General features: G+C 41.0%; 1 long non-coding RNA gene across 1 annotated transcript; it reads left to right on the top strand.

Annotated features, from left to right (window-relative positions):
• The first annotated feature begins 25,254 nt into the window (after positions 1-25,254).
• LOC126068132 (uncharacterized) lies at positions 25,255-36,590 on the top strand. Its single transcript, XR_007515565.1, has 3 exons — positions 25,255-25,343; positions 34,028-34,140; positions 35,091-36,590. It is a non-coding gene; the product is annotated as an uncharacterized LOC126068132 (long non-coding RNA).
• Positions 36,591-72,089: the final 35,499 nt, after the last annotated feature.

The raw sequence follows: 72,089 nt of genomic DNA, 5'->3' as shown, positions 1-72,089 counted from the left end.
AAGATAGATCTGTTCATTCTGGCAGCCCATGGTAAATTCAGTATTCTTTGCCAGCACCATAATTCAATGCATCAATTCTTCCTGGGTTTTCCTTATTCGTTGCCCAGCTTTCACATGCATATGAGGCAATTGAAAATAACCATGGCTTGGGTCAGGTGCACTTAAGTCCTCAAAGTGACATCTTTGTTTTTTTAACACTTTAAAGAGGTCTGTTGCAGCAGATTTGCCCAATGAAATATGTCTTTATTTTCATCCTCATTGCTAATATGTATCAACTCATTTTTCTGCCCTTTTTGGTCAAATGTTAATATTTTCTAAACCAAAACTGAAAAGCAGAACGCCAGCAACTGTTTCAAATAAGTATTTTGTAAAGCGAAAAAAACATTTCTTGAATTTGTATTTGATAAATTTTTGTTGTTAGCTTTCGTGGAGCTCCCAGTACATGGCCGTCCCATGCACAATGGAAGGAAACGCTGCCAGGGAAGTCTGTCGCCAGACCTTGCCTCCTAGTCTGTCTTATTCTGGAAGCTCTCCTGAAACTGGCTCGGTATCATAGCAACACATCAGCTGCACACGAGATATCATAGCAACACATCAGCTGCACACGAGGTATCATAGCAACACATCAGCTGCACATGAGGTTCACTGGCCTGGACCAGAACCTGGCTTACCAGCATGGAAGGCGGGAATTCTGCCAGTATCCTCGATGAGTTTTTACAGGGTAGGTCAATTTCTCCCGTTCGTTTTAATCTAGTCCAATAGAAGTTCTTTATGTAGTTCCTTGAATGAACCAGTGACTGTTTTTATATTTTGAGGGCATATTTGCCTTTTAAGGCCATCATCCAGTGAAGTAATCCTTTCCCCTCAAAGAAAACCAGACAACAAAAACTCAGCAAACACTCAAATGTAGTTTTAAGATTTAAAAATACTGGGTTCTAAACAGCCAATTGATTTGATGGCAAAACAGCTCGCCTACACCTTGCTTTCTTGAGCTATTACTAGAGACCTGGAATTTCCTGGCCATATTTGGGGAAAAGTGATTATTAAGCACTGGCCAATAGGAGGAATTATCACTAACTCTGTTCATGGGTGTTCGTGTCTAGTAGTTTATTCTTCTTTCTCTACCTTTGACTTCACCTTGAGCTGTCACAGTGTTTTCAAGACCAATCTATTGAACTGCTCATAAAGACAAATCCACCGGTAACAATCTATTTGCCTCAATTCAACATGATGTTGAATTTATAGAATAAGAATACTTCTTTCTGTTAAATCACTTTTTGGTAAGGTGCTTAAATACTATACAATGGTTTTAATTTAGTCAGGATGGCCTAATAGTTAAGAGCCTAGACTTGGTGTTGGTCCCAGCCAGTTCTAGTCCTGGCTCTGTTTTACTAGTTGTATGACCCCATGTCTCTGAGCCTCAGTTTCCTTATCTATAAAAATGGATAATAATATCACCCTCAAGGGTTTTTGTAAGTATTAAATGTCACAGGTGATATAAGACATTTTATCAGAGTACATGGCACATCGTCCATACTCAGTAAATGATAGATTTGACTTTGATCCAGCCTTTTCTAATCCTTTCCCAAGCTTCCTCTGTCTAAAATACTGAACAGCCTCCTTTCCTTCATAATTCCAGAATTAGTTTGCTTTCCTCCAGCTGGAAAGCAGCATTTAAATATGAAGTCCACCTCTGTTTTCCCACACTAATCTTAAATAATGAAAGGAGTACCACCTGGATCATAAACGCAAAGGCAGATATGGTACCCAATCTTGTGACAGAGCTTTGTTATGAAGTAGTCACACAGAAGATCCGGAATATGTTTATAGTTGGCCTTTTTAAATTAGCATAGGCACAAAAGTATAAAATTTAAAAAATTTTGCAACGAGAATGAAAACATTTCCTATCAAAACCTCTGGGACACAGCAAAAGCAGTGCTCAGAGGTCAATTTATATCGATAAATGCACACATACAAAAAGAAGAAAGAGCCAAAATCAGAGAACTGTCCCTACAACTTGAACAAATAGAAAGTGAGCAACAAAAGAATCCATCAGGCACCAGAAGAAAACAAATAATAAAAATTAGAGCTGAACTAAATGGATCAGAGAACAGAAAAACAATTGAAAGAATTAACAAAGCCAAAAGCTGGTTCTTTGAAAAAATTAACAAAATTGATAAACCATTGGCTAGACTGACTAAAGAAATACAGGAAACAAATAACCCAAATAAGAAACGAGAAGGGCCACATCACAACAGACCCAACTGAAATTAAAAGAATCATATCAGATTATTATGAAAAATTGTACTCTAGCAAATTTGCAAACCTTGAAGAAATGGATGAATTCCTAGAAAAACACTACCTATCTAAACTAACACAATCAGAAGTAGAACAACTAAATAGACCCATAACCAAAAAAGACATTGAAACAGTAATCAAAAAACTCCCAACAAAAAAAAGCCCTAGCCCGGACGGCTTTACTGCAGAGTCCTACCAGACTTTCAGAGAAGAGTTAACACCACTACTACTAAAGGTATTTCAAAGCATAGAAAAGGATGGAATACTACCTAACTCATTCTATGAAGCCACCATATCCCTGATACCAAAACCAGGTAAAGACATCACAAAAAAAGAAAATTACAGACCTATATCCCTCATGAACATAGATGCAAAAATCCTCAACAAAATTCTAGCCAATAGAATTCAACAACATATCAAAAAAATAATCCACCATGACTAAGTGGAATTTATACCAGGTATGCAAGGCTGGTTTAATATTAGAAAAACCATTAATGTAATCCACCATATAAATAAAATAAAAAACAAAAACCACATGATCTTATCAATTCTTGCAGAAAAGGCATTTGACAGAGTCCAACACCCAGTCATGATAAAAACTCTCAGCAAAATAGGAATTGAAGGAAAATTCCTCAGCATAATAAAGGGCATTTTTTTAATATAAAGTCTACAGCCAACATCACCCTAAATGGAGAGAACCTGAAAGCATTTCCCTTGAGAACTGGAACCAGACAAGGATGCCCTTTATCACCGCTCTTATTCAACATTGTGCTAGAGGTCCTAGCCAGAGCAATTAGGATAGACAAAGAAATAAAGGGCATCGGGATTGGCAAGGAGGAAGTAAAATTATCTCTATTTGCATATGACATGATCTTATACACAGAAAACCCTAAGGAATCCTCCAGAAAAGTACTGAAACTTATAGAAGAGTTGGGCAGAGTCTCAGGTTATAAGATAAACATACAAAAATCACTCGGATTCCTCTACATCAACAAAAAAAAAACATCGAAGAGGAAATCACCAAATCAATACCATTCACAGTAGCCCCCAAGAAGATAAAATACTTAGGAATAAATCTTACCAAAGATGTAAAAGACTTATACAAAGAAAACTACAAAGTACTAGTGCAAGAAACTAAAAAGGACCTACTTAAGTAGAAAAACATACCTTGCTCATGGATAGGAAGACTTAACATAGTAAAAATGTCTATTCTACCAAAAGCCATCTATACATACAATGCACTTCCGATCCAAATTCCAATGACATTTTTTAATGTGATGGAGAAACAAATCACCAACTTCATACGAAAGGGAAAAAAGCCTCGGATAAGTAAAGCATTACTGAAAAAGAAGAAGAAAGTGGGAGGCCTCACTCTACCTGATTTCAGAACCTATTATACAGCTACAGTAGTCAAAACAGCCTGGTACTGGTACAACAACAGGCACATAGACCAATGGAACAGAATTGAGAACCCAGATATAAATCCATCCACATATGAGCAGCTGATATTTGAGAAAGGCCCAGTGTCAGTTAATTGGGGAAAAGATAGTCTTTTCAACAAATGGTGCTGGCATAACTGGATATCCATTTGCAAAAAAAAGAAACAGGACCCATACCTCACACCATGCACAAAAACTAACTCCAAGTGGATCAAAGACCTAAACATAAAGACTAAAACGATAAAGATCATGGAAGAAAAAATAGGGACAATGTTAGGAGCCCTAATACAAGGCATAAACAGAATACAAAATATTACCAAAAATGACGAAGAGAAACCAGATAACTGGGAGCTCCTAAAAATCAAACACCTATGCTCATCTAAAGACTTCACCAAAAGAGTAAAAAGACCACCTACAGACTGGGAAAGAATTTTCAGTTATGACATCTCCGACCAGCGCCTGATCTCTAAAATCTATACGATTTTGTCGAAACTCAACCACAAAAAGACAGACAACCCAATCAAGAAGTGGGCAAAGGATATGAACACGCACTTCAGTAAAGAAGATACTCAGGCAGCTAACAGATACATGAGAAAATGCTCTCGATCATTAGCCATTAAAAAAAAATTAAAACTACGATGAGATTCCATCTCACACCAGCAAGGCTGGCATTAATCTAAAAAAACACAAAATAATAAATGTTGGAGAGGCTGCGGAGAGATTGGAACCCTTATACACTGCTGGTGGGAATGTAAGATGGTAAAACCACTTTGGAAATCTCTCTGGCGTTTTCTTAAAAAGTTAGAAATAGAGCTACCATACAACCCAGAAATCCCACTCCTCAGAATATACCCTAGACAAATAAGAGCCTTCACACAAACAGATATATGCACACCCAGGTTTATTGCAGCTCTGTTTACAATAGCAAAAAGCTGGAAGCAACCAAGGTGTCCATCAACGGATGAAAGGTTAAATAAATTGTGGTATATTCACACAATGGAATACTATGGATCGATAAAGAACAGTGACGAATCTGTGAAACATTTCATAACATGGAGGAACCTGGAAGGCATTATGCTGAGCGAAATTAGTCAGAGGCAAAAGGACAAATATTGTATAAGACCACTGTTATAAGATCTTGAGAAATAGTATAAACTGAGAAAAACACATACTTTTGTGGTTATGGGGGGGGGGAAGGGAGGGTGGGAGAGGGTTTTTTACTGATTAATTAGTAGATAAGAACTGCTTTAGGTGAAGGGAAGAACAATACTCAATACATGGCAGGTCAGCTCAAATGGACTGGACCAAAAGCAAAGAAGTTTCCGGGATAAACTGAATGCTTCAAAGGTCAGCAAAGCAAGGGCGGGGGTTTGGGGACTATGGCTTAAGGGGACTTCTAAGTCAATTGGCAAAATAATACTATTATGAAAACATTCTTCATTCCACTTTAAAATGTGGCGTCTGGGGTCTTAAATGCTAACAAGCGGCCATCTAAGACGCATCAATTGGTCTCAACCCACCTGGATCAAAGGAGAATGAAGAACACCAAGGTCACATGACAACTATGAGCCCAAGAGACAGAAAGGGCCACATGAACTAGAGACTTACATCATTCTGAGACCAGAAGAACTAGATGGTGCCCGGCCACAACCGATGACTGCCCTGACAGGGAGCACAACAGAGAACCCCTGAGGGAGCAGGAGATCAGTGGGATGCAGACCCCAAATTCTCATAAAAAGACCAGACTTAATGGTCTGACTGAGACTAGAAGAATCCGGTGGTCATGGTCCCCAAACCTTCTGTTGGCCCAGGACAGGAACCATTCCCGAAGACAACTTATCAGACATGGAATGGACTGGACAATGGGTAGGAGAGAGATGTTGATGAAGAGTGAGCTACTTGTATCAGGTGGACACTTGAGACTGTGTTGGCACCTCCTGTCTGGAGGGGAGATGGGAGGGTAGAGAGGGTTAGAAACTGGCAAAATTGTTACGAAAGGAGAGACTGGAAGGGCTGACTCATTAGGGGGAGAGTAAGTGGGAGTATGGAGTAAGGTGTATATAAGCTTATATGTGACAGACTGACTTGATTTGTAAACGTTCACTTAAAGCTCAATAAAAATTATTAAAAAAAAAAAGAAAAGTAAAAAAAAAAAAAATTTTGTGGCTGTAACCACTGAAGCTATGATGATAAAGTTGAATCTGAGAGACGTCACATCTCAGTGGTATAGTTCTGCCAGTTATAGTTCAGCAGCCGAATTATGATTCAAAAGGAATTTTTTTCTTTACCTATGACTCTTGAGGGACATTAAAGGGGATCCAATTCAAATCCACCAGCAAAATTTCTTAGTTCTCCTTTTTTCTTCAAACTGCCATGAACCTGCATCAGAATAGTTAATACGATTGCATGCTCTCTGAGTAGCAATTTCACTGAAGTAAAACATCATTGTATTATTGTTAATTAAGTGTTAATTTGGTTTGGGCAGTATGCACATTTATTTGGGTTGAATGACTGTAAAAGCTACAAGAATAAAGAGTTTATATCTAATATATTTGTACATATTTAATTAACATTATGATAAAAAATATCAGTGGACACTGAGGGGTCCATGAGAATGTTTTTTCCGTTGAAAAAGGTATGTTTCTTACTCAGCTTTGAGAAAAACTGCTCTGCACCACTGCCAGAGGGATCTTTCTAAATAAAAAAATTTAATCGTGTCTCCTGATTAAAGTTGTTCAGTGGCTTCCTAGGTTTTTGATCTATAGAATTAAATATGAACTGTTCTTTGTGGACTATAAGAGTATCCTTTCTGATTTAGCCTCATCGGCCTCCACCTACTGCCCTGTTTCTCCCTCTCCTTCCCTTCCTGCCTCGTTGTGTACAGCAGGAGAGCTGAACTGTTTGTTCCCCAGCAACACATCACTCTCTCGCTGCCTCTGTGCCTTTGCACATGTGATTCTCCGTGCTTGGCACACATTCCCTCCCGTGTCAGTCTGGCAAAACTCCTACTCAGTCTCCAGATGTGAGCATCAGTACTGTCCTCTCTGACTAGCCTGGGCTGGCATATGGGTGCAATCTGTGTTTATCCTTCTACTTTATTGATTAATTTATACAATCATTTATTCATCCACAGAAGTGAATGTGGAGGGAGGTGTTACACAGTGTGTTAAAGTGCTAGCACTGGTATCAGATTGCTTGCGTTTGAGTCACCACCTAAATATGTGACGCTTGGTAAATTCCTTTTCTCACACCCTTCCTGTGCCTCACTTTCATCATTTTTAAAATGGAAACAATAATAATAATACCTACTGTATTAAAAATGGAGCCCTGATGGCACAGTAGTTAAGAGTTCGGCTGCTAACCAAAAGATCGGCAGTTTGAATCCATGAGCCGCCCCTTGGAAACACTATGGGGCAGTTCTACTCTGTCCTGTAGGGTTGCTATGAGCTGGAATCAACTTGACCGTAATGGGGTTCTATTAAAAATAACTACCTTATTAAATGGAGTGATCTTTTTATGGAACTAAGCATAGTCCCTGACATATGGAAACCATTGCAAGATGTTGTAATATTTATTGAATGCCTGTTTTATGCCAGGCACTGTGCTAGGCTCAAGAGATTATAGAGGTGTCAAGACCATCAAGGGGATAATCCCTGCTTTGTGAAGCTTGCAGTCTAGTATGAGAGACTGAAAAAACACAGCTACACAGATAAACCTAATGACATATGATGTTTGGCATCTCTTCATACGCTTATTTGTCATCTGCATATCTTTGGTGAGGTGTCTGTTCAGGCTATTTTGTAACTGGGTTGTTGGTTTTCTTACTGTTGAATTTAAAAGTTCTTTGTATATTTTGAGTAGATGTTTTCGTCCTTTTTTATGGCTAAGTAATAGGCCATTGTATGAATATATCACATTTTGTTTATTCATTCCTTAATTGATAGACTTTTGGGTGGTTTTCACATTGGGGCTGTTACAAATATCAGACAAATGAGAGGAAAATAGATAATTTCAAATCTTACGATTCCAAGAAAACTGAAAAATCTCCTTTTTTTTATTAACTTTTATTGAGCTTCAAGTGAACGTTTACAAATCAAGTCAGACTGTCACATATAAGTTTATATACACCTTACTCTGTTCTCCCACTTGCTCTCCCCCAATGAGTCAGCCCTTTCAGTCTCTCCTTTCGTGACAATTTTGCCAGCTTCCAACTCTCTCTATCCTCCCATCCCCTCTCCAGACAGGAGATGCCAACACAGTCTCAAGTGTCCACCTGATATCATTAGCTCACTCTTCATCAGCATCTCTCTCCTACCCACTGTCCAGTCCCTTTCATGTCTGATGAGTTGTCTTCGGGAATGGTTCGTTCCTGTCCTGTGCCAACAGAAGGTTTGGGGACCATGACCGCCAGGATTCCTCTAGTCTCAGTTAGACCATTAAGTATGGTCTTTTTGTGAGAATTTGGGGTCTGCATCCCACTGATCTCCTGCTCCCTCAGGGGTTCTCTGTTGTGCTCCCTGCCAGGGCAGTCATCGGTTGTGGCCGGGCACCATCTAGTTCTTCTGGTCTCAGAATGATGTAAGTCTCTAGTTCATGTGGCCCTTTCTGTCTCTTGGGCTCATAGTTGTCATGTGACCTTGGTGTTCTTCATTCTCCTTTGATCCAGGTGGGTTGAGACCAATTGATGCGTCTTAGATGGCCGCTTGTTAGCATTTAAGACCCCAGACGCCACATTTTAAAGTGGGATGAAGAATGTTTTCATAATAGTATTATTTTGCCAATTGACTTAGAAGTCCCCTTAAGCCATAGTCCCCAAACCCCCGCCCTTGCTCCGCTGACCTTTGAAGCATTCAGTTTATCCCGGAAACTTCTTTGCTTTTGGTCCAGTCCATTTGAGCTGACCTTCCATGTATTGAGTATTGTTCTTCCCTTCACCTAAAGCAGTTCTTATCTACTAATTAATCAGTAAAAAACCCTCTCCCACCCTCCCTTCCTCCCCCCCCCATAACCACAAAAGTATGTGTTCTTCTCAGTTTATACTATTTCTCAAGATCTTATAATAGTGGTCTTATACAATATTTGTCCTTTTGCCTCTGACTAATTTCGCTCAGCATAATGCCTTCCAGGTTCCTCCATGTTATGAAATGTTTCACAGATTCGTCACCGTTCTTTATCGATGCATAGTATTCCATTGTGTGAATATACCACAATTTATTTAACCTTTCATCCGTTGATGGACACCTTGGTTGCTTCCAGCTTTTTGCTATTGTAAACAGAGCTGCAATAAACATGCGTGTGCATATATTTGTTTGTGTGAAGGCTCTTATTTGTCTAGGGTATATTCTGAGGAGTGGGATTTCTGGGTTGTATGGTAGTTCTATTTCTAAATGTTTAAGATAACGCCAAATAGATTTCCAAAGTGGTTGTACCATTTTACATTCCCACCAGCAGTGTATAAGAGTTCCAATCTCTCCGCAGCCTCTCCAACATTTATTATTTTGTGTTTTTTTAGATTAATGCCAGCCTTGTTGGAGTGAGATGGAATCTCATCGTAGTTTTAATTTGCATTTCTCTAGTGGCTAATGATTGAGAGCATTTTCTCATGTATCTGTTAGCTGCCTGAGTATCTTCCTTAGTGAAGTGCGTGTTCATATCCTTTGCCCACTTCTTGACTGGGTTGTTTGTCTTTTTGTGGTTGAGTTTTGACAGAATCATATAGATTTTAGAGATCAGGCACTGGTCGGAGATGTCATAGCTGAAAATTCTTTCAAAATCTCCATTCTTAAACAAAGCAATTTAGAAGTGGCAGCATTTGTCCTCGCTTCTCCAGCTCTTGAGTTCTTCATCTTGAAAATGAAAATTAAAACACGTTTCCTATATTGTGAGATGTGAGACTATATACTAAAATGTATCTAAAAATACTTAACTCTTGAAATATAAGGCCTATGTTTATTTACTGTGTACTCATTACTGTTATTTATATTAAAGTCCTTTTAAAGAGGATATTTTTTAAGTGTGGGGTGTGTGTATGTGTAAACATTCATAATTATAGACTAGTACCAAAAGTACCATTATTTTGTTAAGATAAAATGAATATTAAGCCAATAATAGCTATTAAATAAAATAGAATTTTATTTAATACAATTTGCAAATCTGGTAACATTTTGGCTTAAAGAGTCAAATGTTCAGAGTAGAAAGAAAACCTTTGTACTCTGGGGCATTTCTTGACACTTTCATAATCAAAAAGAGCATTTCAAGATCTATCCTGAAGTACAACAGTGTCAGTGATAGGATAGTATCTATACCCTACAAGGAAGACCAGTTAATACAACTATTACTCAAATTTATACACTAACCACTAATGCCAAAAATGAAGAAATTAAATATTTTTACCAAGTTCTGAAGTCTGAAATTGATCAAACATGAAATCAAGATGCATTGATAATTACTGGTGATGGGAATGTGAAAGTTGGAAACAAAGAAGGATCAATAGTTGGAAAACATGGCCTTGAAGATAGAAATGAAGCTGGAGATCAGATGATAGAATTTTGCGAGACCAACGACGTATTCGTTGCAAATATCTTTTTTAAACAACAACATAAATGGTGACTCTACACATGGGCCTTGACAGATCGTATAAAAAGGAATCAAATTGACTACATCTGTGGAAAGAGATGATGGAGAAGCCCAATATCATCAGTCAGAACAAGGCCAAGGGCCAGCTTCAGAACAAACCATAAATGGCTCATTTGCAAGTTCAAGTTGAAGCTGAAGAAAATTAAAACAAGTCCATGAGGGCCAAAGTATGACCTGGAGTATCACCTGAATTTAGAGACCATGTCAAGAATAGATTTGAAGCATTGAACACTAATGATGAAAGACCAGATGGGTTGTGGAATGACATCAAAGACATCATATGTGAAGAAAACGAAAGGTCATGAAAAAGACAGGAAAGAAAGGAAAGACCAAAATGGATGTCAGAAGAGACTCTGAAACCTGCTCTTGAACATCTAGTAGCTAAAGAAAAAGGAAAAAATGATGAAGTAAAAGAGCTGAACAGAAGATTTCAAAGGGTGGCCCTAGAAGACAAAGTAAAGTATTATAATGAAATGTGCAAAGAGCTGGAGATGGAAAACCAAAAGGGAAGAACATGCTCAGCATTTCTCAAGCTGAAAGAACTGAAGAAAAATGTCAAGGCTGAAGTTGCAATATTGCAGGATCGTACATGGAAAATGTTGAACGATACAGGAAGCATCAAAAGAAGATGGAGGGAATACAGAGTCACTGTACCAAAAAGAATTGGTTGACATTCAGCCATTTCAGGAGGTAGCATATGGTCAAGAATCAATGGCATTGAAGGGAGAAGTCCATGCTGCACTAAAGACATTAGTGAAAAACAAGGCTCCAGGAATTGACAGAATACCAACTGAGATGTTTTAATAAACAGATGTAGCCCTGGAGATACTCACTTGTCTATGCCAAGAAATTTGGAAGACAGCTCCTTGGCCAACTGACTGGAAGAGATCTATATTTGTGACCATTCCAAGAAAGACGATCCAGCAGAATGTGGAAATTATCAAAAAAATATCATTAATATCACACACAAGTAAAATTTTGCTGAAGATCATTCAAAAGTGGTTGCAGCAGTACATGGACAGGAAACTGCCAGAAATTCAAGCCAGAATCAGAAGAAGATGTGGAAAGGGGGATATCATTGCTGCTGTCAATGGATCTTGGCTGAAAGCAGAGAATACCAGAAAGATATTTGCTTGTGTTTTATTGACTATGCAAAGGCATTCAACTGTGTGGATCACAACAAATTATGGATACCATTGTGAAGAATGGGAATTCCAGAACACTTAATTGTGCTCATGAGGAACCCGTACATAGACCAACAGGCAATCGTTCAAACAGAACAAGGGATATCGAGTGGTTTAAAGTCAGGAAAGATGTGTGTCAGGGTTGTATCCTTTCACCGTATTGGTGGCTCATTGGTTAAGAGCTCAGCTGCTAACCAAAAGGTAGGCAGTTTGAATCCACCAGCCCCTCCTTGGAAACCAAGTTTTATTCTGTCCTATAGGGTGGAAACCCTGGTGGCATAGTGGTTAGGTGCTACAGCTGCTAACCAAAAGGTCAGCAGTTCGAATCTGCCAGGCGCTCCTTGGAAACCCTGTGGGGCAGTTCTACTCTGTCCTGCAAGGTCACTATGAGTCAGAATTGACTCAACGGCAGTGGGTTTGGTTTTGGGTGGTTTATAGGGTTAGTATGAGTTGGAATTGACTCAATGGCAACGGGTTTGGTTTTTGTTTATTTAATCTGTGTGCCAAGTGAGTAAGCCGAGAGGATAAACTATATGAAGAAGAACGTGGTATTAGGATTGGAGGAAAATGCATTAATAACCTGTGTTATGCAGATTATACAACCTTGCTTGCTGAATGTGAAGAGGACTTGAAACTCTTACTGATGAAGATCAAAGACTACAGCCTTCAGTATGGATTGCACCTCAACATAAAACTAAAGTCTTCATACCTGGACCAATAAGCAATGTCATGATAAATGGAGAAAATATTGACGTTGTCAAGGATTTCACTTTATTTGGATCCGCAAGCAATGCCCACAGAAGCAGGAGTCAAGAAATCAAACAACTTACTGTTTTGGGCATATCTGCTGCAAAATACCTCTTAAAAGTGGTAAAAAGCAAAGATGTCATTTGGAGGACTAAGGTGCGCCTGACCCAAGCCATGGTATTTTCAGTGGCCTCATATGTGTGTGAAAACTGGACAGTGAATAGGGAAGAACCAAAGAAGAGTTAACACCTTTGAATTATGGTGTTGGCAAAGAATAATGAATATACCATGGACTGCCAAAAGAAGGAACAAATCTATTTTGGAAGTACAGCCAGAATTCTCCTTAGAAGTGAGGTTGGTGAGACTTTGTGTCACATACTTTGGACATATTATCAGGAAGGACCAGTCTTTGGAGAAGGACATCATGCGTGGTAAAATGGAGGGTCAGCGGAAAAGAGGAAGACCCTCAAGGAGGTGGATTGACACAGTGGCTGCAATGATGGGCTCAAGCATAAGAGTGATTGTGAGAATGGTGCTGGACCAGTCAGTGGTTCCTTCCGTTGTATGTGGGGTCTCTATGAGTCGGAATGGACTCCAAGGCACCCAGTAACAAAAAGAACAACAACTTGCTGCCACGTTGTTTGGGGAGAATCCAAAACCAAATCAAACCAGTTGCCATCGAGTTGATTCCAACTCACAGAGACCCCATGCGGTGTAGAGGGAACTGCACTCCATAATAACCTCTTACTGTGGTGTTGATTCCAACTCATGGTGACCCCCACTTTTGACCTGTCTTTCTCTTGGCCTACTGAAATTTCTCTCCATCCCAATAAAAGAGAATCAGAATGGGGGCTGCACTAATTATCGAAGCATCCATAATTTGGTCAGATCTTAAATAGCCAGGCTCAGTACTGTCCCTCAGTCTCATGGATGTTCCTCCAGTCACCGTTATGCCACCACTAATCATTGTCATTTTTCCTGGACTGGCTGCACTCTGGATGCCTTCATACATTGTCACAGACTGGCTTAGAGAAAGTTGTACAGATTTGTGATAAATAGGATCAACTTACCAACAGACTTTTGCATGTGATCATGCAAAGCCAAATTTGTTCAGACCATTATGGTTTATATTAACTGTGTTTGTCATTTGTAATTAACGTGGATTAAAATTTGGAGGTGATTTTTGGAATAGTTTTTGGTCGATTTTGCTAGTTGCAGTTTCAAACCACATTCACATTTTTTTCATGTTCCTTAAAATTGTTCTGTGCTTTCTTAAGAGAACAATTGTGTCTTTGATCTGATTTTGGAATAGGCTGATTTTAGTTTTAGCTGAGGAACAACATGGAAGCTGTCCCTCACTTAATTTTCTCTCTCTGCCTTTGACAACTCACACAAATGGCTGATCAGGAGAGAAGCAATCCATACATATGAGTTTTTGGCTCAAGGTGATAAGATTGATCTAAATTCAGAATGTCTTGGAGTAACTTAAGATTTTGTACTAAAATATACTTACTGTGTCTTAGACACAAAAAACGTGGCTGTGCAGACAGACATGAACTGTCGCTGATAAATGGACTGTTGTGTGCAGACCAAACGCATTGCTGTCGAGTTGATTCCAACTCAAAGTGACCCTGTAGGACACAGTAGAACTGCCCCATGGGATTTCCGAGGAGCAGCTGGTGGATTCAAACACTTTCAAATAAAACTTCTCTTTTGTGATTACATACATGCATCAGTCTTAGGAAAAAGAGGTAGCTTTGAAGTTGAGTAGTACTATCAAGTTCACTATTTTGTTGTCGTTTTTGTTCTTTCATATATTTAAGAAAATTAGTAAGTTCACAAGAATTCTGTTTGGGGGTCCATACTTGTATTTTCTCTTCCTTGTGACGATCCCCATCTATCTGCTTTCCATAGGCATCATCCTCATAGGCTCATAGGTTATAGAGCCTGTATCATCACGTGAGAAAACACTGCAATTTCTCTAGTAAACACCTGCACATTTTCCCCTTCAGTCCAGAGTCCTGTGGACTCCAAACAAGGCTGTACCGGTGTGAAGAGGGCACATGGGATTTCTTCTGGGCTGCTGCCTGATGCTCATTAGGCCTTTAATTTGGGCTGGCCTTAGGTACATGGCCTACTTTCATTTTCCGTGACTGGTTTGCTTCACCCTCTCTATCAAAGCTTAACTGCACACTCACCCAAACATTTTCTTAGGGAAAACTTTGTTTTAGTTTTTATCTTTAGTTTTTGGTTGATTTGATTGTTAAGAAGGTACACTTCAATACTTCATTTAAACCTTGGATTACCTTGATGAAAAGGTAAATTTGGAAGTGGAACTTAATGTACTGAAGTTCAACAATAATTTGTTGAGTATGTTGGGTGCAGCCATTGTGTTAATTGTTTTCACATTTATTTTTTATTTAGTTGTTGGGAATAGGAATCACGGTCATATAGACTTGGCTTAATATAAATTCATGAGCTGTGTGTTATGGGGAATTGAAAAGAATGGAAGACTTGCTCTCTCTTGAGAAAAACTTGCAAGGAGACATACAAATATAGAGAGATTATATTTTGAGGGAAACCCTGGTGGCATAGTGGTTAAGTGCTACGCCTGCTAACCAAAAGGTCAGCAGTTCAAATCCACCAGGCGCTCCTTGGAAACTCTATGGGACGGTTCTACTCTGTCCTATAGGGTCGCTATGAGTTGGAATCGACTCGACGGCAATGGGTTTGGTTTGGTTTGGAAGGTGAATGGGGTCCCCCTGCCACAGTCCAGGTGGGCCCAGAGGACAGAGGGTTGTTTTCAGTTCTAGAAATCTAATGGAGTTTGCCCGGCTGGTTTTCAGACTTGCTTTGGAATCATGACCCCTTCTTTCCCTCCAATTTATCCCTTTTGGAATGGAAATGTCTACCCTAAGCCTATAATACCATTGTATTTTGGAAGCAGATAACTTGTCTTTTAGGTATCACAGGTCCACAGATGAAGAAAAATTTTGTCCCAGAAGGGACTGTGCCCAGATTCTCACCCATGCCCGATTTAGATGATTTAAAAGATGAGATTTTAGACTTAGAGTTGATGCTAGCATGGGCTGAAAGTTTTGGTTTTGCTGGGATATGGTGAATGTACTTTGCATGTGTGAAGGACATGAGTTTTGAGGGGACAGAGGATGGAGTATCATGGATTGAACTGTGTTGCTGTGGCGTAAAGAATTTAACTTTACCCAAAGTAATTTGGTCTTGGAATCCCTGGATTGTGTAAATGGTTAACATACTTTTCTACTAACCGAAAGATTGGCAGTTGGAGTCCATCCAGAGAGGCACCTCAGAAGAAAGGCCTGGTGACCTGCCTCCAAAATACCAGCCATTGCAAACCCTCTGGAGCATGGTTCTACTCTGAACAGACGGGCTGCCGTGATTTGGAGTTGACGGCACAGCAGCTGGAAACTTGGTCCTTGTCGTTGGTTCTTGAGAGAGAACTTTAAACCCTTGGATTTTCCCGAGTAGTTGAGGCGCCTTTGTTATTTAGGAGCCCTGGTGGCACAGCGGTTAAGAGTTCAGCTGCTAAGCAAGAGGTTGGCAGTTCGAATCCACCAGCCACTCCTTGAAAATCCTATGGGGCAGTTTTACTCTGTCCTGTGGGGTCACTACGAGTCAGAATCGACTCCACAGTTATAAGGTTTTGTTATCGAGGCCTCCAGATCACGCCTGAGTGTTTATGTTAGTGAGATGAGGCAGGTGGGGGCTGGCTAGGCCAGAGGGACTACTTTGTGGTATTGACCAACTTGGGGCCTGGAGGAGATGCATGATTCAATCAATCATACCTACATGAGGCCCCGGTAAAGGCTCTGGACATGGAAGCTCCATGGACTTGCTGGTTGGCGACAGACATCGATGCACTTGGGAGGGTGGTGCATCCTTTGGGATGTGGGGGGTCCACACTGGGAACCCTCCCAGACCTCATCCTGTGTGTCTCTTCATTTGTATCCTTTTTGCTATACAAGTAGTCCCCAACTTAAAACGGGGTTCCATTCCGATAACTGGATGTAAGTCAAATACCTCATTTTTTTTTTTTTTTTAGTTTTCATTAGTATTGCCTTTTTTTTTTTTTAATCAGTATCTTTATAAACTCAATCTTTATTTGTCTTTGGGGGGGTTGGAAACATTACATATAAACTTACAGATTTATCTTAATACAAACGTAAAAATACACAGATCATAAAAATTTACTCCAAAGGTGAAGAAGAGCTGGATGACCTTGGCATTTTGTCAGTTGTGGTAATAACTCCATTTGTGGAATGTCCTGGGTCATCTGGATGGTCCCTGGGAATGTAAGTGGTGTTTCTAGTCAGAAAATTAGTGAGAGTTACCTGTTTGGTCCTTTTCTTTTTTTCTTCGTATATTTTGGGACAACATCTCACTGCTTCCCAAATCTGCTTGTCGACTTTAGCAAAGTGACCAGCATTTAGGTCCATGTTTTCAAGCAACTGAAGCCCCTGATTTAGTTTAGGAAAAAAACCTAGTTAATCCTTTTACTGTAAAAGTTTTTTGACAATAAATTAGGTTGGGTTCTCCAGAGGAGCAAAACCAGTGAAGTGTATATATAAACACATGAAGAGAGATTTATTTCAAGGAAATGGCTCATGCGGTTGTGGAGGCCGGCAAGTTTCATATCCATGGATCAGGCATCAGAGCCTGGAGGCTTCTCTTGACTCGTGGTTGCAGGGGCTAACAAACCCAAAATCAGCTGGTCAGACAGAGGCTGCTGGCTCATGGGGTTTCAGGAGCTGGCAAATCCCCAAATCTGTATGTCAGGCAGCAGGCTGCTGGCTCATGGGGTTTCAGGAGCTGGCAAATCCCCAAATCTGCAGGTCAGACAGAGGCTGCTGGCTCATGTCCCAGGAACCAGAGGTCAGAGAATGACGAGTTGGATGCAGGATGGAAAGGGAGCAAGCTTTGCCAGAACTTCCATATATACTGGATGCAGGCCACACCCCCAAGGAAACCCCCCTTTCAACGGATTGCTCACATCAGATCACACAATGGAGGATGATTCCATAACACCTGCCAAACCACTGAGAATCATGGTGTGACCTAGTTGACGTATAACCTTAACCATCACAGACAACTTCTCTCCTTCCTCGTTATTTCTTTCTTCAAAATTCACTAAGTCCTAATCTATCAATTCCCCTTCTTTGTGATTATGAGCTGTTCAATATCAGTGATATCGAGTTCTAAATTCAGTATTCTTGCCATATGCATGATTTTTCTAATCTCTTCCATCATATTATCCAGATCAAATGCTTGGAACGTGTTCACGTAACTCAGCAATTTTTTCCATAATCTCCTGCACACATTTTCCCTTAACTTCCTCCCAGGAAGATGCGATATTCCAGATACATTGAAGAATATTATAATTCTTCCAGAAATCACGTAATGTTACCGTACCTCCATCTGTTGCAGCTATTACCTGAGCAAACGTAGTCCATAGGTAGTCTGCGTGAAGGTGGCCGTTGCTCCTTGATTTATAGGCTGAATCACACTGTCTTACCAGGAGGTAGATACAGCGTTTTCACAGCTTGATTTAGATCATCTACGTGAAGAGAACTTCCTGGGGCATTATCAAGTAACAGCTTTTGGGCACGTGCAGTTCAATTGTCATATGTCATTAGAGTTGAACATTGCCAAACTTTCTGTCCATTATGACTTCCAATACTGACACTGACTTCACTGTAGACCCGAACCTAGCCTGTTATACGTCAGTTTTTTGAACAGTAAATCGTAACATTGAACATCTGCGAGTGAACATTTGAGAATGATAACATCACACACTGCAACAATGTATGTAGTACACAGAACGTATTATAAGGTGTTCAAAACCCAAAAAACTCAAATAGATGTTTGTTTTAGATATCTAGTGCTGCTGTAACAGAAATACCACGAGTGGATGGCTTTAACAAAGAGAAATTAATTTTCTTACAGTAAAGTAGGCTAAAAGTCCAGATTCAAGGTGTTAGCTCCAGGGGAAGACTTTCTCTCTTTGTCGGCCTTCTCATCAATCTGCCCCCTGACTAGGAGCTTCTCTGTGCAGGGACCCTAGGTCCAAAGGACTTGCTCTCCTCCCGACACTGCCTTCTTGGTGGTATGAGGTCCCCCTCTCTGCTTGCTTCTTTCTTTTATATCTCAAGGGATTGCCTCAAGACACAATCCAGTCTGGTAGGTTAAGTCCTGCCTCACTAACACAACTGCTGCCCATCCTCCCTCATTAACATCATAGAGGCAAGATTTACAACATAAAGGAAAATCACACAATACCAGGAATCATGGCCCAGCCCAACTGATACACACATTTTTGGGGGGACCCATGACAATGGTCATAAGTGCAGGTCATTGTAACTCGAGTATGTTGTCATTTGGGGACTACCTGTAATGAAGTTGTGGTGGTTAAGTGGTAAGTATAACTCTTCCTGTGAGTTCTGTGAGTCATCCTAGTGAATTATCAAACCCAAGGGAGCGTGGGAGCCAGCAGGTCAGGAGTGAGGGTCAGCTCGTGACTGGCATCTGAAGTCTTGGGCCTCTTCAGCAGTCTGGAGGACTGTGCCCTTTAACTTGTGGGCTCTGACCTAGCTCGGAGTGGTTGGGCAGAGGAAGAAGTGCTGCATGGGGAAGCTGGTGCCAGAATTGAGCAGATGAGTGAAAAGTCAGGATTTTTATCCTCACGGTTTATGTCAGGAAAAGTAGGTTTAATATATCCTTATAAACCCCAAACCAAACCAGGTGCTGTCAAGTCAGTTCTGACTCATAACGACCCTATATCCCAGTGCTGTCTCAGTGCTGTCGAGTCGATTCCGACTCGACCCTGTATAGTCCCCCCCAAATTTACCTTGAAGTCCTGACTCTGGTACGTGTGAATGTGACCATGTTTGAAAATAGCGTCTTTGAAGATGCTATCAGTTAGGTTAAGACGAGGTCATACTGGAGAAGTGTGAGTCCTGATCCCATCTGAGTGCGCCCTATAAAAGAAGGGAAGAGGCATACAGAGACACACAAGGGGAAGGGGTCATGTGAAATACAGATACAGTATAATGAAGGTCTAAACTGGGGTATTGGAAGTTGACTGGAGAAAAGAGGACAGATTCAAGAGATCCTTGGGAGGTAGAATTGATAGAACTTGGTGATACATTATATACAGGGCAGAAGGAGAAGGAAGTGTCAAATATGGCAAAGCATGGGCCTCTCCTAGAGATGTGTGAGAAAGGCCAGATCTGGGGGAAAAAATTTGGGTTTGGTTATTGTTATGGATTGAATTGTGTCCCCCAAAATTTGTGTCGACTTGGCCGGGCAGTGATTCCCAGCATTGTGTGGTTGTCCTCCATTTTGTGATCTGATGCAATTATCCGATGTGTTGTAAATCTTAACCTCTGTGATGATATTGAGGCAGGATTAGAGGCAGTTATGTTAATGAGGCAGGACACAATCTACAGGATTAGGTTGTATTTTGAGTCAATCTCTTTTGAGATATATAAGAATTGAACAGAGAGGAGAGGGACCTCGTTACCACTAAGTAAGAAGAGCAAGGAGTGAAATGTGTGCTTTGGACCCCAGGGGCCTTTGCTTTGTCACAGTGATAAAGGGAGGAGGAGTGGGTTAGGTGACGGGGGTTTGAGTGTGATAGTGGCGTGTAGTAGGCAGGGATGGAAGATACTAAACAGAATGCAATGCATTAAACCATCCTTCAAACACAGAATTGTTCTGCCCCAAATTCAATAATGTCCCCATTGAGAAACCATATGTATTTAGTCCATATTGATGTGTCTTATCTATAAACAGCACTTCACTAGTTAAATAATTTGAATCACTTATTTATTCATTCTTTAAAAAATTTTAGCACCTTCTCTGTGCTTGGCTGCTAACTGAAAGGTCATTGGTTTGAACACACCAGCCATTCTGTGGGAGAAAAGACTGTGTAAAGATTACAGCCTAAGAAACCCTGTGGGGCAGTTCTACTCTGTCCTATAGGGTTGCCATGAGTTGGAATGGACTTGATGGTATACAACAACATGTACCAGGTGTTGAAGGTACAGCAGACAAGATACTGACTTTCCATGACCTTATGGAGCTGACAAACTAAAGGAGGAAGAAAACTTTAAAAATCAGTATGACTTCGTTATCTAGTGCTGATACAACAGACATACCACAAGTAGATAGCTTTAACAAACAGAAATTTATTCTTTCGCTGTCTAGGAGGCTAGAAATCTGAGTTCAGGGTGCCAGCTCTAGGGGAAGGCTTTCTCTCTCTGTCAGCTCTGAGGGAAGGTCCTTGTCCTCAATCTTCCCCTGGGTCCAGGAGCTTCTCAGTGCAGGGACCCTGGGACCAAGGAACACACTTGTGCTTCTTTGTTGGTGGGTTCCTATTTCTCTGCTTGCTTCCCTCTCCTTTTATCTCTTGTACAATAAAAGGTGATGCAGGTCACACCGCAGGGAAACTCCCCTTACATTGGATCAGGGCTGTGACCGGAATAAGGGTGTTGCATCCTACCCAAATCCTCTTTAACATAACCTAAACTTGTCTCATTACCATAGGCAGAGATTAGGATTTACAACATATAGGAAAAAAAAAATCACTGAGGCATTGGGGACAAACAAGACTCCAGGAACTGATGAAATAACAACTGAGATGTTTCAAAACCTGATGCGATGCTGGAAATGCTCATTGGTCTATGCCGAAAAATTTGGAAGACATCTACCTGTCCACCTGACTGGAAGAGATCCGTATTTGTGCTCATTCCAAAGAAAGGTGATCCAAGAGAATGTGGAAGCTGTCAAACAATATCATTAGCATCACACACAAGTAAAATTTTGCTGAAGATATTTAAAAAATGGTCACAGCAGTACATCGACAGGGAACTGCCAGAAATTCAAGCCACATTCAGAAGAGGATGCGGAATGAGGGGTATCGTTGCTGATGTCAGATGGATGTTGGCTGAAGGCAGAGTATACTGGAAGGATCTTTACCTATGTTTTATTAACTACACAAAGGCATTTGACTGTGTGGATCATAACAAATTATGGATAACATTGCAAAGAATGGGAATTCCAGAACACTTACTCTTGCTCCTGCAGAACCTGTGCATTGTCCAAGAGGCAGTTGTTCAAACAAAGAAAGGGAATACTGAGTGGTTTGAAATCAGGAAAGGTGTGTGTCAGGGTTGCATCCTTCCACCATACTTATGCAATCTGTATGCTGAGCAAATGATCCGAGAAGCTAGACTATATGAAGAAGAACGCAGTGTCAGGATTGGAGGAAGGCTTATTAACAACCTGGATATGCAGATGACACAACCTTGCTTGCTGAAAGTGAAGAGGACTTGAATCACTTACTGATGAAGATCAAAGACTACAGCCTTCAGTATGGACTACACCTCAACATAAAGAAAACAAAAATCCTCACAACTGGGCCAATAAGCAGCATCATAATAAACAGAGAAAATATTGAGGTTGTCAAGGATTTCATTTTACTTGGATGTGCAATCAATGCCTATGGAAACAGCAGTCAAGAAATCATGGAAACAGCAGTCAAGAAATCAGATGACATATAGTATTAGGCAAATCTGCTGCAAAAGACCTTTTCAAAGTGTTAAAAAGCAAAGATGTCACTTTGAGGACTAAGATGTGCCTGACCCAAGACATGGTATTTTCAGTCATCTCATATGCATGTGAAAGCTAGACAACAAATAAGGAAGACCGAAGAAGAATTGATACGGCGTTGGTGAAAAATATTGAATATACCATGGACTCCCAGAAGAACAAATAAGTCTGACTTGGAAGAAATACAGTCAGAGTGCTCCTTGGAAGTGAGCATGGCAAGACTTCATCTCATGTACTTTGGACATGTTATCAGGAGGGACCAGAGAGGGAGAGAGAGAAAGAGAAAGAGAGAGATTTATCTCAAGGCGAGCTCACGTGGTTAGGCTGGCAAGTCCCAAGTCCATGGGTCAGGCATCAGGCTGGAGGCTTCTCCTGATTCACATGGCTGCAGGGGCTGAAGAACCCAAGTTTGGCAGATCAGACAGCAGGCTGCTGGCTCACAAGCTGCAGAGGCCGATGAATCCCAAGATCAGCAGGCAATACAGCAAGCCGCTGACTCAACTCCCAAGAACTGGAGGTCAGAGGATGATGAGCCAGATTCAGGACCCAGAGCAAGCAAAAGCCAATGAGCTTTGCCAGGACATCCATATATATTGGATGCAGGCCACACTCCTGAGGAAACTCCTCTTACAACTGCTTGGCTGATCACATCAGATCACATCATGGAGGTGATTACATTATATCACAAAATGAAGAATAACTACAAGATTACATTACTGCAAACTACGTCATTACACAACTGCCAAACCACTGAGAATCATGGCCCAGCCAATTTGACATGCAACCTTAACCATCCCACTTCCTCTCCATATAGAAGTTCTATAACTACACCACTCATTCCCCCTTTTGTTTTGAAGTTGTCACTATTTACAGCTTAATATCTCTTGTTCTCTGTAATCAGTTCTGTAGCTTTATTTTGTTTTTGTGAAGTCTTTATCTGGCTTGGTATCTGGGAGATGCTATTGTGTGTCTTTATCTCAGGTTGTTGTCTGAAGTTGGTACTTTTCTATCCAAAGGACTCCCTTTAATATTTCTTGTAGGGCTGATCTGGTAGTTACAAATTCTCTTAATTTCTGCTTATCTGGGAATGTGCTGATCTCACCCTCGTTTTTGAAAGACAGTTTTGCTGGATATATGATTCTTGGTTGGCAGTTCTTTTGTTTCAGGGCTTTGTATATGTCATCCATTGCCTTCTTGCCCGCATGGTTTCTGATGAGAAGTCAGTGCTTAATCTTATTGAGGTCTCTTTGTAAGTGATATTCTGCTTTTCATAAGTTGCTCTCAAAATTATTCCTTTGTCTTTGGTTCTAGAAAGTTTATTTATGATATGTCTTGGTTAATTTCTTTTGGAGTCTATCCTGTATGGGGTTCATTGAGCGTCTGTCTTTCATGATATTTGGGAAGTTTTCTGCCATTATATCTTCAAAAATTCTCTCTGTACCCTTTTTTCTCTCTTCATCTTCTGGGGTCCCGAATATTCATATATTACTTGTCTTGATGGTGTCCCACACAACACTTACGCTTTCATTTTTCTTAAGTCTTTTTTCTGATTGTTCCTCAAACAAATTAGCATCAAGTGATTTGTCCTCTATGTTGCTGATTCTTTCTCCCACTGATTCAATTCTGTGTTTTTCCATTAAGTTGTTTATTTCTGATATTTTATTGTTAAGCTTCTGAATTTCTAGTTGTTTTTGTTTGGTTTCTTTTCTCTGTTGAGTTTGTTGTTTTGTTCTTGCATTGTTTTCCTGAGTTGTTCTAGGTTTTTTTCTGTGTTTTCCTTGATCTCTTTGAGGACCCTACATGTCAGTCTTTTGAATTCCTTGTCAGGTAGTTCTGTTATCAGTTCTTCCTCAGAAAGGTTTTCCATCTCTTTGTTTTGCTCTTTTGATTGAGCCATGTTATCCTTTCTTTATATGATTTGTAATTGACTGCTGTCTTAGAGACATTAAGGTCATATTTTATTTGTTTATGTATTTCTTTGATTGTATGTTTGTTTTACTTTTTTGTATTGTTTTGATACATCCGGAGCTTAGCTTTTTCCCTTTCTCTTTATATAGCATACCTTTTTTTGTACTGTTTTAATTGGTGTTGCTTTGTAGTATTGGTCTGTATATGACTGTGATGCTGCTGGTGGGTTGGGAGTAATTTTCTCTCACTGGTTTGTATGATGAGTCATGTAGACACAGGGATTTTGGTAATAAAAGAATTTAAAAATGCATGTAAATATATTTACTTATTAAATGCCAAAAATAATAAATTATATCAAAACTGAAAAAGAAGTCCTTATTTTCTTTCGTTTACTCGCTTAGGAGTCACATTCTCCTTTTTAGTCTTTGGCCTTGTCCTGACAATTTTGCTTGCAACATATCTCACAAACACCAAAGGTAAATTTAAGAGCAAAGGATGCCCAGATAAAGAATGGAATAGTCAGCCATTTCAGGAAAGCTTCTCTGTGTCCTGTACTTAATCTACATTTTCTCTACCCATTCAGCATTAGCCCCCTATGACAATTGAATTATGAAATATTGATCATATTGTATCCTATGTATTTTCTGAAAGTTAGCACTTTCAGAAAAATGGTTCTATCCATTCCCACCAATGATATAAAATGCTACCTTTGTTATATGTTAGATTCTAGAGAATTGTATTTTTAAAAAGCTCTCTGGAAGATTCTGATGGGCAGCTGTCTTTGTGCACGATGATTATGGATAATGTAAAGATACATACTGTAAGCCGCAGTTCCTTCCCTCTAGCAAATTATAGTCCTGATAACAAGATGGTATGAACAAAGCATTTCAGTTTAATCAACATTTATTGACTGTCCAAGGCACTGGACTAGGAGTAGGAGCTACAAAGACAGTGAAGTCATGGTCTTTGCGCTCAAGCCTACTCAATGGGAGAGACAAACACATAACCAGATAATTAAAAAAAATATGTGAAGTGCTACGATAGAAGCCCCACAACCTGTCTATTTGTCGTACTGTGGTGGCTTGTATGTTGCTGTGATGCTGGAAGCTATGCCACCGGTATTTCAGGTACCAGCAGGGTCACCCTTGGAGGACAGGTTTCAGCAGCGCTTCCAGACTAAAACACACTGGAAGAAAAAGGCCTGGTGACCTACTTCTGAAAATCAGCCACTGAAAACCAACGGATCACAACAGAACCTTGTCTGATACAGTGCTGGAAGATGCAGACACACCAACAATCAGGAGGACAGTGCTGCGCCAAGCAGTGCTTCCTTCTGTTGTGTATAAGGTTGCCGTGACTCGGAGTTGACTTGACAGCAACTAACAACAACAGCAAGTGATAGAAACTATTTGCACAGACTGCTGAGCATTCTAGGGAAAAGCTTCTTGGGGAAGATGAACTGGGCTAATGGATAGGACTTCACCAGGTAAAAACATGGGGCTGAGGGTGTCAGAGACCACTGCAGGCACAGCCTCTTGTATCCTGTGTGAATGGTACCCCCAGGGGTAATACAGCAGGGAGGGAGGCCCTGGAGGGACAAAACGGAAACAAAAAATCGAGGTAGCACAAAGGCTGAGAGGTATGAAATGACAGGATGCTTTCAGGGAACTAGAATCCGTTCGAAATGATTAGGTTGTAGAATGGAGATGGAGAGTGGTAGGACACAAATCTAGAGGACGGTGATGATTCCATGCTAGGGATCTTGGCTTGTGCTCTGTAGGTGTTAGAACTATAATTGGGTTAGTGACATGGAGATTTGAATTTCTAAAAGTGTGTCATGTGGCAGTTTGGAGGAAGCACCTCAAGGGGTAAGATCGGAGGGCAAGAAAAGAGGTAAGAGACTAATTGCAGTAGCCTGTGAGTGATGAAGGGCATTGCAAGAGAGGTTTGGTGGCAGTGAAAGCAGAGATGTTCAGGGAGCACAAACTTTGGTCCCTGCTTGAAGGCAAGGGGTGAGGGCACAGGAGCAAGAGTCTAGGATGACTCCCAGGTTCTTAGAAGTTTGGAAGTGAGAGAAGATGATGTTGGTTTTGGTCATGCAGAGTTTGAAATGCTTGCTAACCACCTGTGTGGTTTGTCCTGTAACAAACAAGGTTGGTCGATCTATAGCACAAGGCTGAAAATAATAAATGGCACGTTGTTGTTAGGTGCCGTCAGGTCGGTTCCCACTCATGGCCACCGTATAGGACAGAGTAGAACTGCCCCACAGGGTTTCCAAGGAGCAGCTGGTGGATTTGACCTGCCGACCTCTTGGTTAGCAGCTGAGCTCTTAACTAGTATGCCACCAGGGCTCCAAATGGCACATAGGAAGTAAAAATAAAACTCAGAGAAGGAGAAATAATGTTTAGTTTGCAGAATTAGGGAAGGTAGAAGGCGGCGTTTAATCTTGGCCTTGAAGGATGGATAAGATTCGGATATGGGAGGAGACGTGTCCAAGCAAAGGCGTGGACACCTTCGGGATAGGTGTGGAATAGTTTTAAATTTATGTAAACCTGAGTTTCTTCACGCGTAAAGTGGGAACAATAGCACTCACCTCGTAGGATTTTGTGAAATAATCCGTGCAGATCACTTAGCAAAATCCCTGGCACTTAAGTGCTTGATGAATGTTTGCTATTCTTACCTGTTGCCATGAGTCAGTTCTGACTCATGGCGACTCCATGTGTGTCAGAATAGGGCTGTGCTCTATAGGATTTTCAATGGCTGATTTCTTGGAAGTGGCTCACCAGGCCTTTCTTCCGAGGTACCTCCAGGTGGACTCAAACCTCCAACTTTTTGGTTAGCAGCCGAGCATGTCGACTGCTTACACCACCCAGAGATGCCTTTCTGTAGTATAGCTTCCTTCTGTTTTCACAATAGCATTCTCCAGAATCTCTCTCTGTTATGGATTGAATTGTGCCCCCCAAATATGTGTCGTTTTGGCTAGCCATGATTCCCAGTATTGTGTGGCTGTCTACTATTTTGTCATCTGATGTGATTTTCCTATGTATTGTAAATCCTATCACTATGGTGTTGATGGGGCAGGACTCAATCTGCAAGATTAAGTTGTGTCTTAAGTCAATCTCTTTTGAGATATAAAAAAGAGAAATGAGCAGAGACGTAGGAACCTTATACCACCAAGAAACAAGAGCCAGGAACCTGGGGTCCCCTGTGCTGAGAAGGTCTTCGACCAGGGAAGATTAATGACAAGGACCTTCCCCCAGAGCTGACAGAGAGAGAAAGCCTTCCGCTGGAGCTGGCACCCTGAATTTGGACTTGTAGCCGACTAGACTGTGAGAGAATAAATTTCTGCTTGTTAAAGCCATCCACGTGTGGTATTTCTGTTATAGCAGCACTAGGTAATTAAGACACTCTCCTTCAGTCACTCCTTTTATCTGTATAGTAAAATGTGCGAAAGCTGGAACCTGTGTAAGATAGAACACCTGCCAGGGAAGGAAAATGCAAATATTTTCCACCAGTAGAGAGTGACAGAAAAGGGAGAAACTGCACTCTGTCAAAGGTGGAAAACTTATGAGACCCAGAAAAATGAGGCAGTCCCATCGAGTTCTGGCTCTCATGAATTTCACTGTATGTGTCTTCAATACCCCCAAACACTCACCAACTTCAAAAGTTTGAAAAAATGATGGAAATCTTATTTATTGTTGCTCCACCTTTGAACCATGGAGATTTCAGCCTCCACCAGGGGGCGCTCGAGGGTTACTTAATTCACCTCTTCAAGTTTTGGGACCTCCTTTGTAAAAAACCATAAAATGGGGTTTTTGTTTTTTATATTTGTAGGTACGGTACTGGGTAGGTGAACTTAACTAGAAATTTTTGGGTTAATACATCTCCAGCATTTTAAGGTTTGGGTATATCTTGCTGTTTTCCTTCCAGATTAAAAGTAATTTACCCAAGTGACTTAACAATTAGCACCCTTTCCAAAAAACAAACAAAATATATTCAAACTTCAGCCACACCTAAACTATTGTTTATTTTTTGGAAAACACTTCCAGTCCTGGTTCATTGCAGGTTTGAGAGCTGAGTGTCCATCCGCATCTCATTTACCTACTTTGGCACCCAAGTTAAGGGTGGGGTGGGGCCTGGGTGAGAGGGACCTCGGTTTTAGGGCTGTGGTACAAGGTGTTGGTACTGTCGTGAGTCCTGCTTCCCAGGGCGGTCCGGTCTTCTCCTGGACAAGGCCAATGGTTTTCAGAGTGGGATTCCCCCACCAGCTACATCAGCATCATATGGCAGTTTGTGAGAATGCAAATTCTTGGGCTCCACCCCAGTTTTAGGATCTACTGAGCCAGCACCTCTGGGCGTGCGGTCCAGCTGACTGCGTTAACAGGCGATCCTGATGGGGGTCCTGGAGGCACAGTGGTTGAGTCCTCAGCTTCTAACTGAAAGGTCGGAGGCTTGAACCCACCAGCTGCTCTGAGGGAGAAAAGATATGCTTCCTTAAAGATTACCGCCTTGGAAACTCTAATGGGCAGTTTTCTTCTGTCCTATATAGGGTCACTGTGAGTCGGAAACGACTTGACGGTGATGGGATATAGGGCCACTATGATCGAAATCTATTCCACAAAAGATTTGGTGTTTTGGTTTTAGGCTAGATGCTTGGTTCTCACAAGGCAAACTACTTTGGGGGCAGTTAGAGCCTCAGGGTTATTGAGTTAGACTTGGGGGAAAAGTTAGGTAGTTAGACCCTCCTCTAAGAATCTGCACCTGGGAAGGGCCTGGCTGCCCAGGAACAGGATTCCTCGTAGGTGACCTCCCTCAACTGCTTAGGCAAATGGTAGTTGGGGTCAAGGTGGTTTTTCCACCTGCTTCAAGCTTCTAGAGGAAATTTGCCTTTCACCAGCCTGCGCAGGGACACCAGCCGGTGGAAGGATGCTCTGGAAATAGATCTCCCACATACAGAGAGGACCAGGAGTCAGATTCTGGTGCCAGCTTGCCTGCTTCTTATAACAGCTCTCTGTGATATTGGGCAAGTTACTTTAACTTGAACTCTGTAATTAAGTTTCCAAATCTGCAAACTGGGGATAGTAACCCCATTGCCACTGAGTCAATTCTGACTCATAGTGACTCTATAGGACAGAGTAGAACTGCCTCATAGGGGTTCCAACGAGCAGCTGGTGGATTTGAACTAGTAGTTCTTAACTGCTGCACCACCAGGGCTCCCTGGGAATAACAGTAATACCTACTTCATAGGGTTGTTACAAGGATTAAATTCAACAAGACTTCTGATGCACTTAGAACAGTCCCTGGCACTATGTAAGTGTTCCCAATAACCGTGCTTTGCACAGGCCTCATACCATCTTACCACCGCAATGCCATCCTCCTTGGCCTGCAGCAAAGCAGCCATGGTCATGCTTTTCCCCCAAGTCTTACTGAATCTAGTGATTTCATGTTAGTACAAGTGATCCTTGTCACATTGTCATAGGTGACAGGGTGGCCCAGTTCCTCTGGAGTCTGACAGTCTTTTTAATCCCAGCTCTCCCACCTAATAGGTGTTGGACTTTGGGCAAACAGCCCTTTTTAAATCTCACATTTTTTCCCCCATATATCAAATGGAGATTAGAATATCCATTTGGTAGGGTTAGTGTGAGGAAAGGGAACACAATCAGAGGGTGAATCGTGGCAACAAAACCCCATTACCTACATATTACCGTTTTGGGAACTGCCGTAGGGAGTGAAGACAGAGCTGGGCATGTCGTGGGGCTGGACTGACATTACTTCCTTTTCCACCACAGCTTTGTACACTTGGAGTGTTCCAACCAAACCAAACTTATTGCTGCCGAGTCGATTCCAACTCATAGCCACCCTATAGGACAGAGTAGAACTGCCCCATAGGGTTTCCAAGGAGCTGCTGGTTGATTTGAACTGCCAACCTTTTGGTTTGTAGCCATAGCTCTTAACCACTGTGCCACCAGGGCTCGTTGGAGTATTCTAAAAGCCCTTCTAAATCACCAAAGCTAATGAATGTCCTTGTAGCCTTTGCTTCCTGCATGGTGCCCCAGCTCCGGGATTTCTGGCCCACAGCGACTGGCGGAGTTCTGCTTCCCCTCCTTTTCTCACACAAGGGTTCTTGGCTGGATTTTCTGGTAGACTTTCCCCACTTCTTTAGTCTGACTCTTCCCCTCCAGCCACCCCCCCCGCCCCAACACAAAACTTATATTTTTGATCATAGAAAATTAGGAACATTGAATAAAGCGTAAGTGAGGAAATCACCCATTCCTTCTCCAGAAGGAAAAAGTATTAATGTTTGGTGTATATCCTGTTAGACTTGTCCCCCTTTGCTTAAATAAAATTGCTGTCGTAGAGTATGTTCGATTTTCCTTCCTGCCTCAGGGCTTCCGTAGATGGGATTCTCTGGGTCCGGCCTGTCCTTCCCTAGTGGGGTGTGGTCCTTATTTCCCCACCCTTTGCTTAGATCCCAGAAATTCATCATGCCTCTGAGGAACGAAACGACATATTTACTTGTGGGATTGTGTGATCAGCGTCTGTCTCCACAACAAAAGTGTGAGCTCCGGGAGAGTTGGCGCCATGTCTGGTTTATTGACACCTGCATGTCCAGGGCCGGCACAGTACCTGGCACATAGTGTGCCCTCAACAAATAATTTCTGAATGAGTACACGAGAAATCGTTGTAAGCATTTTTCCATGTCTCCAGTCTTTTCAAAACCATTGTTTCATCTACATAACATTTCATCGTGTTTGTTTACCATAATTCACTTAATCATTGCCCTATTGTTGACCCTTTATTTAGATTCCATGATGTTATTATTAAAAATAACATTGTAAAGAACATTCATGTACATACTTTTTTTTATGTCCTGCTTGTACTTTATATATATATATATATATTTTGTAAAATATGACAAAATTTACCACTTTTAGCCGTCTCATACAGTTCAGGGGCGTTAACAACGTTCGCAAAGTTGTACATCCGTCACTACAACACGCATGCCTTTTTATCAGCGCCTCTGCTAATTTCTTTAGGACAGATGCCTAGACGTAGGTCAAAGGGTCTGAACATCAGTAAGCATTGATACCTGCTGTCAAGTTACTCCAGCAAGATCACACCAGTGTACATTCCCACCAGTCACGGTTGAGAGAGAATCTAGGCGTATTTTTACATTTCTCTTTTTATGCTCTGTCACTGGCAGCCTTGTGGTTGATTTGTTTTTTCTTCTTCTTTCTCTGTGTTAGTTGCCGTGAGTTAGCTCTGACTCGTGGCGACTCTGTGTATAATAGAACAAAACCATCTCTGGTCCTGGGCCATCTTCATGATCACTGGTGTGACTGACTCCTTTGTTTTGACTATTGTGTCAGTCCGTCTCATTTTTCCTTACTTTTCAGTGACTCTCTACTGTATCAAACAGGGTGTACTTTTTAGTGACTGGTCTTTCCTGATGCTGTCCAAAGTAAACGAACCAAAGTCTCGCTACCCTGGCTTCTAAGGAGCGTTCTGGTTGTATGTCTTCTAAGACTGATTTATTCATTCTTGTGGCAGCTCACGGTTATATTCAATATTCCTCACCAACACCACGGTTTAAATGCGTTGATTCTTCTTCTGTCTTCCTTTTTCATCGTCCAGCTTTCGCATGCATATGAGGTGATTGAGAAGACCATGGCTTGGGCCAGGTGCACCTTAGTCATCAAAACTTCAAAGAGGTGTTTTGCAGCAGATTTTTCCAATGCAAGATGTCATGTGATTTCTTGACCGTTGCTTCCATGGGCATTGGTTATTGTTCTAATGAAATCATTGACAACTTCAATTTCATCTTCATTTATCATGATATTGTTTATCAGTCCAGTTGTGAGGATTTCTATTTTCTTTCAGACTACGATAGACTGCGGAGAAACGCCTGGTGATCTACTTCCAAAAATTATCCAATTAAAACCTTATGAATGACAACAAAATACTGTCTTTCTCCATGGGCCAGGCTTATTTTCATTTCTGTACAGTTGTAATTACAGCCGAAGCAGTAGATTTCCTAAATAAATGTGATTTTTTCTGGGGACAGTACTTAAAAACTAGAAAAATTGCTTTGTAATCTCACATGCCATCATGATTGAAATTTTCAAGAAACATTAGTGGACAGTAAATAAAGAAGATTTAGAGTCACAGTCCCTCAACCTTCATAGGTTTCTGCCCCCTGCTTCCTGTGTAAGCACTTTTTGTCAGGTCAGTTTGCAAAGATTTACAGGGCGGTTCCCAAGCTATGATATAATCAATACAATGTGTTTATTTTAAAGACAAAACTATTAAAAGTCACTTAACATTTTATTATTTCCCAGCTTTTAATATCTCAGAGGTCCATAGAGCCAGCTTTGTTGTTTATATAATTGTTGGATTAACCCCGCTGTTTTTGCAGAGTAAGGATGGAGGGAGGTGAGAATTTGTATTGGGATTCTTAGCTAGAATAGGAAAGATTTTCATGAACGAGGTCCAAGGTTATGGCCTAAGGAAATGGAATTGTTTATTTGTGTTGTGGAAAGGTTTACGTCCAAGTAGAAAATGGACTCAGATGTTGGTATCAGATTTGCCATTTTAATATCAGTTATGAATCAGCTGACTACTCAGGACTGAAATTTCCTTATTTGTAAAGTGAGATACTACAGCTGATGATACCAATTTTAAAAGACTATTTGAAGAAGTTATTGCTGAAACAGTATCTAAATGGAGAGAGAGATAGAGAAAGAGAGAGAAGAAGTGAGAGAGGGGGAGAGACCCCTGAGGCCGAGTTTCTGAATCTTGTCGAGTGAGACTGGTTTTCCTGTGGTCGTTTGTTTCACAAGTCAATAAATTCATCTCTTTTGCTTAAGCAAACAAGCTTCTGTCACTTGCAAACAAAGAGTTCCAAGTAATGCAATTATTTCTAAGTACCGGATGTAATTTTAATGGGCCGATAGCAAGGTGATAGATCCGGCGTTCTTTCAGGATTTCAGAGAGCTCCATAGATTCTGAAGAAGCACCTTATGGTGGTGGGAGGAGCGTTGGGCTGGAAATCAAGAGATCTGCGTTTTCCTTTCTGCTCTCCAGTTCCTACCTGTGCTCTTGAGCAGGTCACTGACCTTCATGGAGCCTCATTTCCCTTACCTGTTAAACTAGAACATGAAGCTAATGTCTGCTCTGCCTGTTTTACAGGGAATCCCACGTGTCAAATAAAATAATCCATTTGAAAGCACTTCACAAATTTTAACCAAACAAGTTGTTGTAGAGTTAATCCTGATTCATGGCGACTCCATGTGTGTCAGAGTAGAAGTGTGCTCCATAGGGTTTTCTGTGGCTAGTTTTTCATAAGTAGATCACTAGGCCTTTCTTCTGAGGTGCTCCCAGGGGGTACTTGAATTTCCAACCTTTTCGTTAGCAGTGAGTGCGTTAATAAGCATTGGTAACGCCCAGGGACTCCTTCAAATTGTAAAGGGTCATATAAAACTTTGCTGTTACAGTTTCATGTCAGGTCTTTACTTTTTTTTTTTTTTTAAATAGGTAGGGCATACGTTTCAAAAGATAATTTGCTTGGTTAATAAATAGAGCCATTTGAAAATTTGCACCAAGGCTCCAATTTTCAAATCTGAAATTGATTCTGTTGCTAAGACAGTTTCCTGTTTTAAGGCTTAATGATTAAAAATAACTGTGAATCTGAATGTCTTAAGTAGGCCAAAATACATCAACTACTATTTGTTTTTAAAGGCAGACATAGTACAGTTTGTTAAAAAATTTGTGCTTAAAATTACAATAAATAATGATGATTGTTGTGACAACAGAAACTTAGATTTATGTTTCTTCCAAATGTCAGTTGGCTGATACACTCAAGATACTCTTCACAGGCTTGCCAGTGAATGTAAACTAAATCGTCTTTAAAAAAAAATCAGTTTTTAAATATACTTGATACCTTATTCAACAGCCAAGGAATATGGCAAGATGTGGGATTTTCAAAATGGAGCTAATACTTCTGTAACACCATTAGGGTTCATATTTAAAGACAGGATTGGAGAAAAAAAAATTCCCACCAATATATTAGATGTCAGGAATTGGAATAAGTATTTTTTATGACTAAGTTTTATTGGCCGATTTCTTGGTATTTTTCCATTGCATTCTAAGTCGTTTCCTTTCCATTTTAAGTTGTGTGAAGGTGATTGAAATGTACATGTTGAGGAGTAAAAACATGTCGCGAACAGATAAGAACCGAGGGTGTGATGGAAGGAAGGAGCAGCCTTTTACAATTTGTGGAAACTGTGAGTTCATGGCTAGAATGAAGTAGTGCTTACTGATTTTCTTTATTAATGACTTCAACACACCCAGTTGAAAGTGGAACACTTTTCCTTTCTTTTTTTAAAATAATACCAAAGACTAAATGCATAGCATTTTAGAAGAGGAAAACCCTTTAGAGGTTCCACTTCTTGTTTGATAGATAATAATATCTAACATTTACAAAGCAAATTTACTTTTACTTCCAAATAACATGATTTCAGAGTCTTCAGAGCTCTTATTATCCTCAATTACAAATGAGGAAATGGAGTCTCAGAGAGCTTAACTGAGTGGCCTAAGGTCACAGAGATAATAATAGCAATGATGGATAATATTAATTGAGCACTTAATCTGCACCAAGCCCTCCTCACGTGTGATCGTATTTAATCCTCACAATGGCCATATTACCTCATATGTTACAGGTGACAAGCTAGAAATATAAATCAGGGCTGAGAAGCTGGTATAACTCAGTTATTTTTTTCACTGAATGCACTTCTTTTAAAAAAATAATTTATTTTTTATTGTTGTTGCTGAGAACATACACAGCAAAACATACACCAGTTTAGCAGTTTCTACAGGTACAACTCAGTGACAGCGATCACATTCTTTGAGTTGTGCATCTATTCTCGCCCTCCTTTTCTGAGTTGTTCCTCCCCCATTACCATGAACTGATTGCCCCCTAAATTTCCTATCTAATCTTTTGAGTTGCTGTTGCCAGTTTGATCCCATATGGATAGACCCTAAAAAAGCATAATGCTGAAGGCAGATATTCTTTACTAGTTAAGCTAGACAGTTGTTTAGTTTTGAGAAGACTTCAGGGGTGAATGCAGTCCTATATACACAACCTAAATATTGAATAACATTAATGTGATCCTGTGTTTTTGGCCTGTGTGTGTATGATGCCAATTGATTGAGTAATAGTATTCTCATTTTACAGGCGGGGAAATACGGACACAGAGAATTAAAAGACCACCACGATAGTACTGTGCTAGCCAACACAGAGGCAAGACGTCAGCTCTTCCCAGCACAGCAGCTTCCCTTCCTCTGACTTGTGTACCAGAATTTTGAGTGGGTCTTTTCCAGTTGTGCCCAACTGGCGACTAAGATCCAAAGCTAAGGAAAAGGAGGCACCAAGTACCCCGTGTTCTAAAGACAGCTACAAGATATTGTAGGTCAAGTACCGCCTTCAGTCAGTCAAAGTGCAGCCTCGATCATCATGCCAAACAGAGCCACTCCGCATCCCCACCCGTTGCCGTCAAGTGGATTCCGACTCACTGCGACCCTCCAGGACGGAGTAGAACTGCCCCATAGGGTTTCCAAGGAGTGCCTGGTGGATTCGAACTGCTAACCTTTTGGTTAGCAGCTGAGCTCTTAAGCAGCGTGCCACCAGGGCTCCCTCCATCCCCAGTGCACTCAAATTTTGGCTAGACAAGGGGATATAGGCAGTTGTTAGAGCCACGAGTCTTTGGCCTAGTGGGAAGTACAGTGGCTTCCCCTCTGAAATAAAAAACGGGAGTGCTCTGCAGACCACGTACAGAGATTGGAATTAAAAGAGGAGAATGACATCTCATTCCTTGACAACCGGTTGATCTGACCACAGTGCTTATACTCAAAACCCATTGCCGGTGCGTCAATTCCGACTCATAGTGACACTGTAGGACAGAGTAGAACTGCCCCTTAGGGTTTCCGAGGAGCAGCTGGTGGATTTGAACTGCTGACCTTTTGGTTAGCAGCCGAGCTCTTAACCACTACAGCCCCAGAGTCCCCCAGTGCTTATAGGAGTAGAGAAATGGAGAATTAAAGTGAGACCACAGGGTGAGAGAGTGTAGCAGTGAAGCAGCCTGGAACTGCCACATAGCATGGTAATAATGTGTGAGTCTCCCAGAGGTAAAGAGGCTACCATGGGAGGTAGCCAGGCTTGAGCTGGCTTGACAGTTCCCTACTTAAGAGGCTGTGGGGGTAATGTCAAGGGCAGCAACAGAGGGGGTGTTAGAAGAGCAAGGTAGAGTGGTTCTCCCAAATTAGGTAACTATGCACCCCTCCCTATAGTACCTAAAGAACTCTCACAAATGTGCCCCATGAAAGAGCCAGTGTTGGGATGTCCACCACTCAGAGGCCAGTCAGGAACATCAGTCAGGACCACGACTGCAGCACTGAAGTGAGACACTTGCCCCTTTCCATCTCTGCTGCTACTGGAAACCCAACCCCCAAGCCCACCACTCAAGAGGACAGGGAGGGGGAGTGAAGGAGGAGACCAAGCCCCTGGCCACAGCTGCCTGAGCTGCAGGAAGGGAGGAGCTGAAATGGAAGTTTTAAATTGGACTGGACGTCTTAATAACTTAGTCATTTCAAAGTTGTTTGAATGTTGGGAGCTGCCCAGAATGTTGTTAAGAGATGGAAAAGGGAGATTTGAAAGAGTGGGGTTAAAGTAACGCTGGGGGAGAAAAAGACAGCTTGTGTTTGTAGTGTACCGATTCAGGCTACTTAGGATGGACTTGATGGTAGTGGGTTTTTTATATGTACATATATATATATATACACACATAGAAACACCAGTGGCATACTGCGTAAGACCTAACTGAAAGGTCAGCAGTTCAAACCCATCAGGCGCTCCTTGGAAACCCTATGGGACAGTTCTACTCTGTCCTTTAGGGTCACTATGAGTCGGAATTGACTTGATGGCAACAGGTTTGGTTTTATATATACATATATATCTCCATTCTAAACAGCATACCTGGATAATTTGCACGCTATTCACATATCCTGTTATCCTGAAGGTTTTATGGGATGATGTTGTGAGGAATCAAGTGGCATCTTTAAAGTCCTTCATTACTGCATGTCCAAGTGATGAAATTGGGAAAACATGGCCCTGCAAAACAAGTAGCCCTCTCTTTCCTCTGTTTTTGCCACAGCAGATATCTTGGTATCTCATTTGCCAGAACGAGGATCTGTGATTCCAAGCCAGGTAGTTCATGTATGCATGAGAAGTCCTGGCTGATAGCCTGTTGGGGTAAATCGAACAGTCACTATTGAATGAGTGCCTTTTATTATAAATACCATAGGATTACAAAGTTTGTAAGATCACATTTGCTAAAACGGAGGGTCAGCAAAAATGAGGGAAACCCTCAATGAGATGGATGGACACAACAGCTGCGGCAATAGGCTCAAACATACCAACAATCGTGAACATGGTGCAGAACTGGGCAATGTCTCGTTCTGTTATACATGAGGTCACTATGAGTCGATTCAACAACAACTAACAACAGAAACAACTTCCAGGGACCTTGCAATCTAGGTAAATGTGTACTCATTAAAGTCAGGGCGGTAGATGACAAGTTCCAAATGAGTAGAAGTGGCAGTAAAAGTACTCTATGAATGTAGATTAACTGGAGACCCTTTTGTACTGGTTGTCAAGTTCAGAGAAGGTGAGCAGTGCCATGAGGATTGGGTAGGAATGAAGTGGGCAGAGACTAAAGGGCTGCTGGGTGAGCAAAGGGGCAGAGCATAGGGTAATTTGGAAGTCACATCTGGGTGTATTGAGTCTTCCAAAACAAATTTTGCATCTTTCTCTGCTACTGGAAACTCTAACTCAAACTAGCTTAAAAAATAAAGAGCATTTGTTGGCTCATGTTACTGAAGAGAATAGAGGTAGAGCAGGCTTCATGAGGGAGTTAATTAGGGCTGTAGATCTATTAACCAAAAGGCCAGCAGTTCGAATCTACCAGCCGCTCCTTGGGAATCCTAGGGGCAGTTCTACTCTATCCTATAGGGTTGCCGTTAGTTGGAATCAACTCAGCGACAATGGGTTTGGTAGCCCCATTTCTCTGTGATCCTCACAGCCCTGTCTTATCTTCAGCCTGGGGTTGTTCTTGGTTGCAAAATGGTTTCCCAGGAGTATTTGTTATCTATTGCTATTACTCCCAAATTTAGCAGCTTAATCAACAAACATTTACTATCTCAGTTTCTGTATGTCAGGAACCTAGGCGTGGCTTAGCTGAATGGCTCTGGCTGTGGGTCTCTTAAGAGGTTATAAATAAGATGTCAGCTGGGCTGTGGTCATCTGAGTCTTGACTGGGTCTTGGTCTACCTCCATGCGCACTGACGTGGCCGTTGACTGGAAGGTTCAGTTCCTTGCCATGTGGGCCTCCCCATACAGTTTCTCATGATGTGGCAGTTGGCTTCCCCCAGAGCAAGTGAACTGGGAGAGAGAGTGAGACAGAGACAGGGGGAGAGAACCCAGTATGTTATAACTTAATCTCACTAGTAACCTACATCACTTCTGCCCTATTCTATTGCTCATACAGACCGCCCTGGTACCTTGTTAGGGGGGAGTTTTACAAAGGTGTGAATATCAGGAGGCAGGAATCATTGGGGATATCTTGGAGACTGACTACCACACCTGGCCTACATGATTCTGTGCTCATATCCAGAAGAAGATAGTTGCTTCTTTTAGTTATTGAGCAAAAGTCCTCAAATTTGCTCTGATTGGACCATCCTTAAACCAATCACCGTGGTTGGGAGAATAACAGGAACCGATGGCTTAGTCTGGATTACTGAGCCAATGTCATTTTCAAGGGGGGTAGGATGACAATGATTGGCTTTAGACAAACTAGGGTCCACGTGGAGCTGGAGACGTTGGTTGCTGTACACCAACAGTATGTTTTCTCCACAGAAAGGGATGGATAATATGTTGGGCAGGCAACAACAGAGTCCTCTGCAGTTTACCTCTGGTTACCCAGCATCCATATATATCCTTCTTTCTACCCATGCACTACTACGTGCCTTACAGTCCCTCTCCAAAGGGAGGCACTCCAAAGTCTAATTCACACTCCAAGTCCAGGATCTCTGGGTGCTGTCCTTTCTCCTCCACCAGATCTGGATGCAACCGTTCACAGTCCAACAACGTAAGGGGTCCGCTTCCAACACAACCAATATAGAATTGTAGAGAAAGAACAGGATTAACTTTAACAAAACACTCATTGAAAAAAAGGGAGGCTGGAATGTAACACGCAGCTCTCCCTGGTCCACAGCACACATCATATCCAAATGCACAGGGATTTTAGGTTCTCCTTTTGCCCTGGTTGGAAAAGAGGGTCTGGGTAGAGAGGGTTAGAAAGTAAGGCCCCAGACATTAATTGCTGCCATATTGTAGAAGGCCTTTTGGAACTTTAGCCTGTAGGCAATGGAGAGAGAAAGAGGATCGTTGAAGGTTTTTGAATAGGGTAGGGACATGATCAAAACTGCTTTGGTGAAATTAATTTGGAGGCATTTTGCAGTATAAATTCACAAATCCACTTAAAAATAATGCCCTGGGGGACAAATTTGCTCACATAAAGTGATGCTTGAAAAGGAAATGCTAACAGATTCCACAGTAAAAGGCCGTGTATAACCCAGGTTTGTCTCTTTCCAAGTAGAAATTATAAGTTGTTTCTAGGCACCTACATGGAACAAAAAGGGTGGTTCTTGTTGAGTCACTCCCCTGGCATTGATTCAGAACGAGAATGAATGAGCTCTTAAGACTCTATTGAAAAGATTTGTAATAGAAGGTAGACTTAGTAGGTAGAAAGTGACTGGGAAAAAGTTTACCCTGAAAAAGAAAAAAAAAAATTAGTAGAGAAAGCTTTCTCAGATAACAGTAACCCCTTACTTACCTGGATAGTGAAGGAAATAGTAAACACTATTGTTTTAAATTATTTTACTGCTGTAAACCCTACACAGATTAACCGATTAAAAGTTTGTGTAGACTGTGAAACATTTGTCCTTTAAAAAAAGAATCACATTGAGGGTTAAGTGACACTCTGAGCCCGTAGTAACGCCTGCCGTTGTAGCCTCGTCATAGCGATCAGTCCGATGGGATTTCTCCTCAGATGGCCTGGAAGGAATCCGAGATGAAAAATGATGGAAGAAATTGATTATTCCTGCTTGAAATTCCAGCTAGTAGGATTGAATTTACATTTGACTTATTGCTGGGAAACATATGATAAAAATATCCTCTCCACAATCAAGTTGTGTTATTTTCCCAGTCTATAAACTTGAGTGAGTATGGGTGAGTGAAATGTATAAAAAAAAGAAAACAAACTTTTTTTTTTTGAGGTAGGAATAGATTCATCATTGAGTTTCCCTGCCAAATTCAGAATTAGATAGTGGAAAAATCCTATTTATTTTGAGTTTGTGAATCTGCCAGCAAACGGTTGGGAAAAATAAAGACAAGCCAGACAAGGACTTGGGTTATGGAATGAACCATACATGACATATGACTGAACTTTCAAGAAAAGAATATACTTTTTTCCTCCTTCTATTTCCCAGTTTTAGTTTAGAGTCTTTAATAAATTTGATTTGCAGCATGCTTTCTTATTTTACCAAACTGTAGCAGCAAAATAGGAAACATAGCATATTGTACTGTTTAAATCAACCGGAAGTTCAAGAAATGGAAAATATCAAGTTTCCATAGTAACATTCGTTTAGTCAGATCACACACAGTGTATCCAGCCATTAGTTTACTCTTATGATGTTAAAAGAACTTAATATTTACTCTGTGAAGTAGTTAAGTTATTGTTACAATGCAAAGCAACGTCATATTTTATGCATGCGTACTTTAAAACCTGTTATTATGGCCGGCTGGACATCTGACTGCTTGTAATATTTCGGAAAATGTGAAAAAATGTTGCAAAAGTTTTTAAACAGTTTCTGAAGATAATTAAACAGGAAATCATGAACATATCACAACTTAGCAAAATTGTAAGATAAAAATGAACTGGATTTTTGGTGAGAATGTTTGTTCCAGAATTTGTGGCTGGTTTTCTGAGAATTCATTTGGCCTCTGAACTGCGTGTAGTTTTTACTTGGTCTGCTTTTAGTTTCCACAGTTGTGTAGTTTTTACTTGGTCTGCTTTTAGTTTCCACAGTCATCACATTCTATATGGTACACTCTTAATATCTACTAGGAGTTTGTCCTAATTCATTTTTGAATCCCCAAATTCATGAGTACCACTATATCTCTGGCTTTTGGCTGACTTTTTGGGCCTACTTTTCTGCAAAGAAGCTGCCTACCCTGGCCCAACTTTATGGGCATTATGACATAGATGATGACCCACCGAACAGGGGAAACCTAACACCTCAGTGGGCCCTCTCCTAGACACACACCAGACACATTCATTGACTTACAACTGGCCCTCACACACTGATTTCACATTGTGTGTGGTTCAGATGGGTTCTTTAGCAAAATGACAAAATGCTACCCATCATATCTTCGAGGCCCCTCATAATTACCACATAGGTTTTCGGATGTTAAGCCAACCTTGCATTCCTGGGATAAATGTCACTTGCTCATACTGTGTAATTCTTTTTATATGTTGCTGGATTCAGTTTGCTAGCATTTTGTGGAGGATTTCTGTATCTATATTCACAAGCGATATTGGGTCTGTAGTTTGTTTTTTTTTCTTGTGAGATTCGTGAATATAGAAGTGTACTCTGTCTGCCCAAACCCCTAGCCAGTTCACTGAAATTAATAAAAACAAACAAAAATCAAAGGAAAATGACAATCATGTGTTTTGGTATTGTTAATATGAATACCACTGATTTGGTTAAGTGGATTGTTCTCTTCTTGCTGTCTGAGTGCTAAAGTAATGCTGAGAGACGACATTCAGCGCAAGAAGTCTGCGTGGAGTGCCTCTGACGCTAGGCGTTTGCTAGGTTCTTGGGGTACATTGATGAATAACGAGTGGTAGCAGCCGCAGAGTAGTAGTGACAATAAGTAGCACTATATCTCTGTGGGGAAGAGTCCCTGGGTTTGGATCCCATCTTCACCATTTCCTAATGGAGCACAGACACATGACCTTCTCATCTGTAAAACGCAGTCGCTGATAGTATGTGACTCGTAGGATTCCCGTGAGGATGAAATGAAGTAATACACGCAAGCACTGTTTGAGATCTGGTAATCACCAGATATGGGTTAGCTATTATTACCATTATTATTTGCTTTGCACGTGCTAGAACTAACACACCAAAAACCTATTGCCATCAAGTTGATTTTGGCCCATACAGACCCTATAGGACAAAGTATATCTGCCCCATAGGGTTTCCAAGGCTGTAATCTTTATGGAAGCAGACTGCTACATCTTTCTCTTGTGTGAGCGGCTGGTGGGTCCGGACCACCCACTCTTGGTAGCAGCTGAGTGCTTAACCACTGTACCACCATGGATCCTTAGGACTTACATACAACCCTGTCGAGGAGATTAGTGTTACCTCCAATTTTATAACTGAGACACTGGGACTTATGGAGTCTAAGTAACTTGCCTGAGACAATTGACACGGTGACTGGCAAAAGCAGAACACGCCCAGTATATGCTTGACTGCCAAGCCAGTGTTCAATACATTTTTCTATACAGCCTGTTCCTGGCTTAAAGGAGCTCTCACCTATTTTTTTCCAGGAAGCCCTGTCCAATAACAGGCTTAGATTCTTCAAAGTTTCCAGAAGAGATCTTTTGATACCATATTTCAGTGACTTGTTTCCCTAAAGTCATTTTTTTTTTTTTAAAGCCTGCTATGATCTCATCTATTGCACTTGAACTCTATTTCTTCCTTAGTCTAGAGAAGACCATATCCATCTGTGTGGCAACTTAAAGTGAACACATTCCAGAGTTTTCTCTTACTTATTAGAGGATTTGTTGTTTAATGGAGAAAAGCACAAAATATATATCAAAGTTTGTTTTTCTGGATTTCTCTTTAATGTAAAGCTCAGTTGACTTGTCTAATTGGACCCTCTTCCTACCCTTGATTTTGATTCCTGTTTTGACATATTTCCCAGGGTCTTCTGAATGTGTTATAGGTTAGGTTCCCGCCTTGCTTTAGTTTTTTAAATGCCCTCAGTTTTCACACCACACAGGAGGCACAGGAGGTCATGAGAAGGTATGGGAGAGAATCAATAAAAGATGTTGTCTTAGTTAGCTAGTGCTGCGACAACAGAAATACCACTAGTAGATGGATTTAACAAAGAGAAATTTATTCTCTCACAGTCTAGGAGGCTGGAAGTCCAAATTCAGGAGTGCCAACTCCAGAGGAAAGCTTACTGTCTCTGTCAGCTCTAGGGGAAGGTCCTTGTCATTGATCTTTCCCTGGTTTAGGAGCTTCTCAGCCTAGGGACCCTGAGTCCAAAGGACATGCTCCCTTCCTGGTTTTTCATTCTTGGTGATAGAAGATCCTTCTGTCTCTCTGCTGATACTCTCTTTCATATCTCAAAAGAGATTCACTCAAGATACAACCTAATCTTGTAGATTTGAGTCCTGCCTCGTTAACATAACTGCCTCTAATCCGGCCGCATTACCACCAAGAAAAAAACCACCATAGAGGTAGAATTTACAACACATAGGGCAATCACACCAGATGACAAAGTGGTGGACAATCACACAATACTGGGAATTCTGGCCTAGCCAAGTTGACACACATCTTCGGGGGACACAATTCAGTCCACAACAGATGTGGAGGCAAAGGTAAAAACACGTAGGGTCAAATTTAGTGCATTTTAGACACAACTCTTTTTGTGTATAAATAGCTTTTCTGTGGTTAAAAGAATGCTATAATTTTGGGGGAAAGAGGACAGAAGTTTGGATGCTGAGGCATTGGGAATAGGAGGCTAAACAGATTGAGGCATACAAAAATGATGCAGAGCCCAGGTAGGGTGACTACCGGCCTCCTGCCGAGAGCCATCTCAAGGCTTGTATGCATCCAGGGAAGGAGGTCAATGGCTTTGTAGGAAATCATCCTGCTTCTAGCAAGGGGAGAAATTACTCATTTCCTTTCTTCCTCCCCATCCAGTCACTTGTACAGGAAAGTTCCTATAACCATAGATCAGGGCGTTGGGCTCATTTTCCTTCTAAAAATAATTGGAGCTTCTGTGAATGATGAGTGAATATCAAAAAACCAGACAAAAAAATTTTTTTTGAGAGGAAAAAAGTCTTTATTTCAAAGGAAGAAAATCCCAGTACATACCAAGTATGACACAAGACCGATACCCACCCAGTGGTCAGATATGTTTTCCTGAGGGATTTCCTTGTGTTTATTCCTCTAGCATTTTTTCATTCCTGACTTTTGGGGTGGCCCTTTTGTGGAGAGTTTCCTCATTCCAGCTGTTAGGATGTTTAATCTAGAGTTGCCAACTTCTGATCTGGCGGTTCCAGGACACAGGGTGAGGAAAACAAAGTCTTCCAGCGTTTCTGAATCCAGTCCCCCACCCGCACTGGAATTAGTGCTTTAATTTCTGGTCAACCCGGAATTGTTTTCAGCCCTTGCTTCATTTCTCCTCTCCCCCAGAATAGCAGAACTGTTACTAATGGTAAAGATCCGTGTCCATGTCCGGAGTTCAAATTACTTATGCTCCGTGCAAACCTCAGTTTATTTCTCTTTTCCTTTTCTATCCTTCCCTTCCTCTTCACCTGAGTAAATTATGATTGTGTGTGGTGTGTGTGTGTGTGTGTGAAATATTTTCTTTAAAGAGCTTTATGTTTTTTCAACACAAAAACTAGATTATGGTTTTTCAGCTAACTGGAGTGTGTTTTTTTCTTAGGAAAAACAGGGTAATCTTTCATTGGGATAGTTATTTGGTTTGGATCCTAGTGTTAGTCCACGGGATGGCTTGACACTTGCCATAAAGGGTGTCATGACATTTCATCTTAGAAATATACCCTTTCCTCCACGTCCAGCTTGGATTGTTTCATGTCAATTGGCATGGTTCTGACTGGCTCTGTGTTTGGTGCCTGGTCTGATGGAGGACTCGGCAGATAAGGAATCAGAGGTAAGCAGAATTAGCACTCAGAAGTAGAAAGCGAGGCACGGAAATATATGAAGAAATGGCCGCTTTTGCCAGACATGGGAAGGCATAAATCTTACAATACTGTAACGTGTTGCTATCTTTTGGTATGTTCAACAATGCTATTATACTGTGAATGAATCTACCTCTGGCAATGGGAACTATTTAGGAGGCTCGGTGGTGAAATGGGGCCCTCGTGGTGCAGTGGTTAAAGTGCTTGGCTGCTAACCGAAAGGTTGCTTGTTCAAACGCATCATTGGCAGTCTGCTCCCGCTCAGGTAAAGATTAAACCCAAAAATCAAACCTGTTGCCGTGGAGTCATTTCAACTCATAGCGACCCTATAGGACAGAGTAGAACTGCCTCATAGCCTTGGGAACCTATGGGACAGTTCTATTTTGTCCTTTAGGGCCACTATGAGTTGAAACTGACTTGACAGTAACATTTTTTATTTGATAAGAAAAGTAAGAAAAATGTGGTTATTTGCATCCCTATTCCCTCAAGTGCTTGGTACCACATGGCCAGTCCCACATGACTTTATCTAAGGACCCCACCCTGAAACCCTCCACAGATTTGCCTTTAGGATCTTTTCCTCACCCTTACTATCCGTGGGAAGGGTGGCTGTCCATAGATCCGAACTAATTTAGTGGACTCCTTCCCTTATACATCCACTCTGTGCCAGGTACAGCTCGCCAGCTTGCTGGAAAAATATTTAGCATTAATGTAACATAGCTTGCTGGAAAAATATTTAGTATTAATGAAACATTTTGCGTCTTACCAGTAGCAGTATTTTAGAATTAATTCCTTACCTCAAAGAAATTCTTCTAATGTGGCAAATTAGTGGGCATTTCAGGTAATGCAAAACTAATTAGAAAGGTGGCTGGGACAGGCAGGTCTTCTGGTATACCATGGGATCGCATGCCTGAGGTCAAGGCTGACTTTAAAGCTTCATTTCGTTTCTGTTGAGAAAAATTCATCTTACATTGATTGAAAGGTCTTAATGAAAGCATGAAAGAAAAAAGATTTGTATAGAAGGAGAGATGGATCATTATTTTAAAGACGTTTTAACAAATATAAAGATTAAATAGCATCTCCCCTATTTCGTAGCCGTCTAGATGAGCAAAACCCAGATTCCTGTAGTGTTTTTACTGTATTATTCTAAGTCTCTTGAATGCTTGATAACTAATTCTCTTGTTCGGGTCTTGTTCGTGTTTTCTCTTTTTTCCTCTTTCTGCATCACCGTGTTATTTCTAGTTTGTCTCAATAAATGGAGAAACTGCCACTTTTTCCAAGTAGAAATCCAGGAAGCTTTCCAAGTAGAAATCCAGGAAGCTGAAGTTCCTATAAATTTTTTAAAATTAATTAATTTATTTCTAGAAGAGGTAAGAATTGACTTTTGGTAGAATGGAAAATATCTAGGAGGTCTGAGTCACATTTATAGTATTATTTGTGTTGGCTTATTACATTTGACTCATCCTTCAAATATCAAACATGGTGGAAACCTTTTATAAAGCTTCTGGATTCTAATATCCTACATAGTAGACATGCCATCTTTGGAATTTTTGTGTTTTTGAAAATACACTTTGTACATCATATACATAAATTTGTGTGATAATAGACTTCTGTGGAACTTTAAAAAAATTCCTTCTTGTTCAAATATTAAAATTTTCTTCTTAAATTTTACACCAATATAAAGCTTAATGACTTTGTCAAATATTGAGGAGCTACACTGGTCAAAATATTAAACTACTTTTGGTTTGTTTGCTCATTTTCAGTTGTCAAAATAAGAATAATTGGAAACAGCTGTCTTCAGATTATTTTTGACAACTTTTCCATTCAAATCTAAAATGGGTAACTTTAACAAAATGGACCTTATCTAAGTATGCTTTTTCCTAGAGTGTATATTCAGACTGCTGTTGTGTATATTATAAGGTAATTAAAAACAGAAGCTGACCATTTTCAAACTAGTACCACGGTTTTATAGAAAGACATTTTCCACAGCCTCCTCCTTTTTGTGTAAATTGATTACTTTCCTTTGGCTATTTTACACATATTAACAGATTTTACCGTTCTTTGGGACGATTACAATGTGGTAGAAGCATAATGAGTGTTTCTTTCTCCTCTTAATCTTGTCTTCAAGCTACATTTAAACTTCATTTTTTGAACAGTTTAATAATGTGATTTGTTATTAGCAGAGGATTTAGAAATTTTTCATACTTTAATAGCTTTTGTGATCAAATAAATGTATTTATCTTGACAGTTTTTAGGATCAGTAGTCTAAATGAGCACTTGATTAAATTTAGAAAATGGAAGCTATTAGAAATATTTTTTAAAATACCAGTGTAATATAAAATTATACGCTTTTGGGTAACTTTTTATTCCAAATTTATCCTTCCAATACGTTAAATTTATTATAAGAATTTTACAAAGAAATACTGTGTGCTCCCCTCTCCCCCCACCACCAGAGTGTCTGGCCAGGACCAGAATAAAGATAATGACAATATCTCCCATCCCTCTGAATGTATGAGAACTGCTTATTTTACTGCTCATGCTGGGTTCCCATTCCCGTGCTGGCATTGCATAGCTCACAGAGGAAGGACTGGGCTCCAAGAGAACTTTGATTTTACGCGGCAATATGGTATAGTAAAGAACCCGGGATTACAGGTTGATAGCCCCGTGTTCCAGACTTTGCCTTTCCTCAAGCCACTTCTCTAGGCCTCGTTTTTCCTCAAACATATGACGGTGAGAATAGATTGGATGAGTGTCCTGTTTTCGCCCTCTCTGGTATTTGGAGTATCTGCAATACAGTCTGCACCTCACTCCTCTCACGTTTCCTACGCTGTCCACCTCAAGCCTTTTGCATTTTCATCAAGGCCCACACTTCCTCTCAAGCAACACAGATAGTACATTGTGTACCACAGTCAAAACAAAACAACAAAACAAAACAAAACAAAACAAAACAAAACGCAAGAGCACTTTTTTTGACACGAGACCCTGGAAGTTCTCTAATGAAACAACTCTACCCTGACTTCTGCAATCTCTGCAGAGGTGGCAGTCCTTGCCGATCTGATAACCTCGTGAGGACATGGCCGCTTTTGTCCACCATGAGCAAATTAACTGTTACCTTGGCAACCTTGTGATTTTCCCCTTAAATACCTGCTGTATTCTTTATATGGGAAGCCAGTTCTTTTAAGGACCTGGCTCTGTTATAAGGCATTAGAAGTAAACATATTTTTCCTTTATTAAAGCTTTTATCTCTGAGTTTTATCTTCACACCACACACCTTAATATTGACCTTTCTTCCTCCCTTCTGTCTCAGACAGGAATGTTCTTCCTCCTTTCAAAGCCTATCTCCTGCACTGTGTTATTCCGGCTCCCACCATCACCTTGCATCTTTAAGGTTTCTTTATTGCAGGCTTCCCATCTGCCTGAAGCTGTAATAGTCTTCTCTATCTGAAAAAAGACAGACCCCTCCTTTTGATTTTATTAGTCTCTCATGTTACTGTCCTTTAGTTCTCTTTCCCTACCCAAATCCTGAAAGAATCATGTGTGTTTGTTTCCTCTGCCTTAGGATGATCCAGAAATTCCATAACCATTGACAGCCTGACTTCTGCCCCCAACATTCCAGTGAAACCACTCTCAGAAAGGTGACTAAATTGTTCAGTCACTGCATACAGTTATTTCTCTCAGTCCTCTTCCTTGCTCTTGGCCAAATCTTGAAACTCTTTCCTCTTTTGGCTTCTTTATGTTATATTCTCCTGGGTTTCCACACTACTCTGCCAGTTCTTTCTGCTTCATCTTTCTTCTTCTGTAACTTTAGTTGTTCCTCAAGGATCTGATCTTAGAATCTTTTTCCTCATTTTTATCCAATTTACAGACGGATCCTGTCTCTTGGGATCCACTGTTACCTGCATGTGGTTGGGTCCCAAATCTATGCATAAAACCCAGCCTTCTCTACTAAATGAGTTTCACTCTTCCCTTTCTCCTTCCCCTCTCCCTCCTTCTGTATTTATTGGGTATCTAATAGGGCCACAGTTTCAATGGTCAGCTATGTATCAGCAGTGGGATCTCTTCAGGTATCTCAGTATCACTATGTGTAGGGTAGAACTCATCACCTATGTGTTCAGATCTGCTCTACCTCAGATACTCCTATTAGAGCTAATGAAAGAACCATCCGTAAAGTTACCCAGGATTGAGATCTCAAGGCCGTATTTGACTTTCCCTCCGCCTTATTTTTTTCCTTTGACAAGCAGCTGCCAAGTCGTGTGTAGTTTACCTCCATGTGAGTTCTCATACCCACCGTGGCCATTCAGTTCCTTTGGACGCAATCCTAGTTTAAGCTCTCATGTCTGCCTCCGTTCTTTTGCCTTCGGACTGTATTTCATCCTGCTGGAGCTTAAGCTTCCTGAAGCCCTGCTTGGGTTGTGCCAGTTCCTTTCTGGAAAATCTTCAGGGCTGTGTCCACTTATGGCACTTAGTATTCTCAGGCTCTTCACAGTTAGATTTTCTTTTCACTACACTTTACAGGCCTTGACTAAATACTTGATTTTTCTTCTTCTGCAGACCATGTGGACTTTTAAAACATTTTAACATTGTGTTACATAGAATACAAGAAAGTGCATATGACTTATATATACAGTTTAACAAATATTTGTAAGGTGAAAACCCATGTCACCAGCACTCAGGTCAAGACATGCAACGTTATTCACACATAGGAAGCACCCTGTGTATGCCTTTGGGGATAGGTTGAAAATATACCCCAAAGATATCCAGGTGCTAATCCCTAAAAAGCCTGTAAATGCTACTCTATGGCAAAATAGACTTTGTAGATACGATTAAGTTAAGGATTTTGAAATGGGGATATTATCTTGAATTATCCAGGTGGGCCCTAAATGTAGTCGCAAGTGCCTTTATGAGACAGAGGAAAAAGGAGATTTCACACAGAAAAGGAGAAGGCAATGGACCACAGAGGCAGAGATTGGAGTGATGTGGCTGCAAGCCAAGGAACACCAGGAGCCACCAGAAACTGGGAGAGGCAGGGAACAGATTCTCTCCTGGAGCCTCCAGAGGGAGTGTGGCTCTGCTGCACTTTGGTTTTGGCCCAGTGAAACTGATTTTGGATTTCTGGCTTCCAGAATGGTGAGAGAATACATTTCTGTAGTTTTAAGCCACGAGGTTTATGATAATTTGTTACAGAAGTCACAGGAAACCACTACATCATCCCAATTTTCCTCTATTCAGCCCTAAACTTCCTTTCTTTTCCCAGTGATAACCATTGTCCTGACTTTGATAGAAGTAATTTATTTGCTTTTCTTTATAGTTGTACCACTTGGGTATACATCTCTGAACAATATACTTTCATTTCCCTTTATACATATGGAATCATTATTGAACCATTATTGTCTGTATTCTTTTTTCTCTTGACCTTATTTTAAGAATAATTCATATTTTTGTCTGTAGTATGGATTGTTTATTCTCATTGCAAATTAAGACCCCAGTTTATTTATCCATTCTACTGCTGATGGACATTTGAACCATTTCCAGTTTTGCTAAGGATAAAACAATGGTTCTGTGAACATTCTTTTCATGCGTCTTGGTACATACAAATGTGTGTGTTTCTGGGAGTAGAAGTACAGGGTCATAGAATATGCATGCCTTTAATTAACCAGAGCATATTTTTTTTTGTAACATGTTTTCCAAAGAATTTGCTTCAATTTATGCCATTCACATAACAAAAGTTCCTGATGCACTGTGTCTTGGCTAATTCTTAGTATTAAAAACCAAACCCAGTGCCGTCGAGTCGATTCCAACTCATAGCGACCCTATAGGACAGAGTAGAACTGCTCCATAGAGTTTCCAAGGAGCACCTGGCAGATTTGAACTGCTGACCCTTTGGTTTGCAGCTGTAGCACTTAACCACAATGCCACCAGGGTTTCCAATTCTTAGTATTATTGGACTTAAATTTTTGTTTATGTGATGAGTGAGTAGCGGCATTTCATTAAAATGCATTTTCCTGACAAATAATGACATAGCACATTTTAAAATATAGTATTGGTCACCGGGATTTCCTCTTTTGTGAAGTGCTTGTTCAAGTCTTTTCACCATTTTTACTTTTGGGTTGTCTACCTTTTTTTTTTTTTGTAGGAATTTAGGAGCCCTGGTAGTACAGTGGTTAAGTGCTCAGCTACTAGCTGAAAGGTCTGTGGTTCGAACCCACGAGCCGCTCCTCAGGAGAAAGATGTGGCAGTCTGCTTTTGAAAAGATTACAGCGTTGGAAACCCAATGAGACAGCTCTGCTCTGCCCTACGGGGTCACTATGAGTCTGAATTGACTCAATAGCAATTTTTTTTTTTTAATTCTGGATACTAGTTCTTTGCCAACTATATATGTTGCAAATGTCTTCTCCCACTCTATAGGTTGATTTTTCTATTTTGTCTGTTACAGCATTTTTTTTTTTAACTCAGCATTAAAAAAAAATTTTTTTCAGCATTAGGTATGTTAATTAAATGTCAGTGAACATGTATTCCGTCTCTTTTTTTAATTGTGCTTTAGATGAAGGTTTACAGAGCAAATTAATTTCTCATTAAACAATTAATGCACATATTGTTTTGTGACATTGGTTGCCAACCCTGTGATGTGTCAACACTCTCCACTTCTTGAACCTGGGCTCTCCGTTTCCATTTGTCCAGCTTTTCCTATCCCCTCCTGCCTTCTTCTCCTTGCCACTGGGCTGGTGTGCCCATTTAGTCTCATATATGTGGTTGAGCTATGTGTATTATTGTTTGTTTTATGGGTCTGTCTAATCTTTAGCTGAAGGGTGAACCCCGGAGTGACTTCTGTACTGAGTTAAAAGGGTGTCTGGGGACCATATTCTCAGGATTTCCCCAGTCTCTGTCAGACCAGTAAGTCTGGTCTTTTTTTTTTTTTTTTTTTGTGAGTTAGACTTTTGTTCTATATTTTTCTCCAGCTCTGACTGGGACCCTGTACTGTGATCCCTGTCAGAGCAGTCAGTGGCGCTATCCCAGCATCACAGAGTTGTGCTGGACTCAGTCTGGTGGAGGCTGTGGTAGGTGTGGTCCATTAGTCCTTTGGACTAATCTTTCCCTTGTGTCTTTGATTTTCTTCATTCTTCCTTGCTCCAGACAGGGTGGGACCAGTAGAGTATCTTAGATGGCTGTTCACAAGCGTTTTACAATGTATTTCTATATTGCCTTTTAAAAACAGAAGTTCTTAATTTTAATTTACTGTAATTAATCTTTTCCTTTATCATGACAGCTTTTGTATTTGTTTAAGAAATCATTCCCTTATCCAAGGTTGAAAAGAAATCATCCTGCATTCTCTTCTGAAATCCACTGGATCTGATTTTTGTGTATGCTGTGAAGGAGGGGTCCAACTTCATTTTTTTCCCCATCGTTCCAGCACCATTTATTGAAAGTCATTCCATGTCTACTGCTCTTTCTAGTCATCGCTGTTAAGCACATAGGTCTGCTTCTGAGCTCTTTTTAAGCTCTTCTGTTATGTTGGTTCATTTCTCTATCCCTGCACTAATATCACTGTCTTGATCAACAGGGCTCTATGATATGGCTTGATGTCTAGTAAAGCAAATTTTACTTATTGTTCTTTCTATTTAAGAATGGCATGACTGCTTTGGCTTTTTTCATTTCTATATACATTTAGAAGCAGTTCATCAACTTCCATAAAAATCTATTGAGATTTTGATAAGATTGCACTGAATTTATAAATAAATTAGGGAAGAATTGAAACCTTTTTTTTTTTTTTAACGATTGTGTCTTCCAATCCTTGAACATGGTATGTCTTTCCATTACTTGGTTTTCTTCAATGTCTGTCAACAAAGTTTCAGAATTTTCTCTATAAAGGTCTTGAACATCTTTTATTAGATTTACTTCTAGGTAATTGGTAACGTTTATTTTATTTTACTGTGCTTTATGTGAAGGTTTACAGCACAAATTAGTTTCTCATTCAAAAATTTACACACAAATTATTTTACAACATTGATTGCAATCCTCACAATGTGTCAACACTCCTGCTTTCCCTTGCCCGCCCCCCCACAGTTCCCTGTGTCCATTTGTCCAGTTTTTCTGTTCCTCCTTGCCATCTCACCTTTGCTTTTGGGCAGGTGTTGCCCGTTTGGTCTCCTATACTTGAGAAACTAAGAAGCACATTCCTCACATGTGTTATTGTTTGCTTTACATAATTGGTAACTTTCAATGCTATTATAAATGGTATCATTTGTTAAATTTAATGTTCTGTTTATTGATAGTATAGAGAAATAAGGTGAAGTTTTGAATATTGATTTAATATCCAGTGACTTTGTTAAATTTTCTTGTTCTAAATTGTAACAGCCTATTTTTTTTTTTATTTGTAGATTCTTTTGGGTTTGGTTGTACATTGTCATTATCATCTGCAAATAATGATAGTTTTGTTTTTTCCTCTACTTTAATTTCTTTTTCTTTCCTTGTGGCTGAACCCTCCAGGACAGTGTTGACTAGAAACAGTGATAACAGATCTACCTGTCTTGTTCTCAGCCGCAAATAAAAACATTAAGCATTTAAATCAAGTATGATATTTGCTGTATGCTTCCGTAAATATCCTTTATCAGGTTAAAGAAGTTTCCTTCTGTTCCTAGTTTACTGTTTTATTTTATTAAATCACAGATGGATGTTAAACTTTATTTAGTCCTTTTATCTGCATCTATTGAGAGGATCATATGATTTTTCCTCTATCTTTTAACATGGCGAATTACATTAGTTTTTTTCTCAAAGTTAAATCAGCCATGAATTTCTGGGATAAATCCAACTCGATCATGATCTATTATTATTTTTACATGTTGCTAAACTGGGCCGTATGAAGAAGAACGGGGCATCAGGATTGGAGAAAGACTCATTAACAACCTGCATTATGGAGATGACACTACCTTGCTTGCTGAAAGAGAAGAGGATTTGAAGCACCTACCAATGAAGATCAAAGACCACAGCCTTCAGTATGGGTTACACCTCAACATAAAGAAAACAAAAATCCTCACAACTGGACCAATGAGCCACATCATGATAAACAGAGAAAAGACTGAAGTTGTCAAGGATTTCATTTTACTTGGCTCTGCAATCAACAGCCATGGGAGCAGCAGTCAGGATATCAAACTATGCATTGCATTGGGCAAATCTGCTGCAAAGGACCTCTTTAAAGTGTTGAAGGGCAAAGATGTCACTTTAAGGACTAAGGTGCAGCTGACCCAAGCCATGGTATTTTCAATCGCCTTATATGCATGTGAAAGCTGGACAATGAATAAGGAAGACTGAAGAAGAATTGACACCTTTGAATTATGGTGTTGGTGAAGAATACTGACTATACTGTGGACTGCCGAAAGAACAAACAAATCTGTCTTGGAAGAAATATAGGTAGAATGCTTCTTAGAAGCAAAGATGGCAACACTTCGTTGCACGTTCTTTGGACATGTTGTCAGGAGGGACCAGTCCCTGGAGAAGGACATTATGCTTGGTAGACTGTCAGTGAACAAGAGGAGGACCCTCAATGAAATGGATTGACACAGTGGCTGCAACAGTGGGCCCGAGCATAACAACGATTGTGAGGATGGTGCAGGACCAAACAGCGTTTTGTTCTTTTGTAAGTAGGGTCACTGTGAGTTGGAACGGACTCAACGTATTCTGCTTAGGATTTTTGTATCTCTGTTCATAAGTAAGTTTCTTCTGTAATATTCCTTTCTTACAGTGTTATTGTAAGGTTTTGGTGTCAGAATTATGCAAGCCACATTAAATAAGTTGAACAAAATTCCCTATTTTTCTACGCTCTGGAAGAGTTTGTATACAATACCAAACCCATTGCTGTTGAGTCGATTCTGACTCATAGTGACCCTATATGACAGAGTAGAACGTTGCGTAGGGTTTCCAAGGAGCACCTGGTGGATTTGAACTACCGACGTTTTGGTTAGCAGCCGTAGCTCTTAACCACTATGCCACCAGGGTTGGTAATTATTTATTCCCTGTGTGTTTGTTAGAACTCATCAGTAAAGCGATCTGGGTCTGAGGGGTTTTTTTGTGAGTTGACTTTTGACTTCTGATTTAATTTCTTTAATAATTATAGAACTTTAAGGTTGTCTATTTCTTCTTATGACAATTTTTATACATTGTATTTTTCTAAGAATTTTTCTATTTCATCGAAATTTTTAAATTTCTTGGCCAAAGTTATGAATAATATGCTCTAATGATCTGTTTAATGTGTTCAGTATCAGCTGTGGGTTTCCCTTTTTATTTCTGATACTTGTTATTTCTCCCTCCCCTCTTTTTCTTGAGCAGTTTCACCAGAGGTTTGCCAATTTTATCAGTCTTTTCAAAGAAGACACCTTTGGCTTTGTTGATTCTTCTCCAGTGTTTGTTTTCCATTTAATTTCCATCTACTCTTACGTTTATTCTTTCTTTAATTTTATTTTGCTTCTTTTTTTCTTATCTCTTGAGATAAATGCATAGCTTATTGGTGTTCAGTACTCGTAACTGGTTTTAAAGTTTTTCACTTGTTTTATCTCATAGTTTCTGGAATTTTTCATAACCATCATCCCATTCTTTCTCTGTGAGCACCATAAAGTCACGCTAGTATTGCTGTTTGATTTTCATTTTGGTGGTTGTTAGTTTTCCTCACATGTTATAAAATTTTTATCTGTAGATTCATCTTGAGGGCGAGTATTTTTCCCTTTCTATTTGTCCACTCCTCCTTCTCTACCTTGTTGCAGTTGTCTTTACCTAGCCCCCGCCTTCCCCTGTTCAGAATCCCCTGCGGCAGCTCAGGGCACTTATTTCTGGTGATTTTGGGGTAGCAGAGATCCAGTCACTTAGCCAATGGCAGCTGGCCCAGGTCCTGAGTGTGAGGCTATCTGTTCTCTTTCGTTGGAATGTAAGTTCCATGAGGGCAGGGACTTCGTTCTGTTGACTGAAGTTTTTTGTGCCTAAATCAATGTGTTTCACACATTGTTGTTGTTATTAGGTGCTGTCGAGTTGTTCTGACTTCATAGCGACCCTATGTACAACAGAACGAAACACTGCCCAGCCTTGCACCATCCTCACAATCATTGCTGTTTGAATCCATTGTTGTAGCCACTGTGTCAATCCATCTTGTTGAGGGTCTTCTTTTTTGCTAACCCTCTGCTTTATCAAGCATGATGTCCTTCTCCAGGGACTAATAACGTGTCTAAAGTATGTGAGGCGAAGTCCCACCATCCTTGCTTCTAAGGAGCGTTCTGGCTGTACTTCTTCTAAGACAGATTTATTCATTCTTCTGGTGGGCCATGATATGTTAAATATTCCTTCCCAGTACCATAATTCAAAGGCATCAATTCTTCTTTGGTTTTCCTTATTCGTTGTCCATCTGTTGCATGCATGTAACGTAGTTGAAAATACCATGGCTTGGGTCAGGCTCACCTTAGTTCTCAAGGTGACATCTTTTCTTTTAAACGTTTTAAAGAAGCCTTTTGCAGCACGTTTGCCCAGTGCAATGCATAGTTTGATTTCCTGACCGCTGCTTCCACGGGCGTTGATTGTGGATCCAAGTAAAATGAAATCCTTGACAACTTCAATCTTTTCTCCGTTTATCATGATGTTGCTTATTGGTCCAGTTGTGAGGATTTTTGTTTTCTTTGTGTTGAGATGTAATCCATGCTGAAGGCTGTAGTCTTTGATCTTCATCAGTAAGTGGTTCAAGTCCTCTTCACTTTCAGCAAGCAAGGTTGTGTCATTTGCATACCAGAGGTTATTAATGAGCCTTCCTCCAATCCTGATGCCATGTTCTTCTTCATATTTTCCAGCTTCTCATATTATTTTTTCCGCACACAGATTGAATAAGTATGGTGAAAGGATGTAACCCTGATGCACACTTTTCCTGATTTTAAACTATGTTATATACTCTTGTTCTGTTCCAACAGCTGCCTCTCAGTCTATGTCTCATAAGTACGACTAAGTGTTCTGGAATTCTCATTCTTGGCAGTGTTACCCATAATTTGTTATATCCACACAGTTGAATGTCTTTCCATAGTCAATAAAACACAGGTAAACATTATCTGGTATTCTCTGCTTTCAACTAAGATCAATCTGACATCAGCAATGATATCCCTCATTTTTTCTGAATCCAGCTTGAATTTCTGGCAGTTCCCTGTCGATGTATTGCTGCAACTGTTTTTGAATTATCTTCAGCAAAATTTTACATGCATGTGATGTTCATGATGTTGTTTGATAATTTCCACATTCTGTTGGATCATCTTTCTTTGGAATGGGCAGAAATATGGATCTTTTCCAGGCAGTTGGCCAAGTAGCTGTTTTCCAGATTTCTTGATGTAGACAAGTGTGCACTGCTAGCATTGCATCTATTTGTTGAAATATCTCAGTTGGTTTCCATCAGTTCCTGAAGCCTTGTTTTTTGTGTACCCAAACCAAAAACCTGATTCCATCGAGTCAATTCCAGCTCATAGTGACCATATAGGACAGAGTAGAACTGCCCCATTGGGTTTCCAATAGATTTGAACTGGTGAATTCAAACTGCTGACCTTTTGTTTAGCATCCAAGCTCTTAACCACTGTGCCACCAGGGCTGTTTTTTGCATAGTAGGTACTAAATAAAATCTTGTTGAGTGAATGAATGAATGCTTTGTTTCTGACCCACGGAGATGTTTATATTTTTGTAAGCTTGGTTACACATCTTCAGATTTTGCACTTTTTATGTCTTTCATTGCTATGTGCTTATGTGGGGGTGAGGAGTGGTTCAAAGTATACATTTACAACCTTATCTTGTTCTGAGTTGTGGCCGAATATATATTAGTACCATTAGTTATTTGTCTAATAAGGATGAATGGTGTTCGATGCAGTTATTAGTACTTCTTATATCTCACACAACTTTAAAATGCTTTAAATTTTTAAGGATTTTAGCTCCATAAATTCAAACTAATTTCTTAAGCACATCCTGACTTAATTTTCCTCCCTGCTCTAATGGTGGATAGCATTAAAAATTTCACTTGGCGTTTACTTTAGTAGAAACATTTCAGAAATAGTCATGAAGATAAGTTCATCTAGCATTAGCTTTTTCTGTGTGATTATAACCGTGAAGGTTCTGCAGAATACAATATACCCAAGAATTAATTGGACCCCTGGTGGCGCAGTGGTTAAGAGCTCAGCTGCTAACCAAAAGGTCAGCAGTTTAAAGCCATCAGCCGTTCCTTGGAAAGTCTATGGGGCAGTTCTACTCTGTCCTATAGGGCCACTATGAGTTGAATTAATTAGAAAGATGCCACCCAGCCCAGGGGGATTTGGCATATGTATTAGTTTTCCGTTGCTGCTGTAACGAACAACCACAAGTTTAGCAGCTGAAAACAATACCCATTTATTATCTCACAGTTCTGTGGAAAAGTGGTTGAGTTCCCTGCTCAGCATCTCGCAGGGCCCAAATCAAGGTGTAGGCAAGTCTGCATTCCTTTCTGGAGGCTTTGGGGAAGAATCTGCTTCCAAGCTTATTCAGGTTGTTGGCTGAAGTCAGTTCCTTCTTCTACCTTCCACATAGTCCCTTCACCTTCAAACCAGCAATAGCACATCGAGTCCTTCTGATGACTGGAATACCTTTGACTTCTTCTGCTACATCTCTCTGACACTCTCTTCTGCTTTTAAGGGCTCATGGGATTACACTGGGGCCACTTGGATAGTCCAGAAAAATCTCCATGTTGTAAAGTCAGCTGATTAGTAACGTTAATTGCATCTACAGCACCCCTTTTGCCATGTAATGTACCATAGCCATGGGAGTGATATCGGGGGATGAAGATCCCTGGGGCCAAGATTCTGCCTCCCACAGCATATAAAAAGTTAAATAAGAAAAGAAATGCTGGCTTCAAAATTTATGTTGGAGAAAACACCATGAGAATTTGTAATAGCTTATCTGCTCAAATTGTTGGCTGTCATCTCTGAGTTTCTCTGTTTAGAATTTCCTCAGCTAAGAGAGGTCTAGATAATAGCATGACTGAATGAATTACTCTGTAAGGAGTGGCCCGATTAGGTATGAGTCTGATTTCTAGTTTTGCTCTTTTCCTGCGTAAGACCAAGATATTAAGCTTGTTTGGCACTTAGCCTGGGCTCTTGTCTATTGAAATTTCTTTTATTTTTATTATTTTTTAAGAGGGACCTTAGGCGCACACTCACTACCACAGGACCTCTTAACATCCATCATATTTGTCCATCCCAGTGCCTTTAGATTGATTTTTTCCACTTCCTTATAGACATTCATTGGGAAAACGTAATAGAAAAGTAACGTTTATGGTAATAATTGGAAACCTGGATCTGGAATTAGATACAGGGTCTTCCTCACCCACAGTGATCGATCCCCTGTTTTGAAGTCTTATCTTTAATTTTCGAACTCCAGAATATTACAGATTAGAATGACATGATGAGAAGAGATAACTACCCGAAAGTTAAGCATTTTTCAACTTCTTGCCAAAACAGGAGGGCACGGCAGCTTTATGAGTTGGCTCAGGTTCAGAGGCATGCTTCTCGTGTTTTTCATGCCTTTATAAAAGAAGTTCAGAATTGCTCCAGCTCTAACATCTCATCTGCCAAGAGCTCTGAATTTATCCCTGTAGGGCACACAGTGGTTAGTACACTCAGGGCTTAACGAGTCTCTGTTCGGGGATAAAGCTTGACTCTGAATGCCTTTAAATCTGAACCGTCATAATTTTCCCAACGTATGTGAGATTTACTGTCACCTTGCTGTTGGCTTGGGTCTGCTGCTAGGCCGCTGCCTTAACTGCTGAAAGAAAGATGGCTGGAGCTTTCACTTGGCTGTGGTAGTTTGAACAAAATCACATGTGGCCTTTGCAAAATCATTTTGCTTTTAAGAAATCGGGCTTGGCCTTTGAAAACTTTTGCAAAGTCTTTAAGAAAAATATTTTGTAAGACTCATGTCCAGTTTTTTTTTAACTGCCGCTATCGTGGGAAAAATGGGCAGATGAATCACTTCCCCACGTTTCAGAGTTAAAGCAGTGCCATGCACAATGCAGATGGGTAGCCTTTGCTGTGTTTGCTTTTAAAATCCTCTATTTTTTTCCTGTTACAAATATTACAAAAAAAAAAAAGAATCATTTCCCTACATAACCAAATGATCTGGGTCATGTCTCTGTTATTCAGAGTGTAACCTCTTTGCTGCTGAAATGGGACTGTGGACTCGTGATGATCAAATGGGACAATAGTGTGATGATGCAGCAAGACTCCCCAAAATGTGGTGCTTGAGAGACAGTTTTCTGTAAGAGTTGTATAGCACCACACTGTCTACACTAGGCTAAAGATCGGGGTCACTAACTTGATGTAGGGTTCTTCTGCAGATTCTCCCCCTTTCATAGTCTAAAAGTTACAGTATTTTGAGGCACTGATGACTGGGTACTTATATATAAGAACCAAAAAACCCAAACCTGTTGCTGCTGACTTGATCCAGTTCATGGTGAGCTCACGTGTTCCGGAGTAGAACTGAACTGCGTGGGGTTTTCTTCACTGTGACCTTTAAGGAAATAAATCAGCAGGCCTTTCTCCTGCAGGTTCAAACAGTTAACCTTCCAGTCAGTAGGTGAGAACAAGCTGTGCCACCTAGGGAACTTATCTATCTACCCGTCTGTCTATCTATCATCTATCAATCAATCTATCTACCTACCTACTACCTATCTATCGTCTGTCTATCTTTCTATCCATCCTCTACAGTGAAGAGAAATAAAAGATAAAGTGTAGCAGAAAAATTTAAAGTCAAAATAACAAAGAATTTCTTGAATGCTGATATTGTCGTGGGATTTAGCATTGCTTGAGTGTCTGCGGAAACCCTGGTGGCATCGTGGTTAAGTGCTACAGCTGCTAACCCAAGGGTCGGCAGTTCAAATCTGCCAGGCGCTCCTTGGAAACTCTACAGGGCAGTTCTACTCTGTCCTATAGGGCTGCTATGAGTCGGAATCGACTCGACGGCACTGGGTTTTGGTTTTGAGAGTCTGCTATGTAGCTGTACTTACGTATATTGTCTTATTTAATTCTTCTAACTACCACATGAGGGAGGTGTTATGCTCCTCATTTTATAGATAAAAGAAGAATAAGTAGTTTAAGTGTGACTTAAAGTGGGGAGACCAGGATTCAATGCCAGGTACGTCTCTCTCCAAAGGTTAGGCTGTTTTCAGCACCACAAGGGCTAGCGTGGTTTTTGAGAAAATTTCCTCCTGACAGTTCTTTCTCCTAAGTTCTTAATCATGAAGGTGAATGAGAAGAGAACTCTACTGGTTATGAGGAGGCCTGGGTTTTAGAGCTTATCCAAGCCCTCATTTCCTCCTGAGACAGTAGAGATAGTGTTGCTTACTTTGCCTGGACTTTGTCAATTGTAGAACACTACTTACAAGACCCAAGAATTGATGCCTTTCTACTACGGTGTTGGTGAAGAATATTGAATATACCACGGACTGCCAAAAGAATGAACAAATTTGTCTTTTAAGAAACACAGCCAGAATGCTCCCTAGAAGCAAGGATGGTGAGACTTTGTATCACATACTTTGGGCATGTTATCAGGAGGGACCAGTCCCTGGAGAAGGACATCATGCTTGGTAAGGTAGAGGGTCAGTGAAAAAGAGGAAGACGGTCAACGAGACAGACTGACACAGTGGCTGCAACAATGGGGTCAAGCATAACAACGATTGTGAGGATGGTGCAGGACTGGGCAGTGTTTCATTCTGTTGTACATAGGGTTGCTATGAGTTGGAAGTGACCTGAAGGCACCTAACAACAACAACAACAAATTTACAGGCAAAGTGTTATTATTGAATAAGAAAATATCCCTCTGGTTTTCTTGTGAACTAAATACAATTTAAAATTTTTCCACTACTATTCACTTTCCTTGATCCCCTCTCCTGGTCAAGAAGTGGTTACTATGAAAATTCACAAATTCGTGAAACAAGAAGACATGGATAGTCAACATGACTCATGCCTGTTGCCCTGTATAGGGTGTCACTCAACTATTAGAACAGGGAAAGAATATAATTGGCACCTGCATTGTGAAGAAAAACAAGAAAGTCATAACTTCTGGTTTCAACTCAGAATCATAAGCTTTGTTGCTAGGCAGGCCCTCATGAAATGATGGCTCAGTCCCACTTTTGGGAAGGCAAGGTTTCATTCCTACCTTTTGGATAAAACAACAGAGGCTGAGAGTTACACGACTTGCCCAGGTCTGCAGAGTGGTCCCACGGAGAGGGACTAGAGCGTAGAGCCACCTCCAAGCTCTTCCTACTACAAAGCGCTCTTCCGATTATGAAACACCAAGGCAAGCGCTGGCCTTGCAGATGTCTCTTTGTCCGTAGGGGCCCTTAGTTTTCCCATCCTGGGGACCATCTCTCCCCTCTTTCTAGGTCAAACATGTTTAATCTGCAAATGATAATGTAGACTCTGAAGGAAACAGACCATACCTAATAGTTTCTTCGAACAGAACCTACCACATCTGCATTGCTTCCGCTGGCCCTGTATCCCCACATCCAGAATGCTGGTAAGTCCCCTGGTTTCAGAACCAGGTCACACATCGCTTTTCTCTGAAGTAAGCACTGAGTGTAGCCGTCCTTTCCGACAAAGCTTCCTTCAGCAGCCACTGCTTTCACGGTAGGTTTTTTCTGTTTGGAGCCTGCTATCAGATTTATCATTCAGGAACCTAGATGTGAAAACATCTTGTAAGTTTCTGATTGTACTTGGTGTACATATATCCACACACCACTCAAGCACTTACCGTTGCTCCATACTGGAATGGTCTTCATCACTGCAGGTTGTTGACAGTCTCTTGTTAGGGAAACTGTGGAAGGGATCCATGCCTCAGACCAAGAACTACCCCAGGTGAATTCCCATACTCTCTCAATTCTCTGATGCTTCGATTTTGTGATATCAACATTGGTCAAACGAGAGGGCTAGAAAACCACTCGCCAGTAATTGTGATCAGTGTAGACAGCCACACTGAACTAGTGTGTGTGTGTGTGTTTTAAATAGGGCTCATGAGGAGCTTTCAAGGGGGCACTGGGAGCTATGTGTCCAAATGCTATTGGATATTGGCACGGAGGCCTGAGGGCTGACAGAAATAGAATAAATATGTCAGTTCCATTGCCTGTCACTATCCTTTACTGCTCTTATTTTCTCTTCATCAGCTCTGGTAATAGGGAGAGAAACTAGCTGTGTATTTATTGAATAGAGAAACGAGAAAAGAGAAGGAGGCATTGGGAACAAATGGGATTTCAAAGGAAGCTCTTACAGATACTGCTTATTTATGCACATATTTTAATATCGTTGTCATAACGTATCTTGAACTTTAAAATCTTTTTATAATGAACATTGTAAACATTCTTCATGTTGCTGTATATTCTGATTTTTCGTGGGTGTTCAATAGTTTATAGAAGTGATGAATTTATTTAAGGCTTTTATATCAAGTGGTTAGATTGTATGTTAATCAGCTTCATCTGTTGTGAAGATCAGAAATCTTCAAACTTGCTTAAATCACAGAAGAAGATTTTGGGAGTAGACGTGGGCTGAACAGATACCCCAAAAGCCTTTCTTTACTTGGTTTACATTTAAAAATAATTTATAAGGCAGACTTACATTACAGTATTAATCTAATAACCACTAATTCCTGACTTAAGGGCATAGGATTATAAAATTCAGGTCTCTGATTTCAATTTTATGATTCTGTTTGTGAGAAAGAAAAATGACTTAGCTGCAACCTGTGAGGCAAAACAAGCACATAAGAGGTTTGTTTTGGGTTGTGCCTTAGTCTCAAGAATCTTAGGTAACATGCAGTGTAGGATTGTGAACATGGAAACTCATAAAGCAGATGAAAAGCAGGCAGACATCTTGCTTGGAATAGCAAAGCTGATTGCCTCAAAATCAGCCATCTGGGAAATGCTTTCATCTCTCTCCTCCCCCCTCTCTCTTTCTTAAACTTGCTTTATTGAGTATAATTGACACAAACTACACACAATGAAAGTGTGCAATGTGATACATTTAGGTACATGTGTGTACACCTGTGAAACCATCGGCCCTCTGGAGTTGCTCCCTTCTGCCCTTCTCCATGCCGCCCATCCTCAGGTAACCACTTGTCTGCTTTATGTCACTATAGATTAGTTTGCGTGTTCTAGACTTTCACGTAAGTGGAATCAAACAGCAGGAACTCATCTTTGTCTGGCTTCTTCCACTCAGCATATCTTTGTCTGGCTTCTTCCACTCAGCATAATTATTTTGAGATTCATCCATGGTGTTATGTGTACCCCTTGTTCATTTCTTTTTATTGCTGAACAGTCCCGTTGTATGGGTATACCACAATTTGTTTATTCATTCATCTCTTGACTGACATTTCTCTCTCTCTCTCTTTTAGATGTTTATGTTTTGGGGTTAAAGTTAATTTTCAAAGCTAATTTGGGGGCCGGCGGAGGGGTGGCCTGCCAGTCTGTCTCTGGATTATGTGCAGAGTACTGGCTATTGAGGAAAAGCTTGGCAAGGAATGTCATTTCAAGTGCAGTGCAGAGGAAGATATGTGTGCTTGCATGTGTGTGAACAAGCACACACACACGCACACACACACAAATCTTATTCAAATGTTTTGATTCCTAAAAGATCTCACTGGGAGGCTTTACCCTTAATCATTAGGATTAATAATAAGTGCAGATCTAGGGCACAGTTGCCCAAGGCATAGATCCTCTAGGGTGATTTGTGAAAGGATAAACTGCTTTTGATACTTTATGGTTGTGGACCAATGGAGTCTTTTTTTTTTTTTTTCGTTGTTCGTCTCAGAACTCTCCAGGGTGAATTACAGTACCCCATTTATTACAACATAGCTGAAATATCATTTTAAGTTGGAAAAGCAGCAGCAGTAACAACTTCAGGAGCTCTTGTGATACAATAATTCCTTAGAATTAATAGGCCCTGTCTTGAGAGGTCAAGGAGCCCTGGTGGTGCAGTGGTTAAGTGCTCGGCTAACTGAAAGGTTGGCAGTTGGAACCCACCAGCTGCTCCATGGGAGAAGGATGTGACGGTCTGCTTCTATAAGGATTTCAGCCTCAGAAACCCAATGGGGCTGTTCTACTGTGTCCTATATGGTCGCTGTGAGTCAGAAGCCACTTGCTGGCAAGGAGTATGGGCAAGGCACTAGATAGTAACTTTGTTGCTCGTGTTTTTGAGCTGTAAAGCACATGTAGTCCCCAGCACAGAACACCTGCACTCCCCGCCTGTGTAGAGAGCTCTACCTTGAACCGATTTTCTGGTGCCTGCGGAAGAATGGCTGGAGAAGATTGGTATTTGAGGAAGACATTAATCTAAAGCACCCAGCTATTCCTCTAGGCCACAGGTTGACAAACTCTGGTCCCTGGGGCCAAATCTAGACCAACACCTGTTCTTGTAAATAAAGCATTGTTGGAACACAGTCACGCTCATTAGTTTAGAACCACTGCGGAGTTGAGTAATTGTGGCAGAGACTTTATGGCCCACAAAGCCTAAAATATTTACCACCTGGCCCTTTAAGGAAAGTTTGCCAGGCTCTGCCCCAGGCTTTCAAGGAGCCCTGGTGGCACAGTGGTTAAAGCGCTGGGCTACTGACCAAAAGGTCAGCGGTTGGAACCCACTGGTGCTCCTTGGGAGAAAGGCAGCCTGTTTCCGTGAAGATTTACAGCCTTGGAAACCCTGTGAGGCCGTTCTGCTCGCTCCTATATGGTGGCTATGAGTCAGAGTCAGCCGTAAGGCAGTGGGTTTCTTCTTTTTTGGCCCTAAGATTTCACGTGTTAACCACTCGCTGTCCAGTGGATTCCGACTCATGGTTACTGTTCAGAAGCAGACCATCAGGTCTCTTTTTTTTTGAGGTACCTCTGGGTGGGTTCCTACTGCCAACCTTTTGGTTAATAGTCAAGCGCTTAGCCGTTTGCAGCACCCTAGAAAGAAGCATATCTGATGACATTTGTTTAGTTTCATGTAATTTAATGTCATATCCTTGGCTTTTATTTAGGGCTGATGAAAGAAATGACGGTATGAACTCTTAGGAGATATTTTTCATCATGTTACTGCGTGGGAAGTGGGGGGGTGGGTGGGGTGAACAGTTGCAGCACAGGATTTTTTTAAGGCAGTGAAACTATTCTGTATGATACTGTGATGGTGGGTGCATGACATTATACAATTGTCAAGCTCCTACCCCCCCTGCCAAAAAAAAAAAACCCAAACCCATATAGCACAGAGTGAGCCCTTGTGTAAACCATGGCCGTTAGTTAATAATAATGTATCCGTATTGATCCATCCGTTATAACAAAGGCACCACAGGAATAAAAGATGTTAATAACAGGAGAAACTGTGGGTGGGGAGAGGGACGTATCTGGGAACTCTCTATACTTTCTGCTCAGCTTTTCTGTAAATCTGAAAGGCTCTAAATGGTAAAGTATATTAAATTAAAAAAAATAGTTTCTCACTTTTTAAAGTCGTACTTTCCTTAATCCTGGTGATATCAAGAATTTTTTTTCATATATTTATTAGGCATTTAAATTTCATCTGTGAATTTCCTAGTTATTTGCCTTTTTGTCTTTTACATATTGATTTGTAGGGGCTCTTATTAATCCTGTTTTATATGTTGCAAATATGCCCAACCAGACTGTCATCTGTCTTTTCACCCTGCTTGGGAGTTTCATATTTTTATTTTAGGTGACCCTAACATGCGGGGTGCCATGAGTTGGAATCAACTCTAAGGCAAAGGATTTGATTTATTGGTTGAGCAATCTTTTATTTGTTTTCTCTGGGAGTTTTGTGTCTTGCTTTGGAGGCCTTTACTATTTCAGGATTAGAAGCATGTCCTTTTCAATAGTACCTTCGGCTAATTCCTATCAGAATTTGATTTAAGGAAAATCTTAGTTTCTCTCAAATAAGTTCTGTACTTTTTTGCCTCATCAGGAAACTCACCTAAATCAATAGTCGAAGTTTGGTGACTGTCCTTCTTCAGGTTATACATTTGGGGTGAAGTCACCACTAATGGTGGGGATCAGCCGGGCAAGTATGAAAGGCTAGCCCCTGAATAGCCGTCCAGGGCAGAAAAATAGGTCATCAGGAGACCTCACCTATGCGGGGGCGTGGCGGGGGGGGGCAGCTCTGGGAAGCTGGGTTTGTGGGACAAACTGCATCAGCAAGGCGACTGTCGGGGGGCAGAGCCTGGCGGTAGGAGTGGAGCTGCACTCTCCAGGGGAATCTGTGGCCCAGAAGCTTCAGGTCCTGATGTTGTGAGCTCCCAGCATCTGTAGGTTTGCAATCCTTTATCTGCAATTCTGAAATCCCAAAAGTTGTGAAGACCGTGACGTTTTAAAAATCCGGCAGCAAAACCTGACCTAAATGGCGGTGAGACTATGTAAAGTCTTTATCTCACTTAGTTTGAAAATTCTTCCATTTTGCTCCGTCAGTAACTACGTGCTTGATTTTAAGTTGCTGTTCTGGTCCCCAACAGAGGGTCTTGTGTAATGTCTTGTGTGTGCACCTCCTTACCTTTCTAAAACCCCCAAAATTCTGAATTCTGAAACATATTTGGCCTTAAGGGTTTCTGTTAAGAGATTATGGACTTGTAATCAATGTCTTGGAAACACTGGTGGCGCAGTGGTTAAGTGCTACGGCTGCTAACCAAAGGGCCGGCAGTTCGAATCCACCAGGTGCTCCTTGGGAACTCTATGGGGCAGTTCTGCTCTGTCCTATAGGGTCGCTATGAATCTGAATCAACTAGACAGCAGTGGGTGGGTTTTAATCGATATCTTACCCCAGAGTCCAGACAGGATTACCGCCTTCCTTGCCTCTTTATGGTTTCTGATTTCAGTTTCTAACTTTAGTTTTATCATGTTGCATATGTATGTTCAGCCTAAGCTCTCAATTTTTTTTTTTTTTTGGCATTAGGCATATGATAGCCAGCTTCCAAAAGTGTCCTCGGTGACCACTGTGCTCGTGTTGCTGCTGTTGTTAGGTGCCATCGAGATGATTCTGACTCATAGCAACACTGTAGGACAGAGTAGAACTGCCCCCATAGGGTTTCCAAGGAGTGGCTGGTGGATTTGAACCGCCAGCCTTTTGGTTAGCAGCTGAGCTCTTAACCACTGCTCCACCAGAGCTCCAGTGACCCCATAGTATCCTCCAGTGTTTAATCATGTGCCATGTAGAATCTGGGCAGAAGGGATGGTGTGTGAGTTCCTAGGCTAGGTCAGAAAAGGCATTGCAACTTCCCCCTTGGTCTCTTGGATCTCCAGCTCTGCAGGAAGCCAGCTGCCATGTTGTGAGAATACTCTCAAGGAGAGGCCCAACTGGAGAGAAGCCAACTTGCCAGCCGTGTGAGTGAGCCCCTGGGAAGTGGAGCCTTCAGCTCCAGTCATGCCTTCAGGTAATTGCCGTCGTGGTCTACACCTTGACTGCAACCTCAGGAGAGACCCTGAGTCAGAACCTCTAGCCAAGCCATTTCTGAATTCGCAATCTACAGAAACTGTGCAACTTAGACCGTGTTGCTGTGTGCCGATTCCGACCCACAGAAACCCTATAGAACAGAGTAGGACTGCCCCTTAGCGATTCCTAGACTGAAATATTTATGGTAGGGATCACCAGGTCTTTTCTCTGGCAGAGCCGCTGGTAGGTTCGAACAGCTGACATTTCTGTTAGCAGCCCAGCGCTCAACCACTGCGCCGTGAGGGCTCCTTGAGAAAATAAGACCATTGTTTTAACTACTAAGGTTTGGGTGATTTGCTGTGCAGAAATAGATAACTAATACATGGAGTTATAACTAATGAATAATTCATTAAATCATTGACTTTATTTTAATTTAGTTTTACTTTTGGAAACTGTTTTTGCTGGGTCCAAAAGCCAATGATTAAATTTAATGTTGTGTCTGATCTCTGCATTGCATTTCCTGGATAATTTGCATATTGAGTAAATCTGATATTTTCTCATCGATTAGACACAGTATTTAAAAATTTTCTCGCTTCTTTCCCTTTTTGCCTCTCAAAGAACTGCTGATAAAATCGTATCTCTGTGAAACTCCTTAACATGTGACCAGTCTGGTTCTGACCCAGAAATAGCTTTGCCTTGACTATGTACTGATGTGTAACAAACCGCCTCAAAACTCAGGGTTTTAAAACAATGAGAGTTTATTATTTCTCATGGTCCTGTGGATTGACTGGGAAGTTCTTCTGCTGGTCTTATCCCAACTCACTTACGCAGCTGTGTTCATCTGGAAGGTCTCCTGGAGCTGGGGAGTCTAAAATGACCTCTCCCATGTGTTTGAGATCTCGGTGAGACAGTTGCGAAGCAACACTGAGGCATTTCCATGTGATCTCTCCCAGCCTTGGTGGCTGGGCCCAAAGAGAGCAAAGGTGGAAGCTACAAGGAGGCTTGGGATCTAGGCTCTGGAACTCCCAGCATGGCCACCTCTGTCGCATCCTATAGGTCAGAGTAAGTCACAAGGCTAGTTCAGATCCAAAGCAATGGAGAAATAGCCCCCACCTCTGTGCTGGCAGAATGGAAACATCACTTTGCAAAAGGGTCTAAAAGCAGGAAGAGGTGATTCGTTGGAGGATGTTGTTATGACCACAAGCCGCATTAGGAGACAAGATGCCAGTGGCCAGGATTCCCAAGCACAGGGCCAGAAGACCCAGAATGATTCATCTATCAAACATACATGTCTTGAGAACTTACTGTGTGCTAGCTCTAGGGAAACAAAATATATAATCGCTTACTTGAAGCAAAAAGCATACTTATTTTTTTGTTTCTTTAAATTCACTCTTTTAGGGCCAGGAAACGAGTGTTCCACATACATAAATACACCAACAGCTACTTCTTGAATGTCTTCTGTGCTCAGAACTTGCCCTTTTTCCCAAGGAACTTTGCTAGGAGATCAGCGTGGCTTCCTCGTGAGTTCCTGATGCTCTCTGCAGCTGTGGCTGCGGATCCCACACTCGCAGCCGTAACATCTGCCCTCAGGGTGTTAGATTGGGCACCCGAGCCCCGTTTGGCTCTGCCTGCCTTTCCTGTTACACACTCCACCGTATGGCAGAGATGCCAGGGGTGAGCTCTCGTGGCTGAAAACAGTCGGAGTAGGTGTCAGAGGGACCCTGCAGAACTGTCTGTCTTTACGTGCAGTACGTGTTGAGCCTTGGGTTACAGAGAGCTGGACAAGGCATAAAACATGGCATCACAGAGCATGGAGAGACTTGACACAAATCATCAGGCCATCCCTCTCGTTTAGAAGATAAGAAAACTGAGGCACAGGGACGCTAGGTGATGTGCTCCTGTTATCTGCTCAGCAACAGATCTGAAACTAGAACCTGGAAATTCTGACCTGCTGTTTGGTGTCCCTAAGACCTTATATCCCCAAGGGAGAGAGAGAAGAATACCCAGAGTTTACCGGGAGCTCAAGTACTGTGTGCCAGGCAGGACATTAAAATTGGACTTTCTCATTGAACCCTTCAACAACCCAAGGAGCGGGCTTTGCTATCACTCCCTTTCCAGAGGAGGAGAGCTTAGGTAACTTTCCCAGATTCACAAGACAGAAATTTCAGAGGCAGGTTCTTCTTACTCCATAGTGACTCGGGCCATGACCTTCATCACTGGCTAGCCAGACTGTAAGAATGAGGGTGACTATCCTGAAAAAGCCAGAAATGGCCGGGGACCCACTGCAGTTCTGTGAAAGGTCTTTGGGTCCTGAATGAGGAGCTGTGCAGAGGACATGCGTCTCTTGGGGGCAGAACGTAGAGCCTGGGTCATCCCATTTAAATGTCTGGGTATTCCGTTATTTGGTGAACCGACAAGTCAGTACAGTCCACATCATGCTTAGATTGTTTCTCTTGCGCTGATAGACGTTGTCGATACCAGTCTAGACCTGAACAAATTAAACCTAGCCGTCGTATGGTACCGGCAGTAGATTTTTGTTTTTTACCCGTACTCTGCTTTAGAACGATTAGATTTGTGGGCTGTTTACTCATTTATTGTTTCATCTGGGAAATGTTGTTGAGCCTCAGATACACGCAGGAAGACTAGCTGCCGGGCACTCCAGGACTGCCTTTGGAAGCTGTCTCTGTCTTCTCCTTAGCTCTGATCCTGTCATCCAGCCTAGCGTGGTTGGTGGTGCTTTCTTTTCTTTCTTGAGGTAGCAACCCAGGTTGCACATTCGTATTTAAGTTCACAGTACAAATTAACTTAAAAGGTCGTTTGCCTCACACGACTTTAGATCTGGCATTTTTTAAGAATGCCCCCAGAAAGAAGGAACAGAAGTGTGCCTTGGCCAATTTGAATGAAAAATTATTTTTGTATTGATTAGAGTACAGTAACTGCTGTAACAAACAAACTCAAAAATGATGTGTACAGTGGCTAAAACAGGAAGTAAGTTCGCTTCGTGCTCATGGGTATTCCTGATAGGTGGGTGGGTCCCCTCCAAGTGGTAATTCAGACGCCCTGTTCCTCCGAGGCCGTTCTCACATCCACATCAAACTGCAGAAGCAGTGAAGAGCATGGAGGGTCACACAGGAGAGGCTGTCACAGGGTAGACCTGGAAGTGGCACACGTCTTTCTGCCAACATTCCTTTGGCCAGAACTCAGTCACAGAGTCAACAGCAAGGGTGCCAGGAAAGGTACATTACTGTGTGCCCAGAAAAAAGAGGAAGTAGTTTTGGTACAGAGCTGGTTAGTCTCTGCCGAAGTGTCAAAGTGGGGTGTGTGTGTGTGTGTATGTGTGTGTACGTGTGTGTGGGAGGGAAAAGGGACTATGCTATTTACCACTGAGTAAAGGATAAATATCTTAGTAAAGGGCAGATATCCCTGGAATAAATGCTACCTACTGTACTTCTCTCTTAATTCACTGGCCCATCTTTAAGCCCACCCATTTTCTTGAATTTCATGTAAATATTTATAAATGTAAGTCCTTTGTTTCAGAAAACTAAAAAAAAAAATATATTGGCAAGGTTCTTTTGAAATGATGGTAAACCCTTTGGTTTTACAGATGAGAATCCTGAGGTTCAGAGAGGTTAAGTAACTTGCCTGAGGCCCCACAGCCAGTCTGCAACAGAATGAACAGCAGAGCCGAGAGGTCTCCTGACTTTCTCC

Source organism: Elephas maximus, chromosome 26, assembly GCF_024166365.1.
Source record: "Elephas maximus indicus isolate mEleMax1 chromosome 26, mEleMax1 primary haplotype, whole genome shotgun sequence".
In the NCBI taxonomy this organism is placed as follows: Eukaryota; Metazoa; Chordata; class Mammalia; order Proboscidea; family Elephantidae; genus Elephas; species Elephas maximus.
The sequence above is the reverse complement of the archived record's forward strand: the minus strand, read 5'-3'. Positions and strand labels throughout refer to the sequence as shown.